The sequence below is a fragment of the Labeo rohita genome, chromosome 4 (genome assembly GCF_022985175.1).
Source record: "Labeo rohita strain BAU-BD-2019 chromosome 4, IGBB_LRoh.1.0, whole genome shotgun sequence".
NCBI classification, from domain to species: Eukaryota; Metazoa; Chordata; class Actinopteri; order Cypriniformes; family Cyprinidae; genus Labeo; species Labeo rohita.
Window position 1 is genome coordinate 33,479,477 of NC_066872.1, and position 72,089 is coordinate 33,551,565.

General features: G+C 39.3%; 1 protein-coding gene across 1 annotated transcript; it reads left to right on the top strand.

Annotated features, from left to right (window-relative positions):
• The first annotated feature begins 1,748 nt into the window (after positions 1 to 1,748).
• Positions 1,749 to 35,195, top strand: LOC127163845 (plexin-A4-like). Its single transcript, XM_051107309.1, has 4 exons — positions 1,749 to 2,252; positions 19,383 to 20,697; positions 34,909 to 35,092; positions 35,182 to 35,195. The coding sequence occupies exons 2-4, from the start codon at positions 19,483 to 19,485 to the stop codon at positions 35,193 to 35,195; spliced, it is 1,413 nt and encodes a 470-aa protein (XP_050963266.1). The 5' UTR covers positions 1,749 to 2,252; positions 19,383 to 19,482.
• Positions 35,196 to 72,089: the final 36,894 nt, after the last annotated feature.

Below are 72,089 nucleotides of genomic sequence, written 5' to 3' on the forward strand. Positions count from 1 at the left end.
AGGTAGTATTGGTGCTTTGTTCTCTATTTAATAAAGAGTAAAAAAATAATAATAATAGAAAGAGAAAGAAAGAAGCTGTAAACTCTGTTCCTGTTTTAGCATTCCAAAATATAATATACACTTAAGGATATAGGGACTTTAGAACTGTATTAATTTGGGTCAGCACAGCTTGAGCATTTATCATCATTATAACAAAGACGTGTATATTGATTATTGGTTGTTTAAGATTGATTCCTCAGTTTGCTTGTATTTAAATGTCCTAAAATCTATTCGTTGTTTTTCTCAGTTCATGCAAAACATGCACAAGGCCATGCTAGCTCATTAAGATGTACCACTTCCTTCAACTATTCATTTATTTAAATTGGATAATTGGAAAGAATCGACCCATTGGATGACCAGAGCATCTTTGCTATCCCCAAGTAATTATATGTTAAACATTTAAACACTAAATCCCTAACATAAGCCCAGAACAACACCTCTGGTGTCTTTAAAACAGTTTATTAGTTCGTCCTTCCCACATACTTGATACACCAAAAGGAAATTTCCAAATATTCCCACGGGTCATCAACACATGCAAGCCTCTCGCGTGGGGTCCACTTTCTGCACTGAATTTAGGAAATGACTCACGTGGTGTTAGTAAATCAATTTTGTTAAACAAGTCAATTAACCCAAACAATTTGAAAAACTATTCGAATGTTTTAAAAACAACTGGGGTGAAGAGTTTACCTTAAAGAAGAACACAAGCCCTGTTTGCATTTCAACACTGTGCAAACAAAAAAATATTTAGATTAATCAAGATCTGAGCCGACTGCCGTCTTAGGAAATGAACACAAGACATTACAGAAGATTATTGTCTTTAGGAACAAATGCCTGGTGCCATTTTGCACGACTCCCATATGAAACGCACTTGTTTCAAGTCATTAGCTTGTTATTGGAGACGCAGTGTGCTAAAATGCGCATCAAATAAGAGAGACATCAAAAATACATTGCGTTTGGAATCATTTAGGACCAGAATTTTGGATTGCATGATGATCTGTGAAAGGGTTATCAAAGGATGCAGTACTGTATGGGCCTGCAGGTGGAGCTGTGATGCAGTGTTTTGAGAGCTTATATTGCAGTGATCAAGCGTACCATGATGCCAAGCAGTATTTTCAGTAGCATGTGCAGGAAAGGTGGAAAAGTTTGTCAGATTATTGGTTATGAGTAATGCACGTGGCCAGAAATCATAGAAACTCGGTTAACTTGTTTCATGTCTGGTTTTCATGTCTGCAGTGCGATTTTATTAAACGTTTTGTAAAAAAAAGATGATTATGAATATACTAATAACATTAGCATGTTCATTTTGTTAATTACATTAACGTCCTCACTTGGATTGAGTTATTTACGAATCTGTTTATTTTGATTAATCCCTGATGAATAAAATAACAAGCGTAAATAAATTAGTGTAAGCTCATCTCCTGACAAAATGTTTGTATTCCATGTTTACATCCTAATCTGCAAATCATCTTGTCGATTAGCTATTCAAATCCGTGAAGCGTTCTGTCCGCAACGTTCTATTCACCCGTGTTTTCCCCCTAAATCCGTTCCACGGTGTAATGCATGCATTATAGACACGTTAAAAGACATTGGGGTGCAGCATATGCCTCATTCATGCCAGCCGCTTGCGCTGATTGCAGCCAATGAGATTTTACAATTAGCCCAATCAGCGGCCAGATTCGGGATGTCACTGCGGGCGAGTCAGGAGGGTTTGTAAAACAAGACAGTCGCTGCGTCTCAGCAGAAAGCCACTGACTCACGCCTCTCCTCTGGTACTTGGGAGTCAGCTGCGAACCAGCAAACTCTGAAACAGCCGCTCTGACTGCAGCGCGCATTCGTATACGGCGCGTTCGGTCCATCGGCTGCAACACGCGGAATTCCAGTTGCCGTTTTAGCGCGCTTTAAATTCTGTCAATCAGCACGTCATGATGGAAACTATAGGGCGAGCGGCAGTTTTAACGGTCACCAGCGCTTCAGCTTAGTCGTTGATGGGATTCTGCAGCTCGTCTGTCGCTTCTTCTTGAGGAAATTAAACGCGGAGGATCTTTTCGATAAAAACAAGTGCCGGTGATTCTCGAAAGCCACCAAATCGAGTGTTTTAAAACGGCGTCTGGCTGTATTTGTGGAGTAAGTGAGTTGGGATTCCTGTGAAGGTGCCCATCATCCGCAGTGTGAGCGCGACTGCGGCGGTGAGGTGAAATCCGCAGCGAGAACAGGTAAGCGCTTGACACGGGACAACCGTATAACGGGGTTGGCGTTTTACATCTCCAACTTGTTATTTAACGGAATAACGCATGGGAAAGGTTATTTGAGCAGGTAAGCGAGGCGCGTTACCTGCGATGTAGTATAAGGGCGTGCTGTGAGGAGGGCAATGCAGCATCCGCACCCGTGCGTTACAGGATTGTGATTTTTCACTCTGGAGCTTTTACATTTAAAACTCAGAATAGCATATGGATACTGTTACAAACCGCAAATTTAAAATACATAGTTGTATATGAAAAGCACACAAGCGCGTACGAGTCTTAAAGGGATAGTTCACCCAAAAATGATCATTCTGTCATCGCTCAACCTCATGTTGTTCCAAACCTGTTTTACTTTCTGGTTCGCAGATGTTGGGCATAATGACAGCCTTAGTAATCGCTCACTTTCACCGTATGGTGACTGTCGGCCACTAATATTGTGCCTAACATCCTCCGTGTGTTCTGCGGAAGAAAGTCATGCATGTTTGGACCAACATGAGGTTGAGTAAATGACACAGTTTTCAAAACGCGTTTAGATTGTTCGTTTTATCTCGCCTTAAGACGTGATTTATGACACAAAGTGGAGCTGACGCAGTTCGCATGATGTTCATTATTTTACGCACATGTTTCTCCGCAAAGCCTCTGTTTTGGAAACACTCTGTGTGGCTGGCCAGAGATGAAACGCTACAAACAGCGCGCATGGGACTGTTAAAAGTCTTCTGCTAAAAGAGCCCTGTGCCGCGAGAGCGTTAACTAGAGAGCGCAACTTGCGCGCTTTACCTGACGGCACAGGGTGGAGAATGAGCGGCTGTCATAGTGAGATTTTAGTCTTAGCATTACTGGCTATTACTCTGTTATTTGCAGATGTTGTGAGCTTGTCGCACTGCTTGTCTGTTACCGTGCGTAATTTTTAGTCATTTTATTAGGGTCATCAAAATATAGAAGTCCGTTTTGCGCGCTTATGTACGTTGAGTGCGTAGTCACTGTGTGATCTATCTATCTATCTATCTATCCATCTATCTAACATCTATCTAACATATCTGCATTGTTTATGCTGGTCTATTTACATTTGCAGTTATGGGTGCATTAGAGTTTTCTCTCATTTACATGTGAAATCAGGGGCAGCTGCAGTAATGCCATGACTCTTGTTCTCCTGAGCTGCTGACCATTTCCATTTGAGCCATTGTCTTGTGTCTCAAAGCAACGCATCTGCAAACCCTTATGGCTGCCTCAGTGCAGCATAGATCAGCTGAGGACACATCTAACGCATGTTTCTGATGTTCAGTTTGTCCGGTGGACACGTCACCAGTCCTCTGCCCTCTCACAGCTGTGGAAATGAGCATCATCTCCAGTGATGCATCACTGCTGTTTGCAAACCCTGTAATTGGCAGATTCTCGTTGACTTAAACATGAACTCTTTTGTTGTACTCATCATTTGTCGGCTGAGCGTGTGAGTCTGTGGGGTTTGTACTGGAACCTAAAGTAATCAGAGGAGTTCACACGTTTGCAGTGAGTGGTATTTCAGTAAAGATTCAGATTCTATTCATAGTGAGACTTCATAGCTGCTGACTGTATCTGGAGGTTTCTGTGTGAATTATGAATTCAAGAAGATTGTGTTAATTAAGTATTTAAGCTTTTGTGAACTGAGTGGAATGGCTGATAAGAAGCAAGGCTTTTGTACAGTCAGTGTACACTGTGGCTGCATGTAGGCAATTATGCTTGCTTTTTAATAGAGTAACGCTATAGGTGAATGCCATTGTGTGTGTGCGTTTGCACGCACCTGCAAGGCAACAATATAGCTGTTTTCATTTTCCTTTCTTTTTTTTTTTTACATCCGTTTGTTAAAAGTGTAGGTGTGGATGAATGTGTTAAGCACTCAGTACGTGCTTTTGCAGTCAGAGTGCCCCTGAGTTTCAAGGAGAAACTGCAAGTACCATCAGACTGTGATAAAACACGAAACTTAATCATTTCAGTGTGTTCCAGTGGCGTCTCAGCCTTGAATGCGTGACAGTCTGCTTGTCTCTCTGCCCCCGGAGAGCTCTCAGAGACCTTAAACACAGTGCTATCAGCAAGGATGAATATAATGCTGACATTTTTCAAAATCTTTGTCTTCTTGGCCATAGTTAGAGATAGAATACAGAATGCTTTGAATGTGAACATGGCATTTTTAATGATATGAGAGTGAGCCTTAATAGAATGTTAGAAATATAGCTGTTAGGATGGGAGTCTACTGGACTGGGCTGATATGTAACATGTAAGAGTGTGTTCACTCTTCAGTATGAACTCAGAGAAGATGACATGAGGCTGAATGACTGGTTTGGGAACTGGTGAATGACGCTCTCTGTCCGCACTTCCAAAGAAGAACCGCCCCCTCTGTGCTTATAGGTTGCTGATTGGCTGTACCAGCCAATCAGGTATTAGTTTGGCTTTTGCTCTCCAAGACAACAGCATCTGTGTTGTGGTGTGACCATTGCTCTGTTTTGATCAGCAATTGATGCAGGCAATATAATGGCATCTTCTAATTAATAAAGCCATGTAAACTGCATTATTGCACAGCTCTGTATATAAAGTTGAATATGTATTGCATCCAACTTTATCCTAATTATATACTTGACAATTTTGTTGCAAAATGTAACTATTATTACCAAGCTCTTTACATAAATTTCGATATTTCAAGTATGTCTAACTTTATCTGCATACATATAGTATACTGGCTCATGGTGAGATATACTGTATGTCATTTCTCAATGGTTTGATTACTTGTATCGTCACAAAATGTAAAGTATATTATTGCCCAGCTATAATCGCCCAAATACCTATAAAGCATTAAGATTAGTGCCGACAAATCGATTAATCGTGATTAATCGCATCCAAGTCTGTTTTCGCAATATATGTGTGTATCTGTATATTTATATGTATATAAAAATACACACACATACATGTATATATTAAAAAAATATGTAATATATTTATATTTATATATAATACAGATAATATATAAATATGATTATGTATTTATTTAAATACTTTTTAAATATATACATGCATATGTGTGTATTTATATAAACATGAATATACACAGTACACATATATTATGTAAACACAAGCTTTTATTTTGAATGCGATTAATCGCGATTAATCGATCTGACAGCACAAATTAAGATATTATAAACATAATCATCATCATGACTTTCTGTGAAGCTGCTCTGGAACAGTGTGAGTTGTGCAAAGTGACATATTTGGTTGGCTCTTCAGTGGAGTTTATCCATGTGCTTTTCTGTATACCGTGAGAGCGTGCTTATCTTTACCTATAACCTAATTAATTAGCAGCTGATGAGTTGACTTTAGGAAAATGATCTTGAACTGCATAAGCTTTGACTAAAGATGTGTGCTATTCGAATGGCTCGGTGAGACACAATAGCCAACAGGAATCTAAGAGGAAGAAAAATCAATTTTTGTAATCTTGTTGTGCTTAATGAGACTCTGCTTGACTGTTTCCCTCTACCGGCCTGTTGAAAACATGTTTGCGTGTGTGTGGTGGAACAAATGAACCATTTTGTTATGACTGGGTTACTACAACAGTTTCTATGACTTATCGTTACACTATTTATGTTAGCTTAACAACAAACACACATCCTTGATTTTAGTCCTATGTATTTAACATGCAGCATTTCTTTGGGAGGTAACTTAACCTTGTACCTGGAAAATGTTATGTGCTTTGGCAGAACACAGAGTTTATTTGCACAGTAAATATTTCTGTTAGGAACGTAGAGAGACTGTTTCTTATTGCAGATCTGTCCGTGCATATGCACATATGCTCGTGTCATGTGAGGTTCTGTGTGCGACTGGATGGGATTGTCTGTAGGTAAATGTGTGAATTGCGAGTGACAGTTCTGTCTGGTTGTGACATCTTCAGAATAGACTCCTGCTGCGCGTCCCCCATGTCCCACCGCGTGTGCGTGCTGGCGTGTACGTGAGCGCGTGTGCCTGTGTGGATAATGAGGAGAGAGTGATTTCCACCAGTGAGAAGCTCCTTTTCCTGTTATCACCATTGCACACGTGAGTCCCATTACAAAACTACAGGCTGTTCGTCTTTGCGTATATCTACTTTTTCTCCTTTTTTTTCCTGAATGGCTGTTTTTTAAACAACTTAAGCCTTGTGTTTACAGTATGTTTATGTTGGTTGCGTGTGTAAATTTCACTAGCACCTCATTTGTGTACTGTTGATCATCCAGCTGTGGAAATGTAATAAGAGAAGGCTTTGAATTTGACGTTTATGTGGTGTTGTTATTGCTAAAAGTGTTTAAAGTTCAATGTTAGACTTTAAACACACATGCTTTGTGATCTTAGCTTAGTGGTTAAACATCAGGGTTAGTAACCCAAAGGTTATATGTTCAAATCCATGAACTAACACCAACGTTAAGCCCTGTTTACACTGACAGAATTTTTGGGGCAGAAAAGAAAAGTCATTGGTTTTCAATGAGAGTTGTTTGAAAACCATGTCAGATGTTGTCTGCATTCTGAACGATTCATGAATTGTTTGTGATTGTACATTATGTGCTGCATTAATTTGCTATGTATGTGACCTTGGACCTCAATAAGTGTCAATTTTTTAAAACTGAGATTTATACACCATCTGAAAGCTGAATAAACAAGCTTTCCATTAATGGAAACACATTGTTAGGTTGTGACAATACTTGGCTGAAATACAGTTATTTGAAAATCTGGAATCTGAGAGTGCAAAAAAATCAAAATATTGAGAAAATCACGTTTTGATGTGTTTACAATAGGAAATTTACAGAATATCATCATTGATCTTTACTTAATACCCTGATGATTTTTGGCAGAAATAGAAAAATTGATCATTTTGACCCATACAATGTTTGTTGGTTATTGTTACAAATATATCCGTGCTTCTTATGACTGGTTTTGTGGTCCAGGGTCATATATATAAGTGTTTTCTTCTGCAATTCTTTTTTTTAGCAACTAAAATATTGATTCCTTGTCATATTGGTGATTTTATCTAATTTATAATAAGATTTTCAAACGCTATAGCCTGTTATGCAGTCCATTGTCATTGTGAACAGGGATTTAGGTTGTTCCAAATTTGGAACGCTGTTACGATGAACTTGATGATGTGACCTTTTCTAGGCGTAGCTTCGGTAATTTACCTGAGGAAAGGGAGCAGAACAGAGTATTTCTAGTGCAGATCTTCCCATGGGTAAGGTCAGGAGGATTATATTGAAAACATCCCTCTATGCCGGCTTTTAGATTTGCCTCGGCTAAGCCATGCGTGACAAGTAATAAATTAGTTTTGTTTCAGATGCATGAAATGATTTGAAACCTGCAGACAGGCATACGTACCTTGTTTCTTTTGTAGGTAACCTCGCTGTTTGAATCGTCCAGATTTAAGTCTCAGATTTAAAGGTCCACTGAAGGCGTTATTCTATGTGTTGACGCAGTTTCAACCAAAACAGGAAGACAGGACGGGACATATCCAGCAGTCCCGCCCCCTTTTTTAAATAGCCAGTAGCGTTTTGTTTATATCACAGCTGGGGCCAGAGCCTTTCAGCTGGGTAAAGATGCATTTGACTGCATCTCATCCATATTGCATTATCTATAAAATGGCATTCTGTGTAGAATTCAAACGTGTTCGATACATTTTGTGGTTTGCGCCGACTTGCGTCTATGATCCGCTCCGTGCCATTGTGTCTCTGGACCGGAGCAGACTGTGTGTGCGCACTGAAAAAGCGAAACCAGACTTCATTCGCCCCAACAGAATGCATATTTACATTGTTTGAATCGTTCCCTATCCCCTATATAATGCACTACGTGCCATTAACAGTACAGAAAATACAAATTTCAGCTTCAGCGTCTATTTATAGTGTAGGGGGCGGGATGCTTCGGATTCAAGAGAGCATTTGATTGGACAGAGAATTTGATGAGAAGCTGAAGTGCAGGGTGATGTCATCAAAATCGTTGATCCATATTGACTGTACGTTTTGAATGCTTATATCTTGTAAATTCAAATTTTGTCATTGTTTTGGAGCACACTAGCTCCTTTAAGACTTACATATTCATACTAAAAGCCCAATTTTGATTTCATGGGGACTTTAAAGTGGTATGAGAGTGTCAGTAAAGGTGTGAGTTTTAAGCAAGATTTCTTGTTCATGCAAAGAGAGAGAAAAGATGAAGCAAGATGGTCACATAATGATTCCACTTGTGAAAACTTTGGGATTCTCTAATGATGCACTTGTTGTTAGGACAGTGAATTTTTCCTTTGAAGGAAATGTACTCATGTTTTGAGGTGAGTCAACTTCCTGTTGACTTTGGTTTCTGTCTGTTTAGATAGAGTGTATTTGCTTTTGACGTCTAAATATTCTGGGTTACCAAGGTTGGCTCTAATTCACCTTGACGGTAAGCATTGGACTAGACCATCTAACATGTTTTATGCTGTCTTGATTTCCGCAGGCACAGGTGCATCCATTCAGCAAACTGCAACCATGTTGTGAATGTCTATGCTATATAACAGATGCATTGAAGCTTGGCAGTGTGTATGTCTGCAGTTGTATTTGTGTATTCAATCTGTCAGTGTGTATGTGGGTTCTTTTTCTGTGTTCTGTGCATTAAGCATCTCCGTTGTATCAGTGAGCTTCAGTCCCTCTGCCACCCACTCACACATCTATAAGTGTTCCCATGGAAACATGACTTTTTAGCTCCATTATCCCTCTTAATGTACCTCCCCACACACAGACTTACACATACAAACACAACTGCAGTGTGGGCTAGAGGGCGCCAGTGAGTCTGTCATCATGAGCATTGATAAAATTTAAACTTGTCTCATAAATTAGCACAGTCCATTTGTCACCCATTGAATAATGGAATTGGACGCTGAATGCTGAGTTGAGTATTAAGCCTTATTCATCCTTCATAGGAGTTCACATGTTTTTCAGGATTATGAATAGTGTTGTATTTCCAAACATTTCAAGAAATCGTCGAATGATCCTCCCCACCAGGGTTTTGTGCCCTTGCCATCCAACATTCAAGATAAGCATTTTCAAGCCCTCATTGGACACGCTTCACAAGTCGTCTTATTTGGCGCGGCTAACATGAACGAAGGTGATATGAGAACCTTGTCAGAGCGATCCATGTCACCGCAGTGCTACGGGATGGAACATCCTCTTAGAGTAAAATAGGAAGGTAAATGTGGTAAACACACAGGTTATTTCCACTTTTCCAGTGTCACTGTGATTTAGTTTTTGGGGAGCGGTCATGCATGCTCACCGAGACCCTTCGGATTCATTCGCACAAGAAATGTGACGCGGTTAAGCATGTAGAAAATCAAACTAAAGAGCCTGACCAACTGCGGAGAGGGAAAGAAAAGAGGAATGGATTACGTTTTCTTCATCCCAAACCACAGGAGCCCCTGCTGAAAGGACTCGAAAGCAGCCTTCCGTGTTTACGCCAAGGGCTCTGACAAACAGAGCGAGGGAGGAAGGTAAATAGAAAACAGAATGGAGTGCTATCTTCCTGTCCCGACTCCTGCACGCAGATGAGGAGGAGAAGAGCGCTGGCGCCAGGCCAGGCGCAGCGGCACTCGCCGCTCGTTCAATGAGAAAGTTGTGGCGGAAAGTTCAGGCAGTGATTCCGCAGGCGACCACGGACCGCATTTACATTTTGATTTGTATAAAATGCATATTGATGAGGCTCATCTGCATTTGTTTTTGTAGCCACTTGCGACGCTCGAGTGGTGTGTAATCTACCAGCGCTGGACAATAGCTCATCTGTCTACCCACACGCATATATGGAAGTGAGCACATCACTGTTAGCCCTCATCAAAGAAGGTTCTGTGTGCCTCTCGTTCTTCATTATCTCTACATACGACATCCATGACGGTTTGCCTCCAGGCCATTGCTGGTGTGACATTTTCACTCGTGCTATATGCTTGTGAGTCTGCGTGCTCATGCAGACGTCTTCGTCGGGATCTGAATGGTGGTACTGAAGGTCAGTGTGACCAAGAAACTGTAGAGGAGACACAGTGATGGTTTTGTGGCATTATGGACGCGTCTGGACCGTAGAGCCTGGGAGTGAGAAGTAAAGTAATAATGCATTTTTGAGTGTGTGTTAGAGCGAGAGTGCGCACACTGTGTTTATTGATGACTCATATGCTTTAGATGTAATTCCTCCAAAATGGCTCTAAATGAGTGAGTCATTTTTAAACTCGTTCTTATCAGTAATTTAACAGCTATGGTTGTCTGAATAATGTGTTATTAGAATATCTTCATAAGACTTGACATAAGCAGATATTGACTTGTCTCACAGCATGATTTTTCAAAAAACAACTGTAATTATCACAATAGCGCTAATATAAACAGTCGTGAAATGCAAGGTAAATCGATTAGTTTTGCACGGGGAGGAGAAATCCAATAAAGTTCCATGCATGCAAAAATTGTCCACTTGCTGCCTTATGATTATCCCGGCTGACTTTGTCGACTGTTGTGTTGCTAATTTTATTTGATTCGTCTAAAGCCGTAATATACACAGACGCGATGTTTTTTTCTGCTTTGCTAGAGACACAATTTTACTTGCTTTTCTTGTGACCTTTTGGAAAACCGTTTCCATCTCTATTCTCTCTCCCTCTGTCCATTCTTCCCTTTGGTCTCACAGTTAATGTTGAGGCGGTGATTTATCACTTGTGTGAGTCTGTAAGAAAATGGGTTTTCTGCTAGAACAGAGGCGGAGCTGACAGATTCTTTAAAACTGTGCTTTGCAGCCTTGCTGGCTATTACAATGTGTTTCCAAGCTGTTCCAGTGTGTTCAATTGACTTCAATGGGGCAGTGATTTATTTTAGGCTTTGCTTTGAATCTGCACACATCTGCCTTCAGAATGCCAGATTTAAAGGGACAGCTACTGACAGGGTCTTATTGCAGTTTGAGTGTGTTAGAATTCAGCGGTCAGGTTATGTGGTTTATGGCCAGGGCTTATGTCCAGTCTTAATGGCCATTCACAGTGAGGACGATAGCTTTAACGATGTAAAGTTTTAATAATCATTCTAATACTATTAGAGCAGGGAAGTCCCCACCACAGCTGTAATGATAATGGCACAAAGGAACAATGCCTCTGGAATTACTTTCAGAATGATGAATGATAGAAACATTGACAGCCAATCAGAATGCACCTGACTCAGAGCTCAAACATTTAAAGTGGCAGAAGACAAAACTGCAGCACATGTTAATAAACAGAACATTTTGTTCTGTTGGTGTGAATGTAAATAGCGATTCTCCAGATGGAGTCTTTCCTACACTTCATGTACTAATTTTGAGGGAAGATCTGCAAAGTGGACCTGGACACACACACAAAATAAATGTGGCAAATGACAAGCTTTACATGTCTCAAATGGATGTTTAATTTTTTTTTTTTATTTAAATGAGAGACTCGTTTTACTTTTTTGAATTGAGAGTAACTGGAGGAAAGCCTTCAAGATCAAAATTGAAGTTTTGAACTATTAGTATGAATATGTTAGCATTAACGTTGTCTGTAACGCTGTCAAATTTGCATTTACAAGATACAAGCATTCAAAACTTACAGTCTCTAACTTCTGCCAATATGGATTAATGCTTTTGATGACATCACTCTGCACTTTAGCTTCTCATTAAACTTTCTGTCCAATCAAATGCTCTGTAGAATCCGAAGCGTCCCGCCCCCTACACTGTAAATTGACGCTAAAGCTGCGGCTGAAATCTTGTTCACTGAACTAATATTCTGTATGGTGAATGGCACGTAGTGCACAATATAGGGGATAGGGAACGTTTCAGACAGTGTAAATATGCATTCAGCTCGGATGAAAGAAGTCTGGTTTCGCCGACACATTTGGTATATTTAATAGCAATATGATTGAGATTGTGGCCGTCATACGCTGTCAAATGCGGCTTTACCAAGATCAACGGCTCTAGCCCAAGCTGTGATATAAACAAAACGCTATTGGCTATTTTTTAAAAAGGGGCGTGGTTGTATTATGCCCCGCCCTGTCTTTCTGTTTCGGTTGAAATTACGTTAACAGAATAACGCTTCGCATTTCAAAGCACTTCAGTGGATCTTTAAGGAACAATGAGATGAACGCGCGTTCGTATGTGTGTGGAGAATGGGAGGGTATAAGTTGGATTACCAGTGTTGAATCCAGTCGTGTGTATCAGGGCCCCAATCCTAAGATTATTCCATCCCCCTCACACACACACAAATTAAAAACGCAGTTATCGGTTTATAATAATCAGTTCTAAGCTTGTGATTATCAGGCATTCATGTCTAAGAAGTTAATCTTGCAGGTCCAGTTCATCCAACGCTGTTTGAACTGTATTGGATGAGATTGAGTATTAATACTGTATGTAAACCAGTGCTAGATGGGTCGTCTGTAGTTCAGCTTGTAGAGCATGGCACTAACAACGCCAAGGTCATACATACCCTGCTTTCATCTTTCTTAATGTGGACTGCGTTGGCTGTTGGTTTCAGAGATCATATCTGACTTTTTTACATGCATATCTCTAATACATCATTATTCAAGTCACTTTAACTATGCAGTTTGCCTTCGGGCTAAAACTGTTGGTTTCATATGAAGGGGAAAGCTAGGAAGCTGTTCAGTTACTGATCTAGGGCCAGCTGTTGCCATCTAGTCACATTCATTATTGAAGACAAAACTAAGCTCAAGTCAGCTGAAACCTCTAGCTATATTTCCTTTTAGTTGATGATATGTGGCGTGCAGTGATGACAGTCAGACCCCACCTCCGGCTGGCCCAGCACACATCAGCACTGTATTAGAGACTATGCTGTGTGGGAAATGAACTTTTATGATCTCTGATTTATTACCTGCATCAGTGGCTCTGAAACGCCCTAGGATTGCTTTGAGGAAAGCTGAAGGGAAAAGCCTTCAGTCTGGGTGAGAAATCAAATCCACACCCCCCATCGACCCCCACCATACACATCACTGCTATCCCACATTGCTGCTGCTTGTGTGTGCGCTATGAATTTGTGTTTCTCTGTGTGTGTACTCATAAGTTGTGCATTAGTTTAGGGAATATATTTAATTTTATACTTTATTTTTAAACTAATTTGAATTGAATATGTTTTTCTGTATAATATATATAATTATGTTATATGTATATAGTGTTTTGTACTCAAATATTTCACATTGGCCACTCTTTCTCTCATCACATGCGATTTATAAGCTTACAGCTCAGCTAAAATACATATTTTTGCTGTAACGCTGCAGATTCAGCAGCACTGCTCCGCAACTCTAGTGTGCTGAATATATTTGCTCTGGAAGTAGCGAACGTCTTGATTTAAGGTGCTGAACTGTGCATTTGTCTCGCAGCAAGTGTTGGGATCATAAATAAGACATCCTCTTAAACACTGAGAGGTGACCTCTCATGAATGTCATTGAAAACTAATCAAGTAGTGTGAAGAAAAACAAAAAGTTCACAGAGCAAGCAGAGAGAAAAAAGATAGAAAAGCCAGTGGAGAGCACATAAAAGTTTCAGTATGCAGGTCCAACGTGGTGTGACTGACCAAGGATATGTTTTAGCTGCCCCCATCTTATATGTGGAGGTGAAGAGATAATGTGTGGAACGTGTTGAGACTTATGAATAGAAGAGCTTCAGGTGAAAGAGGAAAGACCTGATTTGTCTAGCTCAAGCTCTGCTTCTGTCATCTAAAAGCGTTTTAGGAACATTTGGAGGTTGGTTGAGAAACTGGAAACCTCAGTGAGGCTAATTATTTGCCAGTGTTTGACTACTGACTTGTGTTTATTTAAATTCAAGGTTGTTTAAAAGTGTTCATTTAATATCCCTTTTTTTGTTTTTTGTTTAATTTATTGGTGTGGATGTTTGGTCCAGCTTTGATAATGCACAGTCGCCTTAAGGAATTAAGTGTTTTATTTGGATGTCTGACAGGCTTGCTTTGTCCTCACATCAGTGTATTTTAACACAGTTGTGTTTACTTGATAATCTGTGTCTTCTGCTTGGTTGTCTTTTGTAATCTGGATGAATGTCTAATGAAGAAAAGGAGGATTTAAAGCCTCTGAAATGACACATAATGGTTTCAGTCCTTGTTAAAAAGGATAGTTCTTCCAAAAATGAAAAATCTGTCCTGTTTATTCACTCTTTTCTGTGGTACATAAAAGATATTTTGAAAAATATTGCTTTGTGTTCTGCAAAAGAAAGCCTTACAGATTTGAAATGGCATGAGGGTTGGTGAATAATGACAGAACTGTCCCTTTAAAGTACGTATTTCACCATCCAATCACAACCAGGTCATTAACATTGCACACTTCTTTGTGGTCTTCCTGAGACATTGGTTAATTGAATACAAGACCTCATCTAGTCATAGTAATGAGTGACAAATAAGACATTTGTTTATATGGTGAGCTGGGCATGGCAAACAGCAACAGGAAGCGGCTCGGAGTCTAACCTAATAACGGGATACTGATAATGAGGATCGGTAGCTCTACAATAGGCCTCTTAACAGTATCGAAACATCTTTATCTGAAGAGATAACATTCAGTGCTGTCAACGCCCATGACTGGGCATCAGCACAGATAGAGTGCAGGTGGACTAAGTGGGAAAGGAACAGTATGTTGATGTGCTTCTTTGCATGAATGAGCGTGTATCTTTATCTGATTGTTCATCATTCCATGTGAAGTTTGTGTGCTAGCCAGTATCTTTTTATGGTCTACAGGAGACATATGCCCGCTCAAGGCAGAAAGCATCCCTGACAAACACGTTTTCATCTTGGAGTAAGACCCTGACTCGTTTGATAAAGGTGTGAGAGGGGAAAAAGTGCATTTGTGTGCAAAAGAGAAGGGAAGTGATTTGTGTATGTGTGTGAGCAAGGGAGAGGAAGATGGATGGAAAGCGTTTGACAGAGTCTGTTTGAACCGAGAGCTGCTGTGGAGGATTACGGTCCCTCTGATCAGAGTGAGGGAGGAAATAGAAAGAAGGAAATGGGAGAGAGAGCGAGGACAGGCAGATGTCAACATGTCTTTCAGATCCACTGGATTTGTCTGACCAGCGTTTGGTCTCAATCCATTGCTTTGAAATGCCACAATTCAAGGAGAGCTGTAGTTTTGATGAATTCTGTAAATAACTGAGGAGGTTTGATACATGCAGACATCAAACAGCACATCAGTTTGTGAAAAGTACAATAATACAATAATTCAAATGACAATTCAATGCACTAGCGCTAACGTCACTTTGACCTTCATATGAAAAGTTGCCAGTAGTGTCACAGAAAGGAGACATAACTATTTTGCCATTATATATTGTTAATAAACAAAATAATTTAAAGATATGTATCTATATAATATCTACAGTTGAGGTCAACAGTTTACATTCACCCTGCAGAATCTGCAAAATGTTAATTATTTGACCAAAATAAGAGGGATTATACAAAATGCATGTTGTTTTTTTATTTAGTACTGACCTGAATAAGATATTTTTCACATAAAAGATGTTTACATATAGTCCACAAGAGAAAATAATATATATATATATATTTTTTTAAAAAGACCCTGTTCAAAAGTTTACTTACAGTACACTTGATTCTTAATACTGTGTTGTTACCTGAATGATCCACAACTGTGTTTTTTTGTCTAGTGATAATTGTTCATGAGTCCCCTGTTTGTCCTAAACAGTTAAACTGTCCGCTGTTCTTCAGAAAAATCCCACAAAATCTTTGGTTTTAACAGTTCAGGACAAACAAGGGACTCATGAAATATCACTAAACCAAAAAGAAAAAAAACAACAGTTTTAAGAATCAAGTGTGTGTAAACTTTTGAACGGGGTCATTTTTTTTAAATTCAACTAGTATTTTCTCTTATAGACTATATGTAAACATCTTTTATGTGAATTATCTTATTCAGGTCAGTGCTAAAAAAAAAATAACATGCATTTTGTATGATCCCTCTTACTTTGGTAAAATAATTAACATTTTGCAGATTCTGCGTGGTGTACAGTATGTAAACTTTTGACTTCAACTGTATGTAATGTTGTTGTGAATTATTTTTGGCCTTGATAAACATATTGAAAATTTGAAATTATAGATGCACTGGCCATTAAATTCAATATTATTTTTAGTAGACACTGAAGAGTAAGTGAATTACGCATTATTTGTGTTGAGTGTGACCTTTTTGTTGCTTTCTTTCTTTTGAGCGTCCTGAAGTCCCATCTGATTTTAATGGGCGGAGCCCCTTTGCCCTCTGGGAGGGCTGTAGATAATTAAAAACCCTTATCTGTATGTGCTCGGTGTGTAAACCTAACTCCTTTTCTTCCTAGCATCCTTCTGTCGCCCTTTCCTTCAGACCCACATCAGGGATGAATCCTCCATCTGTCTATAGAGGGATGAGGAGCGCAGGCTGTGCTAATGAAAGTCGAACAGGAGGATGTGTGCGTAAGCGTCTGTGCGTATGCGCGATTTTGCCTGTGCGGGTGTCAAAGAGTATGAGATTTTGTGACATGCCGTAATCAAAGTTGAATTGCACTGTTCTGAGATAATGCTCTTAGATCAGGGAGGATAAATTCGGGATTGTTCAGATGCCCTTGGCCCCCTACTCCCTCCCACACACATCTGATGAAATTCAAGGTCGAGTGTTTGCAAAGCCTGGAAAGGCTCCAGTCAAACACTCTGGTCTTAGGTGATTTTAGTTGCTTATTTTTTTCCCATTGGTTTTTTTGGACCGTTGTCAATTAATGCCGCCAACTGGTCTCTGAGACCTTCACTTGACCTTATTTGGCCTGGGGTTTAGTTCGAAATGCAAAAAGTAGCATGAAAATAGAGGCTACCACTGCCAGCACCAGCCCACCCAACTTGAAGCCAGGATTTAAGCAGCCTGGTGTCAACTCAGTTTGCCATACTGATGCCCAGTGTGGAGCGTATGGTGTTTGGCAATTGGTGCACATTTTAGCCAGAAGGCCATGAATGAGACAGCCTGGATGGAGAAACATAGGCTTGTTGCAGCAGATTCAGTCTGAGATGTTGTAAGGCAGCATATAAATACAAATGCTTAAGTAATGATGCTTAAGAATCACAGAGTTCTCTAGTCCAGTCTTTAAAAATGCTTTTGACTCACAATTAGACATTTTCTTGTTATTGCTGTGCTACTTTGATTATTTGTGCTGGTTTTCTGGAAGCATAAAAGAAACTGCATCAAGTGAGACTTCACTGTCGCAGTTGTATCCTAGAAAGACAAAGAATTGGAATGAGAAGCATGAATATCCAATTATTTATCAAGTGAACACACACACACAGCTTAAACCCTAAATGTGCCATTTCCTCACATTCCCAGAGATGCTGCTTGTGTGTGGTATTAAACATGAATTCATTAGCACTCTTTGATGTGGCTACTCAGCATGTGGTCTCCAGTCCATGTATATGTGTGTGTGTTGCAAGCAAGCTTTCCAATAGAAGAGCTGTTTTTCTATTGGCAACATGCTACAGTGTTGGAGTATCTCCGGCCTGGAGGTCAACTCGTGTTTCCTGTTCAAGATACTGGGAATGCTGTATCCAGTCCAACTGGCAATCTCCTAAAGCAACCTATGGGAAGATGCTAGACTTACAAACCCCTGTTTTTGGATGACCTTGCAGATTAGCTGATTCTAAAGCCCAGCGCAAGATGCGTTTTTAAATATTTTACCACCATGGTTTGGCATGTGTACTTGCTCTTAACATCCAACCATGCACAAAAGAGCCTCTAGTACACCAAGCTGCTTACTATTTTACAATAGTTTGATATCTGCACATTAATATTTCAGAGAGTTGTTGGAGCCATAGCCTAATAGCTAGTAAGCATGCTACAGGTCCTGATACCATTTTTTCTCCCCATTCTCCCCATGTAGCTTCCCATTTTGTCTCTATTTTGTATTTAATTACAGAGCTTCTGCATGTAATTGCTTTATGGAAAGGATGTTGAGTCGTCTCTTAACTGCTATTTGAACCCACCAACGAGCTGAGGGGTCATAATTTGTGTTTTCATTCAGCTTTACAAGACCACCATTTCCTCATGCATGTTTTTACCTCGGCTCACATCTCTGTTTTCTCCCACTTTAAATGTAATCGCTAGTAAATGATACCTGCTGTAGTGTTTTGAAGTGGTTCTTTGCTAGACTTTTCTATCAGAGAACATTATCCCCCACTGCTCAGATTACACACACTACTGTATTTCCAACCATTCTTTTCCATATACACGAACACAGCTGCAGCAGGACCGTACTCACGCAGAATGGAAAGTGTGCCGAACTCTTTATTACTCTCCTATGCCTTTGAGTGGGCTAACGCTCCCTCCCCTAGTGCGTCTCTGCTTTCTGTTTCAATGGCTAATCATTACTGTGGAGTCCATACCCTTCACTCTGTATAACGTCTTAATGCCCACTACAATGGCTAGGCAGTGATTTTCACATCTGCTGTGAACCTCAGCAGTTAAGTGCCAGCCTAGCGTACCACTACTAGCTAAAAATAGTGTTTATGTACAAGGCTTTGTTGTGCATTTACGTTCAAACTTTTATCACTTGAGTATAAAGAGCAAACTTTGTTGCTTTTGTCCCTATTGTTCTGCCATTAGCATTTCCTTCTAATTAGCCCTGTGGTCCACCACTACTCAGAGATTGCAGACATGACTCTGAGCTCTGCCGCTCCTTCAGCTGTGTCAGCAGGTGAACTGCGCTATCTGGAAAGATAGGAGAAAATCGGCAAAGCATGCAAATCGCATACTGAGGGGAAAATCAATTAGAGGGCCAGAGGTCCGGCTGTGAGGTGGGGCACAGGCAGAGAAATTGTGCCCATCCTAGCTGTTAACTCCTGGGGCAAATGCATTATCCCATTGAGAATGGCATTCATTCATGCCAACTGTGCGAGCTCCCAGAGTGCCCTTTTCCACCTCTCTTTCTCGTTCTAATTACTCATGCGCTTTTCAAATGCCTAGAAAGCTGTCATGTGGCTTTAATAGTTTGTCTTGCTCTCTCCTTCTCTGAGAATCACAGTGAATTGTGGTATCTAGTTTCATTGCTGTCAAAGCTAATGCTAATATCTTTAATGCTAACTTTCTGTTCTTTCTCTCTGTGCAGGTACAGAATGTCCCCAACTTCACGAGAAGCCTGAATACTGATACAGAGCACAGGTAGCAAGTAGTGGACAGAGACACTCTTCCCGTAAGGCAACAGGACAATGGCTTCCCACAACAGGAGATGGAGCTTTTTCACTTTTTCGTGCTGCATCATTGTCCTGCTGGTTCCCCTCGTGGCTACGAGGCCACAACAGCCTTCAGCGGCATCCAGAGTACATGAGGAATACAGCACGTTCCGGGTGGAGGACCCTGAATGGACCTTTAACCACCTTGCGGTGGATCACAGAAATGGGAATGTGTACCTTGGGGCAGTGAACCGCATCTACAAACTCTCACCTGAGTTGGCCGTGCAGGTCTCGCATCAGACCGGTCCAGATGAGGATAACCGGAACTGCTACCCGCCCCGTATAGTGCAGCCTTGTAGCGAACCACTTACGTTGACCAACAACGTCAATAAGATGCTGCTCATGGACTACCGTGAGAACCGGCTGCTGGCCTGCGGCAGCCTGTACCAGGGTATTTGCAAACTCCTCCGTCTGGATGATCTCTTTAAGCTTGGAGAGCCCTTCCATAAAAAAGAACACTACCTCTCTGGCGTCAACGAGAGTGGCTCCGTTTTTGGGGTCATTGTGTCTTACGGTGACGCCTCGCCTGATAAGCTGTTCGTGGCCACAGCTGTCGATGGAAGGCCGGAGTACTTCCCGACGATATCCAGTCGTAAGCTCACCCGAAACTCTGAGGAGGATGGGATGTTCGCCTACGTCTTCCACGATGAATTTGTTGCCTCCATGATTAAAATCCCGTCGGATACATTCACGGTGGTGCCAGACTTTGACATCTATTACATATATGGGTTTAGCAGTGGAAATTTTGTGTATTTTCTCACATTGCAACCCGAAATGGGAGGAGGCCCAACGACAGGGTCATCCTCAGCCGGGCGCGAACAGGTGTACACTTCCAAACTGGTGCGACTCTGCAAGGACGACACCGCGTTCAACTCGTACGTCGAGGTTCCTCTCGGTTGCGTTAAGGGTGGGGTTGAGTATCGCCTCCTGCAGGCGGCCTACCTATCCAAGGCAGGTACCATCCTGGCACGTTCGCTGGGCATAGGACCCGACGATGACATCCTTTATGCAGTGTTCTCCAAAGGACAAAAAAGGAGGCCCAAGGAGTCATCTCAGGAGTCAGCTCTATGCGTATTCACTCTGAAAGAAATTAACGAAAGAATTAAAGACCGGCTGCAGTCGTGCTATAAAGGAGAGGGAACCCTGGATCTCGCCTGGCTCAAAGTGAAAGACATCTCGTGCAGTAGCGCGGTGAGTACATTCAGCACACCCCTGCTTACCTGCCATTAGCGGGACAATTCTACTTGTGACAGTTACTATAGTAACACTCTATGACTCACAGTGATTGATGTGAACACTGCTATTACACTGAGGGCTAGTCATCAAATTGTATACAAATTGAATTTTTTGAAATGAGACCATTCAAGTTTTTACCAGAGCGTAGAGCTAATTTTGGTCGGATGAAGGCACATGTATGAGGTAGTGCCCACTAGCAATACAATACCACTTTTGATCAATTACCACTGGCTGTGCTTATAACAAGCCTTTTGACAACACAGGACAAGGTATCGAAATAAAGTGACATTTTTAATGATTCCCTGGAAGCTGACTGTTTTGAAAGCAGAAAGCTTGTGTTTTAAACTGTGGGTGTTTGGGGTAAATGAATTGGAGAATTTGTCTTTCCAATTTCAGTCTGCATTTACAGAAAGACAGTGTTTTATCTTGCAGTAGATCTGATCACTATATGCAGGTAACATTTTTCTAGCTTATTTCTCTTGAATTAATTCTCACAGCAGTGACAGCTAAATTGCTAATATTTTGGTTACCAACGTATGGCCTGTTCCAAGTTGAATAATTCATTTGATCCAGTAGTTTTTCCCTCAGTTAAGGTTAAAATGTTTGTCACTTGTTTAAACTTTTTCCATTAGGTTAGGACACTCAGTTTTTCAGTTTTTCTAGACCTTTTGATAAAACACAGGCAAGTTATCGAAATGTGAAATTGCCTTACTCAAAGAATCAAACTATTATTATAATAACACTTCATTGAGTTCCAGCCGGGGAATAAATTAATTATTACCACACATGCCGCTCAGCGCCAGACCCAACGAATTCTTGCTCCTTTCAGGAACATGAGTGCTGGTTGAATTGAGTCAGGTCAAATGCCACCACAATAGAATGAAGCAATAGTATTCCTTTTAAGCACCTTGGAGTAGCATGTATTATAAATCAATGTATGTCATATGATTTTACCATTACTGCTCTGTGATATTGCCACTGTACCTTTAGGTAAATGATGGTATATGAGGTGGCAAATAAGGGTGTGATTTTTGTCAAGTTTTTCCTGATGTGGAGAGTATATGTGTGTGAACTGAGGTGGAAGTGAAACTGACACACACACTTACAGGCACTCACACACAAGAATAAATGTGAAGCAGACTGTGAGAGAGTGCTGTCGTGATAAGTGTATGGCTAGAGAGGGAGGAAGGAAGGGAGTTATGTTGAGGAATGGTGCCATTTTTGCATGCACTGCAGTATGGCCACTGCAGCATAAATTAAAGAGAGAGCGTCACAGTGAGGAGAGAGAGATGGATGGCCTGCGTCTCCTCCTCCGGTAACTATGGCTACTAGCTCCTCATTTAAAAGCCAGGCAAGTGTTTGATTGGGGAAGAAAAAAAAACAAGTAAGCTCAAACACATTATATCTGAGACTGATAAATGCTCTGTTACTGTTTAAATTATCTTCCACCGAGAGCTGTTAGATCTCACCCACAAATATAAACAAGGAAATATACAAACACATGATTACACAGGCTCATTAAAGACAACATGAAATTAACATTTCAGCTGTTTACTTTAATAAATGCTCCTGGCCTTAAGCATGATTTATCAGAGCTTCACAATTCTGATTCATGTTATTCTAAAGAATACAGTATCAAAATTGGGGATGCACAATATATTAGATGTCTCTTTTTTAAGTATATTGTTTTAAATATAGCTATGAAGTTAATAAAAGACAATAAAAAACAATGGCCACTTTTTATAAGCTTATCTTACATTTGCTTGTTGCGGAATATTCTGGGTCCTCTAAAAATACGGTACATTATGGAAGTTAAATGCATTGTGAATGCTGTTTCATGTTGTCTTTCACAGACTACATTAGGTATAAAGCAGCTTCCAAACACCCACAGGCAAAAGGAACATGGGCACGATTGCGCTGACTCACCTATGAATAAAGGCACCAGCTCGTAGACGGATGCATTCAGACACTTGTGTTTCAGTAAAACACCCACAAACACACATATATTCAAAAGCGTCCCAGGGCAAAAAAAGAATGACACATCTTTCAGGTGCTTCTGTGACTGAAGTTAAACGCTCTTGGGCTGCGGTATTCCTGAATGGGACTGTGTTGACAAGATAAAAAGTGGGAAATGACAGGAGTGAGAAAATGGCACATGAACCTGCTATCTTAGTGGGGGGAGATGGATGTTTCGCTAATATCACTCTGATGATTTTACAAGAATTGCAGCTGTTGGTCTCAGATGGGGTTGTGTTTTCAATAATGCATGAAAAACTCACTGCTGCCGAGTTGGAATATTGCACATCATCATTTAGCAAAACATATACAAGCTTCTCAGCACAAACCAAGAAGCATAAAGAAAGAAAAAAAGACTCTGTAGCGACTCGGTAGCTTTTTGACTTTCCTGATATGAAAGTCTAATTAAGTAAGCAGGGAAGCGCAGTGAGTTCAAGCAAGCCCCTCTTCATGAATGTGAAGATAACATTCTCTCAATATTCAGCCCTCTGCAAACATTACATCAACATGACATGATAGTAATGCAGGTTCGGTGAAGATATGAAAGTGATGTATATCTTAATATCCTCTCTGTGCCCTCTACAAACGATAAGGATATTATGCTGTGAAAAATCATAGCATAATGTAAGCCTGCCTCATACGAGATATATCTCTAGTTCTGTCCAAAATTCAGGTCTTTACTAGCAGTCATCGTGATGTATCATGTGCAGGCAGATGACATGGATGAATAGCTTTTTTATTATTTTAGATGTTGATCAAAAATAATATACAAAATATATGAACTATGATCTAATCTGGCTGAGACCAGGCAATGAGAATATTTGGCATGCATTCCATAACTGTTGTACTGCTTTAGTGGTGTTTCTTTTATAATTTTAGAAGGTTTTTCTTTCAAAATGTTTTCTTTTGTTAGCATAAATGTGGGATGTCTGTGACATCTTGGCATGTCAAGTTCAACTTTGTAAAACGCATCCTGAGACACCTGTGTTCCGTTGCACTGCTTTCTGTCATTTTTTTGATTTACAGTGATGGCTAATGTCACATTACCATAGTTTTACTATAGGAATAACTAGTAACTATGGTTACCATAGTAAATTTAGTGTGTGTATGTGTCAAAAATGTATTTGCAGAGGCAGCAGCAGCACTCTGTGCTTTGCTGACTCTTTCAAGCTCTCTGTTGCTCTTTTTTTCTCATGGTGTGTGTTTTTTTCCCCAATTAATGAATAGATGAGCAGCCCTACTGCTCATTAGGGCAGTCAGACTGCATGAAGGGGCACTGTTAATGTCAAACATGACATGTGCACACACACAAACTCACAAAAGAAAGGGTGTGGGTGTTCACTATGTGAGACGCACACCCTAGCTAGCCGTCTTTATCAGTTCATTAAAACAGACTTAGACTAAATCTTTCTAGATGGTGGTAATGAAGTCATCTCTCACGCACTGTACGTAGAGGCGTGGCATGTCGCACACAATGGTCATGCTGTCACCCTCATTAAGAAGAGATTGTGTGTCTTTGAAAAATGCACCATTACATGTGACATGAGCTCTTAATTATGTTCCATGCCCAGATGCAAAGGTGCCTCCTTTCTATTTGTTTTTTTGTTTTGTTTTTTTACTGTAGTTACTTTTATGTTAAAAATATATACACAGGTGAGGTCAAAAGGTTACATATACCTTGCAGAATCCTCAAAATGTAATTAGTTTACCAAAATAAGCGGGATCATTCAAAATGCATGTTATTTTTTGGATTTAGCACTGCATTAAAAGCCAGGGGTATAAACTTTTGAACATAATGAAGATGTGTACATTTTTCTTATTTTTCCTAAATATCATATTTCTTTTTCATTTAGTACTGCTCTTTAGAAGCTACAGAAGATGCTTACATGTTTCCCAGAAGACAAAATGAGTTAAATTTACCCTGATCTTCAAATTCACCAACTGGCGCCTAATGCATTGTGTTTCCTTCTGGAGCATCAGTGAGCATTTGAACCTTCTGTAATAGTTGCATATGAGTCCCTCAGTTGGCCTTTCTGTGAAAAGATGAATCTCAAAATCATACAGTCATTGTTGGAAAGGGTTCAAATACACAAAATGCTGAAAAACCAAAGAGTTTTTGAGACCTGAAGGATTTTTCTAAAGAACAGCAAGCAGTTTAACTGTTCAGGACAAACAAGGGAGTCATGAACAACTATCACTAAATAACAAAAACACAGTTGTGGTTTATTCAGGTAACAGTATTAAGAATCAAACCTATGTGAACTTTTGAAGGGGTCAGTAAATTCAACTATTATTTTCTCTTGTAGACTATATGTAAACGTCTTTCATGTGAAATATTTTAGTCAGCATTTTGTATGATCCCCCTTTTTTGGTAAAATAATTAACATTTTGAAGATTCAAGGTGTATGTAAACTTTTGACCTCAACTGTATACATACACAGAGCTGGGTAGTAACAGACTACATGTAATCTGGACTACATAATCAGATTCCATCAACTACTAATTAGAGTATATTATATTTTATAATGCTCATTATCAGAATATAGTTACTTTTTTATGGATTACATGATTACATATTCACACAATGGCAGTAATTCATTCTTAATTAAAATGATTCTCCATAATTCTTTAATTCTTGCAAAGGATCCCCACGTTAGATAAAAAGTAATCTTAAAAAGTAGTCAGAATACATTACCTAATATTAGTAATCTAGATTGCATTACTAACTGCAGTTTTCATAATGTAATCTGTAATCAGTAATGGACTATGTAATATAATATGAGAATATACTTTTTCCTCCACAGTCAAAGAAAATATAATTTGCCCAATACAGATATGCATTCATGAGATTTGAAGTCAGGCCCATGTTCTCTTAATCCCAAGTCCAGGGTTCGATAAGTCATGCTCACAGCTTTACTCCCACAGGGTTACAACTGGCAGCTGTGTGCTGCTATTTAAAGATCAGACACACCGAAGGGGAATCCAAATGCAGAGGCAGAGATCTGAAGCTCGCTCACGACTACTGTAGCTTTGGTTGTGCCAAACATCTCTCAGACTTCCCAAGTGCCTTTGGGCTTAGACAGATGAGTGTTCAAACCTGAAGAACAAAAGGAATTCTGATGTTTGTATTTATTTTTTGGATTTTAAAGTGCATGGGTTTGATTTGTGATAGACTGAAACATCACTGCCTACCATGCTTTTTATTTCAAACAAATACAAGTTAATAATATTGTTCCATTTTTGCAAGACCAAATATTTAAATGGGAGGAAAAAAACGATAGACATCAATATCCATTGTGTAGTTTCCCATTTTTTCCATTCCTGTTAATATTGAGATTATATATATATATATATATATATATATATATCCTATATATAAGATATTTTGATACTTGTGATATATAAATGTATGGCGGTATACATATATATATCCTAGTAAGGAAGAAGATTATTTTGAGGCACTTGTGATGATACAAATGTGCATGGCGGTATCACATAATGAATGTTTTTTGTGCGTGGAAGTCTTGGTGTCTATAGATCATTCTTTGTTGACATCTGACCTATAAAAAAAAATCTTCCAGCGTCCCATGTTCCCTATGTCAGCAGAAAGAAATGGTGTGAAAATGAGTCTGGCACAGTAAATTCAGCCTTCTAGTCTCCTGGAGTGATGTATTCAAGCAAACAAGGGCGGCACACGCTATTAGGGTGTTTTTTTTCTTAATTTATGCATTTTTCTCAAGCTCAGCTCGCTTATGGAAACATTGCGGTCAGAGAGATAAGAACATTTTAAATTAAGATTGGTCTCATTATTATTCATAATCATCTCAATTATAAGTCATTAAAATCAGGCTATAGGCTGTTCCCTTACAACTGTCAGTCTCTCTGCATGCTCATTACATATTATTGCCAAATAATTAGTGCTTTTCACCCTCCTAGACAGATCAGGATTTTTAGACCTCATACTATCGAAATGGCTGTCAGTTCTCATTAGTTTCCAACTGCTGGGCGTACTTTTTTTTTTTCCATTGAAAGTGTGATTTGTAATTACTTTGTTGCGTTGATCTGGCAATCATGATGGACTTATATTGGCATGCAGTATTGTGCAAAAGCAAATGTTTTTAGGTATGAATACTATTGTAAAAATGTGCAATTCACCATTTTGCATAAGAGTGAAATATTTTCTCATGCAGATTTCTCATTGGCTTTAATTTTTTTTTCGCCAAGTCAAAATTTCGCCAGCGTGACTGCCTTATTTTTTCATGTTTGAAATGTAGGTAAAATTAATGAAAGCACCTATAAATTGAACAAGATGTTAGTTTATCAGTCTTAAATACTGTAGGCCCCCTGAGAGCTCTTGAATTTTCATTAACATGGCTCCAGTTCCTCGCCAAGTTTCCTCTTTGGTGACGCTTTCTGGAAGAACCACTTTATGGGACGGTGTGACATGGTTTTAATCAGTCGCTTGCACAGTGCGCAGTGCATTTCCATTCATTAAAGTCGATCTCCAGGTTTATTGGCCTCAGTAATTACATCTCCCGTCGTAAGTACTGCCGCAAAGGTCATAATCCATCATAAGATCGTTATCTCCTAATCAGACTAAACTCACTTTACATGTAGATGTGAAAAGGTTATGTGCTCCAGCACTTGTTGGATATTTCTTGAGCAGTGCGGCAGTTTTGCCGCCTTTTCTTCATTCGTTGGAGCCATCGTAAATCTTATGTAGTTCTACACATGCATGTACACCCATGTTGACAGAGGAATGCGCGCACAAGCACAGGTACATTGCCATTGTGTTGCTTCTGACAGTTTAGATCTCAGAAAACACAATGTGAAGTCTAAACCTGCCTTCAACAATTCATAAATGCATGAATTTTTTATATCCATCTAACACACAACCTCAAACAATGGCTTAAGAGCACACAAATGCAAACACAACCTCTTTATTCATAAGTGCTGACATTTCACATCCCAGGGGTTTCATTGATCCGCAAAGAATGATGTATGCGGTGACATCATAGACAGCTGCTGAATGCGTTTTTTTGTCACTGAGCTTTGCTCAACCAAATCAAACAAATGACTCTTTTCTGATTGGTCTCCTGAGCTTTGCATAAATGTTGTAATCACAGAAATCTGTCAGTTTTCATTTACCTGCGGTAGGTCTTGAGATATCTGTGTTTAAAGCAGCTTCAGGAGGTGTAGAGCAGATGTGAGAAAGCTTCACAACTCACCTGCTTTTTAGATACCATCACAGATCTGTGAAAATCCTGTCCTGTGGCTGCATTTAGATGTTGAACTCTACTGTGTATCTTTACGCCAGCATAGTGCCATAAGATGGGATTTTAGGGTTTGATTTTTATATCTTTAACTCTCATTTTGATATTTTTGACAATTTCTTTGAAGCTTGCAGATTCGGTTGGAGGTAGTGATATTGCTCAGAAAAGGCCAATGTTGGATCAAATAATACCCGCAAAGTGCTTTCAAATGGAGGTCTTTGCTATGGAAGCGGAAGCGCGCAGAATCTCTTTCTTACCGAAAGGGTTCACAGTCATTAAGTCATTAAATGTCATTACGTGCAGATAGTTGTGCGATATTCATCACTCACATCTTTTCATTCTCTCTTAGTCGAGTTCTCTAGTAAAAGCAGCACTGGGTAGAGGCCACAGCAGGATGGAAACAGAGATGATGAGACCTTTAATTCAAAAGAGCAGTGTAAAAGACAAATGTGAGAAGGATGGTATGTAGGGATGAGTGATGGGGTGGGCTATATACCTGTATCGTGAGTACACGCTCACGTGACATTGCTTGCTACGTGGTCATTAAAACGTAGCATTTGCATGCATTTTTAAGTATCGCGGTTTAAAAACAAGTGATTTTAAAGTTGTTAATATGCAATTAGCAGTTTCTAAGCGCTGTCAGAGCACTGGAGTATTTTTGCCACTTTATAGGCCTTGAATGGTTAAACACACTTGTATGTGTCAAAATGCTCAGATTTTAGGTCTTAAGTGAAAGCAAACAGCTGAGAAAGAAAACGTGTAACAGTATTTTGGATCCTGGCAGCTCTTAAAATGATAGCAGTCTGATATTCCTGGTCATTCATGTTAATCAAACAACAAAAGAGAGAAAATCTCTCACTGCTCTTGATGAAATTACTTTTTTCAAACTTTAAAAAAGAAATATATATAATTTGTACATACTTTATACAAAGTATGTAGCATTTCTGTTTATTATTCTTATTTAATCGCTGACTGTTTACTTGTTTTCAGCTTGAGTTTTTGTGATACTGACTATTCACTGACAAGAATTATAATAATTTCAGGGGTATCAAAAATTTTGATATGAAAAAGACCTTATATAAAGCCATAATAACTATATTGTAATATTTATAGTTACTGTGAAATAAATTACTCATATTATGCATGTTGCGATAGTCAGTGTAACTGGTTTTACCCAGTACGTACTGAAGCCACAACACTGGTTTCACCACTTGACCACCATGGCACTGCTCCCATCATCGTTTTGATAATTTTATATTAATAAAAATCATTTAGTTCAGTTGGAGAACAGACAGTACAGTTAAAAACTAAACACAGCTGCTCAATGCAGTGTGCCGAACAACAGTCGCATCACAGATTCGTGGCAGGAGTCCGATTTAATTTATTACATGAGGAGAGTGAGCCGAGCTGATGAGTGAGGTGAAAAAAGCAAGACGTTGGCACAGATTTCGTTTCGAAATTACAAAAGCGCCTGTTTTAAAAATATTTTGGTTTTTGAAAGGCCTGTTGACTGTCGCCGTTTATCTAAAAGGTGATTTTGGCAGGTCATTGGGAGAACATTTGTTTCTTATTTATTTAATTCCACCATGTTTGCTAATTTTCAGTATTTTTTTAGAATTAAACTTTGTGGAAGTTATGTGTTATTTTACATTAGGCCTATACCATGGTGTATTTTATTAGTTTTGTTAATAAATGAATCATTCTATGTTTAATATAAATGAGTTTGTCATACTGTTTTGTTGTTTGTCATACTGTCCATTCAATTAATTGACGTCGAATTTGAAAGTGAAAGTAAAATGCGCACAGGCATTTACAAGCTGTTTAGGCTACGTTTACACCACAACGATGTAATCAAAAACTGAAAAGTTTTTCCCTTATGTTTTTAAAAAGTTTTACATATACACGACAATGTTTTCAAAATGATTCACATTTACACATTAAAAGAAGAGCAAATCATCCTGGTGATACCGGTCCAAAAGGGTGTTTTTGAAGTGATGCCTTAGAACCATCATTTTTGCTTCCACACAGAACCTTTCAGTGAAGAGTTCTTAAAAGAACCATTTTGAACATTTTAAAAATCTGAAGAACCTTTTTCCACTATAAAGAACCTATTCTGCATTTAAAAGGTTCCATGGATGTTCAAGGTTCTTCATGGAACCATCAATGCCAATAAAGAACCTTTATTTTTAAGAGTGTATTACTGGTGTTGTCACACGTCGGTTAACCGGTGGGAAAATTTCATTACTGTCACATCCCTAACTTATATCATGGTATAAGATTTTGGTCATATCGCCCACCCCTACTGAAAAAACTCTAACATCTGTTGTTAACTGGATGAAGCAATATGGCATGCCTCCCTACTTGCCAAGTTAAAAATAGTCGAATGTCTTGAAACTCTTGCTCCATTTGCTTGTTCTCTGTCAGGAATGGGCAAATCTGGATCTCAGTGTCCACTGTCCTGCAGAGCTTGACTCCAACCCTAAAAAAAAACATTACTGAACAAGCCAATCATGGTCTTCAGGTTTACTGAAAATGTACAGGCTGGTGAGCTAAACTCTGCAAGAAAGTAGACCTTGAGGGCCAGAGATGCCTATCCCTGGTTTTTAAACACAAGGCTGTATCCTAAGAAACATGTTGGTTCAGGTGAAACTGAAATCAGGCTAATTACAAAACAAATTAGTCAAGTAGTTGTTCAGGCAACCCACCAAATAGTTGAATTTGAGAATATGCGGTTTTTGTGCATCACTAATAGAGTGCCATTACGCTGTTTTCCCGAAAGGTTCATCTCTGTGGAGAGCCAGCGTGATTGTCTATCAATCGTTCAGCCCTGATAGAAACCATTAAGACCGAACGAGTGGAGAATGCACCCAATCAAACGCAAAACGGACACAAAAAACAACCTCTTAAATGCCGCAGGATTGTGCGAGCGCGAGGATTGCCGTGCTCCGAGCTGATTGAGTGTTGATATAATTACGTCGAACATGGAGCTGAGATTTGTGGGAAATAATGTCTTTGTTGCTAACAACAATCCCTGCGTGAGATATTACTTGAGCATGAAAAGGAAAGACTCTGAAAGGGTAATTATATGACTGTGCAGAATTAGCTCTTGAAGAGCCGATTCATCATCTGAATGATGTACACTCGCAGCACTGATCAGGGTTTATTTGCATAAACTGTGCATTTTGATCAAACTGTGATCTATTAATAGCGCATTAAAATGTTTTGCGCCCTCTCAGCTAACAGTGAGGAATACAAAAGGCCTTTTGAACTAAAAAGTGTGTAGTTCGTGCCCCAGACCTGCAACTAGGGTTTACTTCTTGTGCCAGATGCTCTTCAAGGTTGGTCCCCTATGTGCTCCGATTGGACAAAAAGCTTCTAAAAGAAAAAAAAAGCTTGGATTTCACTTGTTGTTCTACTATCCAGGGACACAGAGACGCCGGCGCAAGGAAAGAGAGCTGCCTTTGTGTTGCAGGACGTAGCCAGGCAGCGAGCGGTCCGAATGACCTGATTCTGCTTCCTTGTCTCTGGAAGCAGTTCAAATGAAAAAACGGTGCCTGCGCTGATCCAGAAGCTTTTAGTTGCGCTCGTCAAGCCATTCCCTCCTCCTTTCTTTATTTCCCCCCCTCCTCCTCCTTTACACCTTCAGACGCGCAGCGTGAAATTGCCAATAATGCGGCAGCTTGTTCGTGCGCTCCGCGCCGAGAGCGAGCGAGGCAGCCGTAGACGGAAAGTAAGCATAAAAGGCGGAGAAACGGAGAGCGCGAAGAAGGGTGGCAGGGAGGGCGCCCCCTCTCGCGCACGGGGCGTTGAGAGATGTTATTTACGTCGGGATGGGGAGAGAGAGGAAATGTCATGTTTATGTGGCTAGGTAATGAAAACGTGTCTGCTTCCTGAAAGGTTGACTGACAGGAAGCCTATTTCATTAGATTGCAGCACATAGGCTCTGATTGGCATGTTGTTCACCTTGCCAGAAATATCGTGGCATATGCCAATGAGAAGACGTCGAGACACATGCTCCATCCCCTCCCCACCAGTCTGTGTCACAGGCATATGCACCCTGCCACGCAAAGGCCTGGGCTTTTTGATAAAATATCCACGATGCCAAAAGGCATTAGTCTGTGTCACAACTATGACTGTCATTGTGTTTATTCTTAGCGCCGTTTTCTTTTTCAGTCTTAACCTCGGAGGTGGCAAGTCTTTGTAGCTGTTGCTACAAGTCTGCTGCGTTGGGGCTTTACACATTTTGACCCGTGTAAGCAGGATGAAGGGTGCTGGAGGCCATGATTGCGGTCGAGTTTTATTTTTATTTGCGTGTGTAAGCAGGTGCGCACGTAGAAGCAGGTTGCTGCTGCCTCAACAGCCTGCGATGATTCATGGCCCCCGATATGGACAGGAGACATCTGCAGAAAGACTAACACTGCAGAAAACAGATCTTTCATGTAGCTGCGGCTTTCTAACAAGAGCCATGCGCTAGAAATGAGCACCATTACTCTGGGCTGGCAATGGCGAGCCGAGTGGCACGCAGGCTTTGGCTGACAGCAGAACATTTCTAAAGGTCAGACATCTGCGGTGAGAGAGAGAGAAAGAGAGAGAGGAAAAAACATATACAGCATTGAACATTTCCCTGTTCTCTCTCCCTCCTTCATTTCTCTATTTATTCTTCATTCCGGCTTGTATTGAGTGAACTGAGAATTGAGTGCGGTGTTCGCTATCGATTCGGCCGATCACTCATAAACCGCCATTTTAGAGAGACAGCCCCTGTCTTCCATTTGCTTAATGAAGGGTCTTGTATCTCCTGACCGCTGACAAATAGACATTTGCTATATTGTATGTAAAGACCCATCCGGTCACTTGATTGATCGTGTCTCTTGAAGGTTGGTCCAGTCTGCTGCTCCTCCACAGTTTTGTCCCTTGGCCTACATTTTCAAACAACATTAGCTGGGAGCTGTTGTTATTAAGATAAATGCCACTTCAGATATAATTGAACTTTCATCAAGGGAGTTTGTACATTATGTCAGTACATACACAGAGAGTTTATGAGTGATAATGTACATCCAGATGCTTCCTCTCACAACCTGGGCACCATTCAGGATTGCCCTTCGCCTACTTCATCACTGGGGACTGTGCTGTGGGGTGCCTGGGGGCAAAGCGCAGCTCAAGCTGTCTCATGTTTCATGATCCAATTGAGAGTATATGCCATTAAAAACTGAAATATTAATGCTAATAAAGCAGTTTGAGACACCTGTTAGACTACCTAATGATGGACAATTATGGATCATGCTTTCAGAAGGAAATTAGATCTTTTAAAGTGCCTGACATCATCGTCTAGGTCAAACTAATGTAGATGACACAAACAGTGGACGTTATTTTATAGTATTTGTGTTTACATGAGATTTTTTTTTACTCACCCCCATGTCATCCAAGATGTTCATGTCTGTCTTTCTTCAAGAAAAAAGAAATTAAGGTTTTTGAGGAAAACATTCTAGGATTTTTCTCCATATAATGGACTTCAGTGGGGATCGGCAGGTTGAAGGTCCAAATTGCAGTTTCACTGTAGCTTCAAAGGGGTCTACACGATCGCAGACGAGGAATAAGGGTCTTATCTAGTGAAACAATTGGTCATTTTCTAAAAATAAAGTGTCCACGACTATGTGATCACATTGGAAAGGTCACATGTGGTTAGTTTTTCATCCGTGTACTTCAGTTTAAAAATGTAGGGTAGGGCGAAACACTCCATCTCATTTTCTCCAACTTCGAAATCGTCTGACATCGCTGTTTTACTTGTTTTTTTTTTGTGGTTTTTTTTAAGGATTTGGCTTTCCTTGTACATCTGCTTTGTAAACACTGGGTCAGTACTTACTTGTGGTTAAAAAGTATATAAATGAGAATTTTTTTTTTTTTTTTTTTTTTTTTTTAGAAAATGAATGTTCGTTTCGCTAGATAAGACCCTTATTCCTCAGCTGGGATCGTGTAGAGCCCTTTGAAGCTGCATTAAAACTACAATTTTGAAGATCCCCATTGAAGTCCACTATATGGAGAAAAATCCTGGAATGAGATATTGGAAGTTTTTTCTTTAGAATGACATACAGTATGTAATTGTTCACATTTAATTAACAGTTACAAGGACTGTGTGTTTTATTTTATTTTTTCTTTCATTCTGAAAGATTTTAAATGAAACAATTTGCATAATATAGTATAAAAAAATCTGTTTGAATTAACATTCAAAGTTTTTTTTCTGAGTAGGCCTTATCAGAGCCTGAGGAGACACTCATGAATGAATTAAAGGCCGTGAGCGTATCATATTTGGCAGCGCTTGAGAAGTGTTATGGTTTCATGCCCTCAATGAGTCAAAGCCCTGGGCATCATTAATCATGCTTTCGATTTGTTTGACATTTTATCCTGAGGTCTGTGCAGCTGTTTCAATGGATGCCGTTGTTTCCAAAGCCCTCGCAGCAGACTGAAATATGGAAGCATTACCAAATTATTATTTCTATATCAGAAGCTGTAAATCACTCCATTCTGGCTGACACTGGCAACTTTCCCAACCATATGTTACATGTCACATAAAGTCGCACGGCATCACCTGAAATGCCATATTTAAAAGATGCTTTTTAAGATGCTTTTCCAGCTGAAATGATAAATGCACTTGGTCTTATATCAGATAAACCTCACAACCCCATTTTAGATATGACTGGCTGAGTTGTTGCTAAGTAATGACAATGATGTATTTGCTGTGAAGCTGCATTGCAAATGGTCCAGTAAACATGTATGTCGGCTTTGTCTACAAAATTGATCTATTTCCATATCCTTGCTAATGTTCATCACATTTCTTTTAACTAGATGAATTAAACATTATCGTTCTTCTTTTTTTTTTTAGCTCCTCACCATCGACGACAACTTCTGTGGTCTGGATATGAACGCCCCACTCGGCGTCTCGGAGATGGTACGCGGAATTCCACTGTTCTCCGAATCCAATGACAAAATGACATCGGTTATCGCCTATGTGTACAAGAACCACTCTCTGGCTTTCGTAGGGACCAAAGGGGGTCGTCTAAAAAAAGGTAGGACTCATGTTTCTTTTGCAGGAGAGTGAGAAGCCATGGAGTTGACTCATTTAAGGATTGCATTGTCGCTGTGTGCTTCTAAAAAGCCTTAGAGGTCTAGCAAGTCTTGTGTAGTAATTGCTGACATTGGGCATTTTATGACACATGAGAAGATCAGTGGGGTCCACTAAATCCCGCTCTGTAAGAACGTTTGATCCAGTGAGTTGTGCAACCGTGGTCATGCTCGGCAATCTTCTGCCGTCGTGTCAGACGGTTGTAGAGAGGAGCGGTTGGTAAGCGGCGCAGGCGGAGAGGGCCATGGGAATCCCTGCACAGGCAGAGGCTGTCGGGGGTAATTGGATGATGCGGTGCAGGGGCTTTCGGCCCGGTACCCTCTTCTCTGACTGTGCCTCAGAGGAGCCGTGTCTGAGACGAATCCAAGGGCCAGCCAGACACTGCACAGAGCAGAAAATAACATTAAAATAGAGAGAGAGAGAGCACGACAGCAAGGGAGGGAAAGACAGACAGAGAGGGAGAGAGAGAATGAGAGTATCATTTTTCTCTTTTTCTCAAGTGCTAAACCTCCAGGGTGTTGACGTTACAGACGGGCAAATCTTTGCCAAAAGGCAGGATTCCAATTTGACGCATTCTTGTTATTGTGGTGGTGCGTTTTGTAGTCGGATCTGGTTGTGGATGAAAATCCGTGGCGTAACAGACTAGTCCTTTCCTAAAAAAAAAAAAAATGCATCCCTGAAGAAGGAAACAGAGGAGCCATTTTGGTGATAGAAATGTTTTTCTGAAACTTTCCAGCCTGTTCACACCAAGAACGATAACTGATTATGGCCTACACCAACGCATGCTAATGTTTTGTTTATTATAAGTGCATGTGTATGTGGTGTTGACTTCCCTGTTCTCATAGAGTTAGAATGATTATTAAAACATCATAGTTATCTTTATAATGTGAATGGGCCTTTATCCACCTAATTAGACACATCTTGTGTTCAAATTCCATCCAAAATTATACTGTTGAGACTAATGCAATTGGATATGGAGCACTGATGCTTCAAGGCAACTCAGTGATAGCTTTTAGGTAATACGGATGTTTTTTCTGAGGGCCGTTCCAATAAAAAAATCCTTGTTTTGTTAGAGACTATAATTGACGAAATGACACAGACACCAAATTGCGGATACGAACAAAAGTGTGCAGCCAAACAAATCTCCAGGGAACAGACAGACAACACAGTGACGTTCTCATTCAGGCAGACGGACAAACATAGCCATGCACACACACAAACACATACAGAGAAACCTTTTAGTTGCCATTTCGGTGATTGCAGATCTCTGCGGGAAAACAACAGATGATGTCACTGTTGCCTTTTAGACAAAACAAGAAAATAGTCAGCACTGGCAGTCATTAATCAATGAAAATGAGTTTATTACCATCCCTTTTGCATGGTGATTTATAGGCCGCCAGCACGTCACACTCAGTAAATTGTTTACTAGCTGAAGACAAGCTCATCACCAAAAGTAAATATTATCTGGAGCAACTCTGATCGTTTATAAGACGGATGTAGAGGGGAAAAAAACCCTCAAAATTGGAGTTTTGTGGCTCTTCATGCTTGTTGGTTAGCTTTGGCATTTACATGGTAATGAACTCCAAAATGTTGAATAAATCCATTAAGCAATTTATAAATTTACAGTCTTTTTATTCTGGGAAACTGTAGCAATAAGGCAGATCACTCATCCTGCACCGGATTTTTGTCCAGTCTTTAGAAAGAAAATGTTTCATCCCCTAAAACCACCTAGCAAGTAGCAAATTAAGCTTATTGGCTATTAAAAAAAGAATTTTCCTACCCAAATTTAGTTTCAATTGGAAATACATCAGCACATGGTTAGAAAAGGAAAACTGCTTTTCAAGTGACTTTGTTGGAGTCTTTAAAGTGATAGTTCACCTAAAAATGAAAATTAGCCCATTATTTACTAACCCTCCATGCATCCTAGGTGTATATGACTTCCTTCTTTCAGATGAATACAGTCGGAGTTATTTTGTTTGTTTACAAAAGCAAAGGAAGCAAAGTTTCCTTACTTTAGCAATGGAAAACTCCTCCTCTTGGCTTATATCAAAATCCTCTGACATATTTCTTTACAAATCCTTGTTTTGTCTCTTCACTGCACGTCATCCACCTAGGACGGCTTCAGTGTACGACCAATTGGCGCAAGCTAGAAGTGATTATTATGTTTTAAATATGGATATTTTTCTCACAGAAACACATCGATTAGCTACAGCAGGCCCCCCGGAGCTGTGTGGAGCACTTTTTATTATGGATGGATGCACTTTGTTGGACTTGTTTTGACCTGTTGAAGAGAAACACTCGCCTATTACCATGGTAAAGCTTAAGAGCCAGGACATGTTTTAATGTAACTCCGATTAGATTTGTCTGAAAGAAGGAAGTCATATACACCTAGGATGCCTGGAGGGTGAGTAAATAATGGGCTCATTTTCATTTTTAGGTGGGCTAGCTTTTTAAGAGGCTTGTTTCAACAGTATAGATGAATGAAAAACGAAACAAACAAACAGCATTGTAGATAATGTAGACCTGTTGAGTCTCCATGTTAGAGAACAACAAAAGATAGAAAATAGTTTTCATTTAATGCCGTATTTTTTGAATGTAAATGTCGGTATTAGGATTACTTAGGTGGAACGTGACAGCAGAATCCCCACCAGGTATTTATTTAAAATTTGTATGGGATAATCCAAGGCTTACAGCATTCAGCATTGCTGTGGTTCTTCTAACTGTAGTTAGCGTTCTCTGTGTGATTGACTCCGAGAGGAGGTGCAATGGCAGAATGTTCTGTGTCTCACTGCGTTAAAAGACAGAGCTGTAGCCAAACCCCAGAGAGAAGCAGTAAACAACTTCTAAACCCTAGAGAATATCACACAGACACATTTTTATGACGTGCACACACACACACGCGGCCGTCAGCATAAAAAGCACAGAGCTGAAAACACGAAACTGCTGCGTTTGCGGCAGCAGTTGTTCAGCACCCCTGGCACTGCGGCGGACCCCTAGACCAGATGTGGTTTTGGGACTTTGGAACCTCTCTGTCCTCTTTTGGTCTCTTGTTCTTCATTCATCCATCTATCCATCCAGCCATCCATGTCTGCCTGTCTTCCTCTCCCATATGTCTCTCTCTCTTTTTTATTTAACTGTTTATTTTTTAAATATGTGTCTAGTGCACAAGTTTATCCTTTGCCCTTCATTTAGTTCTACAAAGTTTACTGCGTTAGTCAAGAAGTTGAAATTGGCCAACGTGTTTTTGTTCTGCCAAAAATCATGTTGTGTAATAATTGTTGTTTCCCAATTCTTAATAACTTGCAGGATTTAAAACTCTCCAATCCCTTTAGTTCTTCTCATTGGCATCTACATTATCCTTTCAAAAGCCCCTCATGACTCCTTTCAGTGTTTACGTATAATAAATCGGCCATATGGCCAAGGCCTCAATCCTCTCCTTTGGCCGGTAGCGATGTCAAAAAGGGTGAAATTAAACCTATTAATTGCGGTCAGCGCATCCGTGTCGAGCCAGGGGTGAAGTCGACAGGCTTCTAATCCTTTTGCGTGAGGCATTCGCGGCGGCCCGCTTCACAGGCGGGGTACACGCAGACCAGGAGGGCCGGATAAGCTCCCCCGCCGAGGTGATAATGCATCCAGTAGGCCCACTCGCCGCTGAGAGAACCTCAGCCACTCACTCAATACAATGAGCAGCTAACCTTGAAGCAGACCTGGCACAGGAAGTCTGGCTGACAGCGCCCTGCGTGAAGGACGGAGGGGAAAGTGTGTGCCTGTGTGTAGATGGGTCGAAGTGTGTGCGTTATCTGATGAGGTTCTGTGCATTTAGCCATGAGGTGTGCGCTGAAGTGAATTCTTCGGCCCGTGGAGACGCCACTGAGGAGATGCACAGTTCAAAGGGCGCGATTCAGACACTGTAAAATTGTTCAGGCAGTGGAGACGGGTTGTTTCAGGATGACGGCTCAGATTGCCGGTTGTCGATGGTGATGGCTGGTGGAAAAGGCTTCAATTTGTCTATGAATGGGAGATGGTGGTGGGGAAAAGGTCACGTTATCCTTTAGACACAACTCAGCCTGTACGTTCCTCTTTCGCTTGTTCTCCCAGTCCTTTTTACTGATTTATGCATTTGAGCATGAGTGAATCGACCATTGTTTTAGGCATGTCATTCTACTGTGGAGCATTTCCTCAACAAATTGGATGAAAAAAAAATCCAGAATACAAAAATAAAACAATGCAAATATTACAAAATATGACACAAAAAAGTAAAGCTTTTACAGTGGGAGTCCTCTCTCGCTTCCCCTGAGCCCATTGAGTTTTAACAGAACCCCTAAAGCGTGTGGTGAGTTTGGTGGAGGGTAATTAAGAATGAATGGGGGAAAGACATGTGAGAGAAGGCAAGGCCTCTATTGCGACATGATTGGATGCGACTGGTTATGATCAGCTATGATTGGTTCATGCATTAAATCCCGCCTCTTGTGTTTGTGCGCATTCCACATTCGCGAAACGGTCTGAATGAACAGTGTAATGGCGTTAAAGACTAATAAAGAAGTATGTAAACAGCTCACACGCTGGACTCTGTGTGACCCTGGACCACAAAACCAGTCATACGGGTCAATTTTTTGAAATTGAAGCATTTATACATCATGAAAGCTGAATAAGTTTGTTATGATAGGACAGTATTTGGCCGAGATTTTAAAAAAAAATCTGGAATCTGAGGGTGCAAAAAAATCAAAATATTGAGAGAATCAACTTTTTGTCCAAATTAAGTTCTTAGCAATGCACATTACTAATCAAAAATGAAGTTTTAATATATTTACGGTAGGAAATTTACAAAGTATCTTCATGGAACATGATCTTTACTTAATTTCCTAATGATTTTTGGCATTAAATGAAATTGATCATTTTGACCCATACTATGTATTTTTAAAATCAAACTTCTAATCGCCTGAAATTTAAACTAAAGGTGCATCTTCATGTCTGTGACCAGCGTTTGCTGAGCTCTGATGACTGATGATCTGAAAATACGCTTATTATTAAAAATAACAACTGAACATCGGTTCAAATAAAATATATAATTATTTAAATAAAATGTATTGCTTAAACTTTTCATGCCTTGAGTTATTATTTTGGAATATATGTAAAATTGTGACTGGAAAATGTGACTGGGACATGAATTTACATTTAATTAAAAATAAAACATTCAAAATTTGAGGATTTTGCCTTATTTTAGAACACGGCATGCTACTGCATTCTACATATGTTTAAAATAAGTGGATAAATTGTTAAAAAACAAAATAATAATAACAATTATTACTATTTAATTTCATTAATTATTATAAATAGATAAATATATCAAATATAAAATATGTAAGTTGTTATAAATATAAAATTGTCTATTGTTGGATGACTAGTCAACTGGTTGACTACTGTGCCCCATTTCTATTTTGTGTACCCAAACCTGGTGGGTTGGCTCACATTCGCACATGTGTGTGTTTGTTTGGACGCTCACCACAGATGCAGATTATTGAAATGATGTGAGAGAGCTGGAGCCACTGGAGCAGAGGATTAAGTGTTGAAATTTAATGATGAAATATGCTGCAGGACAGCGTGCTTTAGATGCCGGGGAAACCGCGCGCGTGTGTGTGAGTGCATATGTGAAAATGGGCATGTTGAGTGTGTGCGTGTCCTTGTATACAACCGTTTTATCACTCTCTCTGCAGCTGCTTATGCCAAACCCCAGAGGAAAACACAGTGGTTTCGAGTCGGGCCTTTCTTTGGAGAAACGGAACAGCCCTATAGAGAAACACCCAGTGTGAAAATACACAACTCATTTGTAAGAGACACTTCAATATGTGTGTGTCCTGAATACGTCTGTGATGACAGCAAAACTTAGGCCTCGTTCCTTGCTTATGAGTCTATGGGAGGGTTGCCATGGCAGCCGGCTCTCTCTCTCGCCTGCCGTGTGTTGTGGCATCTTGCAATAGCTTTACTTATCGGAGAGAAAAGAACCATTTCCTGTCGTGCGACAACAACCCAATCTAGTGATCGAACGCTGGTCACATCCATCAGGCTGCCTGAGATTAAACAACAGAGTTCTATTATATAAATCAGTCTGCTTTGAGCCAACTTATCACATTCACACAATAATAAGAAAACAATGTCTCAATATTTTGGGTGCTTGGTAAAGCTAGCATTCTCTAAAAACAAAAAAAATCTAGTAGTGCATCTTAAAATAGTTGTCTTTTGTTTTCCCGAGGCTGACGTGGTTTTAGTGTCCACACCATAACGTGTTGGTACAGCCCCTCCTGTCTGTCTTATTGCCCACAGACCTTTGCTCGCTTTCGCTCGCTCTCTGTGTCTGTTTCAGTTTTAATGACTTGTTTGTGCAGTTTTTGAGGCGAGTTTAGCTGCAGTTGGTCTGTTCTGAGGCAGAGCCGGAAACCTTTGCTGTGGCTGTTTTGTGGGCAAAGCCTGCAAATGGCAAATGAGAAGTGAGGCGCAATAATGACCTGGGAGCGGTCTGAGATTCACACCACCGACAACACGCTGGCCTGTTAGTGTATCTGGGGTCAGATGCGCACACACACCAGCCTCTTCTGCTAGGCTTGTTATTCACCTACAGACTCAGAAAAAAAGAGAGCGCATGGGGGGAACGAAGCTAACACAGAGGAATAGGAGGATGTTGTCTCACCTTTTCATTCTGGGAAACAGTCGGTGACCTCCAGAAAGCCCTCCTAAAGCTGCCAAGGCAGTGTAATGTCACTTCTAATGATCTTGAACGAATTCAAGAGAGCTTTAGAGATAAGCAAATGAATATTTAATTAGTGCCGAGCTTATTTCTCTGTATAAATTGAGTTGAAAAGTGATATTTGGAAACTAAATTACTTTCAACCACTCTGAATCGAAAGTTAAAAAGAACAGCATTTATTTGAAATATAGTAAGAGTATAAATGTGTTTGCTGTTATTTTTTATTAATTTAATGTATAATTCTTAAGCTTACACAACCAGTCAAAAGTTTTTGAACAGTAAGATTGTTAATGTTTTTTTTTTTAAAGAAGTCTCTTCCGTTCACCAAGCCTGCATTTATTTGATTCAAAATACAGCAAAAGCAGTAATATTGTGAAATATTTTTACTATTTATAAAAAATAACTGCTTTCTGTTTTAAAATGTAATTTTAAACCTATGATTCCTACATTTTCAGCATCATTACTCCAGTCTTCAGTGTCACATGATCCTTCAGAAATCATTCTAATATGCTGACTTGCTGTTCAAAAACATTTTTATTAGTATTATCAATATTTAAAACAGTTGAGTACATTTTTTCAGGATTTGTTGATGAATAGAAAGATCCAAAGATAGGTATTTATCTGAAATAAAAAGCTTTTGCAGTGTTATACACTATATCATTCAAAAGCTTTGAGTCAGTATAGAAATAAATACTTTTAATCAGCAAAAAAACATAATAATGTGTTTTTTTGAGCAGCAAATCATAATATTATGATTTCTGAAGGCTTGTGTGACTGGGGTAATGATGCTAAAAATTCAGCTTTAAAATCACAGTAATAAATTACAATTTAAAATATATTCAAATAGAAAAGAGATATTTTAAATAGTAAAAATATTTCCAAAATTTGCTGTTTGCTGTACTTTGGATCAAATGAGACTTCTTTAAAAAACATACTGTTCAAAAACTTTTGACTGGTAGTGTACTAACCCCAAACTTATGAAAGGTAGCGTATGCCATCTCACACTTGCAATACATTGACTAAGCATTCAGGTCCATGTTTGTATATAGAATATGATTAGATTTTTATCAGTGAGAGAGAGGAAGGGAGGTCTGAACTACAGTTTGAACACATTGGCTATAAAAATAGCCGTGACACGTCATGCATTTGATGTGTGTCTATTTATAGTGAAGCTCTGTTTGGTCTACCTCTCCTCTGTGTCCTCTATAATTGATAAAGCCCGTTTGCAGCTCTGTGGGGTGACTGAGCACATGGCTTCTTCTGTTACATCACTGATTACACGCAGCGTAGATGGAGCAGAGCATCATGGGACATGTAGTCATTGTGTTATTCATTATGTGCTTGTCTTTATTATTAATACGCTGGTTTTCTGTCTTGTAAGTACAAATAAATCGTGCTCAAGCCTTCTCTTGTTGGAAATTTTGAGTGCAACAAAGACGTTTTTCCCCGGACCGTTTTAAATTCAGCATATATTAGCCACAGTTCCACGTTTGTGAAATTCTTGGATATTTTCTGAAAGGAAGTGAGAAATCAAAGCTGACAGAGACACCAAAAGAGCGAGAAAAAGAGAGAGAGGGAAAAAGAATATTCCTGACTGTGCTCATTCATGAGGAGGGTTATTCATCCCGAGGTGAAGCGAATGCCAGAGCTCTGTAATCATACTGCAGTAATGGAGGATACGGGCTCCGCTCTACCATTCAGCGCCAGTTAAAGATATGCAGGGCTTAGATTACCATGTCTATTTTAGCTTGGCCGCATAGTGTCTCTGGAAAGGGTTATTCTTTGCATTTGTGTGTGAATAACAGGCATTGTAAAATGTGTGGATGTGGGAGTGTTAAAGGGATAGTTCACCGAAAAAAATAAATTCTGTCATTTACTCACCCTCAAGTTGTTCCAAACCCATATGCGTTCAATCTGTTGAACAGGAAAGAGGATATTTTGAAGAATCGAAACAGTTGAGGGCAGCCACTGACTTACATACAATTTTTTTTTTCCCCATTCCCAATGGCTACCATCACCTGTTTGGTTGCCAACATTTTTTGAAAATCTACTTTTGTGTTCAACCGAGGAAAGAAACTCAAACAGGTTTGGAACAGGCCCCTTTTGCTACCGTCTATATTGGAAAAGCAGTACTATTTTAGAGATAGCTGATTATAATGCTACTGAAAAATTACAGTATTGCAATATTCCCCAATGCTTGAATGTGGGTCTGCTCATGTGTGTGTATATATATTCACATATTCACTCAAATCAGTCCTCCAAACACCATGACAGCCCTGCTTTCGTCTCTCTCCTCCCACTAAAATTAGCATGTCTGGATCCACCCTCTAAAAATCCAGAAGCCTCTAGTATTTTATAAACCCTATTGAAACATTATGAGCCAGACCTCTCCTTTTAAACAGCTGTAACTAGACCATTAAGACTGCCGTAAAACTACCCAAACGCCCTGGAGGAGATGGCCGTGTTCAAACGGCAGCTTTGGATACCAGAGCCTCTTAGAACTAATGGACAACTGTCTGTTAAAGCCATCTCTCTTTTTTTCAACAGCCTCTGAACTCTTACAGGGAAACTGTGGAGTCATGATTCATCAGAAACAGAGAATATGTGGTAGTCAGTGGGGCATTTTTTTTTTCTGCAAAATCTCTAGACATATTCAGAATGAATGACTGCAGGTGAAGTAGTATGCATTATGCAACAGTTTATTTTATTCACTGTTTGCATTTTTTTTAAAAAAAAAAATGTTCCAAAAAGTTGTTTCAACTTAAAATAATTTGTTACCCCACAGACTTAATTTTTTTTAGTTTAGTCAACTAAAATATTCCAGTTGTCACTTAAATTAACATTAAGTAACTTAAAATTTCAAGTTGACTAAACTAAAAAATTTACGTCAGTGTGGTAACAAATTATTTTAAGTTGAAACAACTTTTTGGAACATTTTTTCTATTTTTATTTATTTATTTTTTACAGTGAATGACCTATCTCTAAGTGGTGAGAGATTTTTAACTCACCCAGCTGGATTTAAGATATTTTAAAGATTTATTTTTTTTATTTTTTTTGTCCATCAGTGGAATCTAAAACATTTATTCCCATTGGCTTTCTTTCTACACACAAAAACACTGGCATTTGTCAAAATCTCATTTATTTACTCATCCTCATGTCACACAACAAATGCGATAACAGAAGTTCCTTTTTTTGAGGTGAACTGTCCCATTAAGGAGTTAATAATCATGGCTGATTTTACATACAGATCATTCGTCATGTTGGAAATGGATGATCAAGTTTAGCGTGTTGCATACGCAACAGCATAAAACCCATAAATCAACAGCGGAAGTGTAATTTCGCCATAAATCACCACCTTAATCACTCCTGCCAGTCACGTTCTTCAGTTGCATAAGAACTACATCCTGTCCAAACAGGCTTAGAACTTCAATATCTTTATTCTTGTTTGTACTCGTAATGTCTTGTAATGTGTTAAGTGTGTTACTCTGTGAGCAGACAACCATGCCAAGCTCAGGCCTCATGTTCAAAAGATGCTACTGTTCGGTTTAATCAACTCGGTTTGATCTGATGCACGCACAGGCGACGTCCAATCAACTGTGTGCACGAGTGACGGAGTTTGTCAACATGCTCTTAAGCCTGCGGAAGCAGTAAGTGTGTAAGATGTTGAGGGAATGATTAGAATCAGACATGCTGAGGCGCCACTCCTTTCAGCCAGATAGGAACTCCTTGATTCTACATTAATTACTCTGTGTAACAGAGTGTGAACGTTCTCTTTCAAACGTTTAATTAAAACCAAAGTTGATCTTTAATTAAATAGTGTGGCGAAAGGTTATTCATATTCGTTCGGCAACTCCAAACTTCCATTGTTTTAATTAGTCTTCAAAACGTCTTTGTGCACGAGGATGACGGTTGAGATTGTTTCAGGGCTGTAGTTGAAAGCAGAACCAGAATAAAGAGTTTGAGTGGAGGGGTTTAAATGCGTCAACATTTTTCCACTCGTTTTTTATTCATCGTACACCTGTCATTTAAAGACCCAATAGGCTGCACAAGGATGTGTTTTTGTCCCCTGAGTTTGTGCCACTTTGAACATTCAACTTTGCAGTTACGTAACTCTGAATATGCGAGGCCTCCTTTGTTCAGCTGATTTGTGTTCCTTGAAACCGTAATGCATAAATTATGACCGCCATTGAACGTGTTGCGTTAGCATTGCGACGGAGAAATATCTGCTGTCCTGCTTAACCGCAGAGCCAGCTCTTTATCTCTTTCCTTTGTTCCTTCATCTTTATTTCTTTTTCCTTTCTCTCTCTCTCCCTCCTCCTCGCTTTCTCTGATTTATGAGCCTTGGTCTTCACATGTCACTGTAACAGTAGAGGACATATTGCAGGTGAGCTTACATTAGCCAATCACAGCGCTTCCTCCGGTCTCAAGAGGTGACCGGTGCGACTCTCTGCTGTGGAAGCAGGAAAATGGGCTTCCTCACAACTGGGTCACTCATTTTGTTCCCTTGACAATACAAGGCAGGAACAACCTAGAAAAGGTGCGCGGCGAGAGTGTGTGTCTGCTGATGTAGAACTCCTTACTTTCTTTTTCCCACTATTTTGTCACTGTTTGTAGGAAAAACATAATTTGCATATGAAAACGATTACAGTGAAGTACATTTTTACAGGAAAATGATGCAGAAATTAGGACTCACAGCACTTCCTTCATTCCCTCTTTTTCTCGTCCCTTCTTCCCTTGCCGACAGAGCCGTCACCCAAACCTTAATAAGTGGATTTTTATCTCGGCTACACCGTCTCTCCCAAAGGATTATGGGGCTTTTCACTACGCTCATGGAATGGTAATTACAGATCTTTGAGAGAAACACTTTCTATTCCAGAAGATGAGAGATGCATGAGATGGGCTGCTCATTAGAGTTTGTGCCCTGCGCTTGACTTAAGCATGAATTCATCATGCTGTGTCCTTTGTGTTTGCTTAAAGGGTATAGAAGTATGGGTTGTTTGCAACTTTCCATAGGGGATACAGAAATAGGAAATCATGAAGATCATGTAATCCATTTTACATACATTATGGGAATTTCCATTAACGTACCTAACTTGTGAGAATTGCTTGTCTGTCCAGAGATGTTAATGAATGGAAAAACAAGTCCAAAAGAGTCCTAAACATGGGAATGGCCTGGACAATCAATTAGACAGTTTTGAGAAGTTGTTTTCATGTTCTCTGAGATATTTGACTGTATAATTCAACATTTACTCAATTTATTTCACCAGGCTTATGAATTAAGGGGTGGTCACATTTGTGACCCTGGACTTTGAAACCAGTCATAAGTAACACTTTATTTGTTTATTTGTAGCAAAAGCCAACAACAGGATGGGTCAAAATGATCAATTTCTCATTTATGCCAAAAATCATCAGTGTATTAAGTAAATATCATGTTCCATGAAGATATTTAGTAAATTTCCTACTGTAAATATATCAAAACTTAATTTTTGATTAGTAATATGCATTGCTAAGATCTTCATTAAAGGCATTTTTCTTAATATTTATATTTTTTTGCACCCTCAGATTGTAGATTTTCAAATAGTTGTATCTTGGCCAAATATTGCCTTATCCTAACAAACCATACATCGATGGAAAGCTTATTTATTTAGGTTTTTTAGATGATATATAACTCTCAGTTTTTTTAAAAAAATTGACTGGTTTTGTGGTCCAGGGTCACATTTGTGAAATTTCTCTGAAGAACTGTCCATTTTCTATTGTCAACAGTGCAGTGATATCTAAAGCACAGCTCACAATAATTACTCCCAAGCCAACAAGCTTTCTTTTGGTCAACGTGGTGAATTTGTATTACCACCTTGAACCTTATGCCAAATCTGCACGGGTAAATCTTTAACACTTGGATTCCTATTGAAATAAGTAGATTTCGCCTGCAAAAATGTACAGAATAATGATAAATGTGACCAGACTTTCGGACAGATCATTGCAGTCTCTTTCCACTTCTCACATCTTGCTAGAGCTTAGATCTTCGGTTTGTTCAGCCATAATAGCCAATGATAGATCTGGGTTATCTTGTTCTCTGCAGTTGGATGTGCCCTTTTCAGTAAAAGACAACAGAAAGGAACATTTGAGTGTTGTTTTAATCAATGATTTTCACCCAGCCGTGGATTGCAAAATGGCTTTTCATCCAGCTTGCCATCAGTAAATTTTGGAACATTTTTTTCAGTAGTTAGTCCTATTGTTTCTTTCAAGGGCACTGAGATGAAAATGAAAAATTTTTGTGCAAAAAAGAAACTGCTGAGTTTTGTTCATCAATGTTTTGCATTTTCACTAAAAATGTCTTGATGAAAAATCAAAAGCTTAGTCATCAATGTTTTGCATTTTGTAAAGTTAAATAAGCATGTTGTATTCTCTTTCCCTCCTTAAAGAGATTTTCTATGTGAGCTGAGCAAAAGCACCAGAGAAGGACCAGGGCGCTTCTATTGGATTTGTTTCTAATTGGTTTCTGTTATTTCATTATAGCTGTTTAGTCTCAGCTGTTCGCCTGGCAAACCAACCGTTCGTTCACCGTAGACTTGTTCCTCAGTGGGCTATACCTCATGCTGACTCGTTGCAAGGCCTCATCTGTTTTTATACGGTAGGCTCTTAACACAAACACACGTTTCACTCTGTCACCAAGTCCTTCTGTTTACACCATTAAGGGAGCTGAGAATTGATGTAATCTTCTGCTGCAGAAGGTCTAATGGACCATATATGGCCTTCAGGCATTCCCCCGAAGAGTCTTGCTGGTTCTTGTAGCTTGGCAGTACTCAAAAATCTCTCCTACCTTTTCAAAACCTCTCAGCACTTCATTATTACCTCGATTTCTACAGCACATAATGATTATTGATATGTCTATGGCTGCTACAGTCCTATTCTTGGTCAACATATGGAACACAGCCAGATCTCTTGGGTTGATTAGGCAATAACCAAGAGATATAGAGCGTTTTGGATTGGTGAAAGTGGAGGGGGATTGGCATTAAGCCAAATAGGTTTGAGGACAAGCAGAAGCAAAGTGAATGGAGGGCTCTCTTAAGAGAATAATTAATCTACATATTGTCTCTGTAGCATGTCATTAAAAAAAAGAGAAAAAGACAAAGCCCCGTAGCGTGACATGGCAAAAAATTCAAACCGCATGCCTAAACGCTAACCTTGACCTCTTTCTTCATCGCACTTCAAAGCTAACATCAGGTTTAAATAAGCCTCTACCCCATTGGCATCTGCTGAAATGTAGCTGGAGTGCTCCACTCACTTAGCTCTTATCAGCGTTTAGCATTGCTTTATTGGCTCTGGGCTGCGCTGCACACTTGCTCCTGTTGTGTCATTAATTAATCTCAGCCTCTGTTCTGCGTGGCCCAGAGCAGAAGACACATGCCCGTTCGTTTTATTGTTTTAGCAAAGTGCTCTTCACGGCAGACCCTACTCGTCGACCCCCAATTTCCCCTCGCCCCTCGGACTGGCACTGACGCTCTTCTTATCAGGGGAGGACATGCATAATTGATTCAGGAATGAGGAGTGAAATTACGATGATCCACGGAAAACGCCGACTCAGACCAGCGTGACTATTTTAGGTTTGCCAGGCCGGAAACTGTCTCTCTACGGGTGTCTAACAGCTCACTTAACCTTAGGATGGTTTTCGTGAACACAGGCTACTTGCCGCCTGGGTCTTGAGATACTTTTAAGTACAAACAAAACCTGAAAGTTTTAGTAAATTACCTCAATGAGCTTCAGGTTTGCTTAACAAATGCCAATTTGCTCTTAATCTTCTCAGCGGAACCATCTGTTTGAAATAGAAAGGTCTTGTTACAGTCAGTGGTTTGATTTAGGCACATGGTTTTGTACTATGTTTTCTCCCTGTCTTTTGATATAACAGCATTATGCTTGTATTGTGTGTGGCAGAAACCCAATACGGGCTGGAAAGCAGTGAAGCGCTGGTGTTTTTATGAAACGCTATCCACTGTTTCGGCAGCTGAAGTATCTGTTTCCACACCTTCTACGGGCCACAATCGATGAGGCCGATCCATTTCTGTGGAGTTTGGTGTGCAGTGTTTTCCCCTGGCCGTGGGTTAATGAATGGCCATTTTGCACAGAGAGGGACTCGCTCTTGTCTCTCATCTCTGATCTGAGTGCTGGTAATCTCTCCCTCTTTCTCTCTCAGCAGATAGGCTGTTCTCCATACGCACAGCCTTCCTCTAGGGTGTCGAGAGCTTTCTGTTACACAGTGCACTAACATGTGAATGTTCCAAATAGAACACAGTATTTTATTTTACTTTAATTTTCTGTTGTGTTATCACTGTCTACAATTACATTATGTGAACAGGTATACTTTATGTAGCAAAGGCGTGTTATTTGATGTGGATTGCTGCCACCAAATGTGCATTAAAACCCTTAGACCTTGTCCTCAGACTTTACCGCCATTAGCCTGTGTACTGCATGTGGGCTTGGCTTTTAGCTATATTAGAATCAAGCGTTTGTTTAGCCCAGGGGAGTCCAGAGTTACAGTCTCCTGTCTGCGGGCTGTCATAACACTTGAGCTGTTCTCACCTCATTTCTGAACGAGCTGCTGATTTATAGGTTTAGAGGTGAACTATGCAGCACATCATATTGTTAGAGAGAGGCCATTTATACATCGCTCGCTCTCGCTCTCTCACCTGTCCAACGGTATTGATTATGCTTTCCTTTTGAGCTCCCGTAGAGGTGATAGTGTGACCTTCCCAGCCATTCCATTAGCGGTATTACTATTCAGTCCAATTGCACTTTAGACTATAGACACACATGTGCATGCTGCCACACTATTACGTCGGTGCTAATTCAGGTTTGTATTACTAATGTTTCGATTGGAAAAGATGGGGAAATGTCAAAATGAACAGGCGTCAAATGACCGTGATTAAATCAAAAACACTCCCTATGGGGCAAAGTGCCAAATTCCTTACAAGGGCTTGCGGGTGTTATTTACTACGTTTGATAGCCATCTAGTATTATACGTTGATATATCATTTTCTCCCTGGGGGCTGCAGGGGTTTCGATCTTGGCCCAGTAGCAGACAAAACTGTGTTTATTTCTGAGTGCGTACTTCGGTGTATATAAATAGATAAGATTGCCTTCAGCAGGTTGGGGCCTGTAAATAGTAGACTACATATAGAGAGACTAGACTAAGGGTTGCCAGGTTTTTACAACAAAGCCGTGCCAATTGCTACTCAAAACTATCCCAAAACTAGCCCAATCGCATTTAGAAGGGGTTCCCACATTAAAAATCGCATTCCGCAGGGTAAAATACTCGTTTTTTGGTGAGGAACCCCTGATAAAATTTGCATTCCAGTGGATAAATATAACATTTTTAGGGCCACTTCAGCCCGCAGGCTTGAACAACCAACAGCGGACTAGACTACACATAAATTTAAAACCTATGATCTAAGGAAATCATGAGAAGGCATCTTTCACTGAAAAATCCACATGTTTTATTGTCACTCTGATCACCTGTATACACATGTGGCTCTGAGTGCAGGTAATAAATGTCACTCCGTGATAGGAAGATGCGATCAGGCCGGGAGCAGGAATGCATGGGATTGTAAAAAAGACGACAGACTATAAAAATGTACCTCCCAGATGTCCTACTGTTTACGAAAGCTTGCATTTCCCACTAAATCTTTCAAAAGAGACACCCCACTGATCAAAACAAGGACGTCTCAGCCCCCAACCAGGGGTCAGGGTTAGAAAAGTTGATTAATCTGGCAGCGAGTGTAAATAGGATCATTACTCTGAGTTTAACATGGATATTGAATCTGATTAGCGGGAGTGCAAAACAACACAAAAAGAAAAAAACAGCGTGGCTGGTGTTTAAATGCCACACACGTACGCATGTTTTTCAGTGCTTTTTCCCCATTCTCTCGCCAGCGCTCGGCGCATCCCGCAGCCCCCGGTCGTGTCTCTAATTGGAGTGTGATATGAACTATGTCATTTGCTGTGATGTGATGTTGAATGGTGACAATAAAATGACATGGGTGGGTGTGAAGGGGAGAGTAATGGAGAGAGTGAAGAGAAACCGGAAGGACGTGATTTGCTGTTGGCTTTTTGTGTAGCTCAGAGGTTTTGTGCTGAGGAAAATCTCTTAGACTGCCCACAATAGGCCTTTACTTGTGTTATGTTGTCGGCAAAACCTAAAATCCCTCAATTTCTGTGCCTGTTGACTGTTATTTTTGGATTTCTGAGACTGATAACAGTAAACACGGTATCTGGAGGTTATCCGTCGTGTTTTTGCAGCACATCCTTTGACTTTGATGCATTAATGAAACGAGCTGAGCTCCTTTAAAAGGATAGTTCATCCAAAAATGAAAATAGTGTCATCTACTCACTCTCATGTTGTTATTTACTGAAAATCTTTCAAGATTTAGTTCACTTCCAGAATAAAAAATGCCTGATAATTTGCTCACCCCTATGTCATCCAAGATGTTCATGTCTTTCTTTCTTCAGTCGAAAAGGAATTAGGGTTTTTGAGGAAAACATTACAGGATTTTTCGCCATATAGTGGACTTCAATGATGGCCAGTGGGTTGAAGGTCCAAAGTGCAGCTTCAAAGGTCATTTTCTAAAAATAAAAATAAAAAATGATATACTTTTTGCCACAAATGCTCATTTTGCACTAGCTCGACTTCATACATTGCATAATCATGCACATGTGATGTAGGTGTAAATACCGACCCAGTGTTTACAAAGCGACGTGCAAAGAAACTCCAGTGTAGCTCAATAATAAAATGGCACCGTTAGGCTTGATGTCAATGTTTGACCATAATACACTTGAGAATCAAGAGTGTTAAATATCAGTGATGACTACTGGTGTAAACCCGTGTTAATTTTTATCTTGTATTATTATACCACAATAAATAGACAAATATCTACACAACATGATTGAACTTTGTCTTGGATACAAAAGGGAAACATTTCCTACACATGTCACCAAAACTGGCATATGTGACTGATGACTGGGTCGTCAGACATTAAACCAACTGACCAGCTGTTTGTACACTTTGTTGCCCTTGAGCTTTGACCTTGATCCTATTCCTGACCTTGACCTTCTTATGTAATGTGTTTGGAAAGACACGGACATCTGCCGTCATTGATTTTAGTGACCTTTCACATGTCTTCAATCACATTTTTCTATTTGTTTATCCAATGCTTTGAATTTCCATTGTTGAAAATCAAGTTTGGCTCCCTCACTTGTCCCATGTACTATTCACCTGCCGGATCACAATAGAGCCTTCAGGCCCCAGGAGCCCCTGTTATGCTTCTTGGCCAGGGTTGGTTTTAAGTGCATTTGTTATTTTTTTGTTTTGGGGAGCTGGGGATAGAAAGACACAACAGGGAAGGTTTGACTCATCTTCTTGTGGTTTGTTTGAAAATCAGTATGTCACTTTTCTTTTGATGTGTCTCCCTTTGTCTCCTTCTGTCTGTCTCGCTCCCTCTTTGCTGTCATCTTTCGTTTAGAATGAAGGGTTTAGGAATAGTGCAAAGGTTTACAGTGTTTTCATCTCCGAAGTGACATCTACTGTAATGCACAGTTTGGGTTTGCTTTGCGATATCACATGCACGCACACGCAGATCTCCGTTGCATCTCTGAATAATTAACATTTTGGGAGGCAGCATGTGTTCCTGTAAGACGTCAGCCCAAACTGAGTGTCAGATTGAATAAAAATACCTCCTAGATCGCTTGTTGCGGTATTAGAAAACCTCTCCGTACCCTCACAGGACTGCAGTTCACACATTGTATGTACTAAAAGACTCTTTCATTACACTTGTAAATGTGCACTATGCAAGACATCAGTTTCACCAACAGCTTCAGTATTTCAAAAATATAGTTTATTCACCAGTTTAATGTTTTACCTCAGAGAAGAAATGATTTGGAGATTAGGATTTATTTTTGGGTGATCTATCTCATAACCAAATTATGATGTGAGACATAAAATGACATTCGTTCACTGTCAGTGAGTCTGTGCAGTTTGAATTTGAAGTTTAGAAAGCCATTGAGTGTTGTCATGGTAGAGAAAGATGCACATTTATGATGTATAAATTATGACACCCCAAACATAAAAAAGGCATTTGAATGATGAAGTGTGTATCTGTGCAATAACAAGTCTATTTCCCATTTTCATGATTAATGCTTGACATATCCCAGCTGACCGCTACAGCAGAACTGTGATCTCTCCCACCCGCAAACACCAGGAAATTAGTATCATAAACGAGCCTGTTTATTAATACGCAAACTACTGACTGACATTCCAGCCCCTGTTTGAATATTTGATTATTATTACGCTTATGAATTATAAATTGCTCTCCATTACTGAATACAGCTACAAACCAGTGATGTTGACTTACTGGCTACATCCAGCAACATGTGTGGCCTTTAGGGGACTTTAATTTATTGATGCGATACAAGCTTTGAACCGTGTTAGCTAGAAAAACATGATAATCACGAGAGGAAATTTCCCCAAATTGAAGTCAAACTCTAGTCCTGGCCTATAGGATTATTTTTAAGTATGGCGTAGGTGTGAAGTTGAGAGAGAGAAAGGCAGCATTGGTAAAACTGTCATACAGGGAAGACAGAAATTGAATTGCGAGTGAAGAATAAGGCTCTATTTTTAATCTCTCCTCCATTTCAGCGAGTGGGGACGATAGGCTCTGAGTGGCGCTGATGGAGGGATGATAGAACACCCCCCTCCACCCCCTCAAATCAGATAGCACAAGCATCTTTCCTCTCACACAAGATACTAAGCCCAATTCCTGTGCCAGTGTTTTGCGTCTATCTGTAAAGACAACAGCACCATCCAATCCCCTGTTCTAGATAAGCACGCTCAGAAGCAGGGAAGTCTTTTATTAGCTGATTTAATGATTTTGGGATGATATAAATCCTCCCTCAAGCATTGTATTTGATAACACATTTTTTGCAACCTGTGTATATAAAAATGCATTATAATGCACATTGTAGCCCATTATATCTTTTCAGTTGTAGGCACTGTTATAATGCCACGCTCAAGTCAAAGTTGGATGTGGGTTATTCATACTTGACATCCATTGTTTTTAATTACATAAACTAGAGTTGAATTGAACTTTAATGCTGTTTTTTGAAAAGTTTTTGAACAGTAAAATTTGTAATGTTTTTTAAAGAAGGCTGTTCTGCTCACCAAGCCTGCATTTATTTGATCCAAAGTACAGCAAAAACAGTACAATTTTGAAATATTTTTACTATTTAAAATAACTGTTTTCTATGTGAATATTTTAAAATGTAAGTTATTCCTGTGATTTCAAAGCAGAATTTGTATCATGATTACTCCAGTCACATGATCCTCCAGAAATCATTTTAATATTCTAAATTTGCTTCTCAAATAACATTTATGTTGAAAACAGCTGAGTAGAATTTTTTTCAGGTTTATTTGATGAATAGAAAGTTCAGAAGAACAGCATTTATCTGAAATAGAAACCTTTTGTAACATTATATGTGTCTTTATCATCACTTTTGATCAATTTAAAGCATCCTTTTTAAATAAAAGTGTTCATTTCTATTAGTGCTGTCTAACGATTAATCGCGATTAATCACATCCAAAATACAAATTTTTTGTTTTACATAATATATGTGTGTACTGCGTATATTCATTATGTATGTATAAATACACACACTTTTTTTTTTTTTTTTTTTTTTTTGCTGTATTTTGGATCAAATAAATGCAGGCTAGGTGAGCAGAAGTGACTTACTGTTCCAAAACTTTTGACTGGTAGTGTATTTATAGTGTATTTTGGAAGTTTTGTGCTTTCTGTACTTAACAGTAAAATTATACACTTGCACCTTGGCAGTGCTTGATATGAAATTGTTTTATATTTTCTTTGAAAGTTTCAAAAGTTGATTAGTCTCATTTCAATTATCAGTTTTAATGCTAACTATTCATGATTGCACCTTCTTTTGCTCATACTGTGTTAATGCATTATACAAATTATGAATAGATGGGTATTATAACTATGGTTACCTTTGTTTACTTGAACATACAACTAAATATAAGATCTTATGTGTTCATTATGTACACAGGCTTCATAGAAAGTGTTTATTTCATACCCCGTCCCCCCATTGTCTACCTTCTTTCACCATCTTGATCTCACAGGCTTTTTCTTTTTGTCGGAAGATGAAAGTCTCCCCATGACTCTTTTCTGAAGTCCTCAATGAGCCCAAATGAACGGGGAGAGACGGCGGCCCCTCCTCAGCCTGCCTCTCGCTGCAGGCTGCGCAGAGCAGGATCCGGGAACAAGGCACGGGATCCGGGTGCAGCCCCCCGTGGGCAACGGGACGACATCAGAGTTAGTGTATTATGGGGGTGTCGTGGGGCATGTGTCAGTGGGGGTTGTAGCCGGGCATTGTGAAGTGTTTTTTTTATTAAACCGTAATCCGGACAGCTGTTCTGGATAGATGCCCACTCCCCAAACACACCGCCTCGCTGCGACTCTGCCTTTGTGGCTTCCGCCTGTGGGCAATAGATTCCTCTAATTATACACATCAAGACACGCACACATCAACACGCTGGTGTCACTTTCCGTTATTCCATGGCGCACAGTGTGGCGTCCTTATTGTGCAATTCACCGGGGCATGTGTGTCTGGGTGCGATATGAATCGCACGTGTGCCAAAATATTAATCACATTTTTATGTGTCATAATAATTAATGAGTTTGGTTGAAGGTACAGCTGTACCCCGTTTCTGCAGATTTATCTGCATTAACATAAATGCGCTCATCAACCCTTCACACTTAAACACAGTAGTAGGATCTGAGGAGCTCCTTATACCTGCAGCTGGCTTTTGATTGAGTCGTGTCTCGCCGGGGGACCTCTCAAGGCGAGACACGTGCGTCCCTCCCTTAATTACCCCTTCAGCCGCCTGCCAACTTCCAGTTCCCCCCTTTTTAACGAAGGCGACTTCTCGCACAGAGGGGTGCGACGCTTCTCTTTTTGGAGGGCAGATATCAAAAGTGCCAGCGTCTGGATCTCCTAGAGCTTTCAGAAGTATATTGAAATGAAGCTAATGACTGGTTTAACACTCGCCCTGTGGGATCATTCTGCGTATGGGCCGAACCTGGCACCACTGGCGCACAGATTAATCTTCTAGGACGGTCAATAAAAGATCACAAAGGGCCTTATGTCACTCATCTGACCAGAGAGGAGAAAGAAACAGAAATGCGGAGATTATTTCTTTAGAGCCACTCCAAAATGTGCATATTTGGCATAACATTCAAAAAATCTCTACCAGAAGCTTTAAAACTGCCCTCTCAGATTTTTAGCCAAGTGAAAATTTTCACCCGAGCCAAGACTGAAAGTCCATGACAGAAATCGAGAAAAATTACACATTCACATGTCTAAATTTGGTCAGTCTACTTTTTACAGATCATTTGCTTTTAAATGATATTTTGTTGTCATTTACACAGTTCAATACAAGACATTTGTTACCCTGGACCACAAAACCAGTTCTAAGTAGAATTGGTATGTTTGTAGCAATAAACAGTAATGCATTATATGGGTCAAAATTAGCGAATTAGCGATTATTTTTCTTTAATGCCAAAAATGATTAGGATATGAGGTAAAGATCATGTTCCATGAAGATATTTCCGAATATAAATATATCAAAATTTAATTTTTGATTAGTAATATGCATTGCTAAGATCTTCATTTGGAAAACATTAAAGGCGATTTTTTTTTTTTTGCACCCTCAGATTCCATATTTTCAAATAGTTGTATTTAGGCCACATATTGTCCTATCCTAACAAATCATACATCAATATAAAGCTTATTTATTCAGCTTATAAATTTCATTTGACCCTTATGACTAGTTTTGTGGTCCAGGGTCACATTTTGTGAAACACAAAAGAAGTTAGTGTTGAAATGTCAAAGCAGCTCTTTTACATATACAACAATGAAAATGCGTGTTGATCATGGCTGTCAAGTTCAGCTGCTGTTTTGCTTGGTTCATTAAAAAAGTGTGGAAAGAAAGAAAGGAAGGAAGGATGAGGGCAGATCTTTTCAAGCTGAAGGCGGTGGTTTGCTCTTTGATGTGTTAAGTGTGCGAGTGGGCTCAGTGCAGTAGTGTTGCTCTTTTAACAGCAGGAGTGGGGCTGGGGTCCTGATCTCACTCCGTCAGCTCAAGTGGCGCGTCAAGTGCTGTGCAGCTGCGGATATGAATATCAAGAACCGGATTCAAATCAGGCAAACTTATTACATCAGTTGACGTTCTCATGCATGTGTGTATGTGTATATTCCAAGAGGGATGTACAGTGCCTTGCGAAAATAGTATTCATACGCCTTCAATTTGTTCACGTTTTATGATGCTGCCTTATGTTAAACTGCTTTAAATTGCTTTTTTTCCTACACTCCGTATACCATAATGACATAGCAAAAGCAGAATAGTCACAACTTTGTACATTTATTAAAAATAAAACACCTGAAATAAGTACTTTGCATTAGTATTCATACCCCTAACACAGTACTTGCAGTAGCTGAAGCACCTTTACAGCCTTACAGTCTTTTTGGGTATGATGCGACCAGCTTTGCACCTCGTCATTTGGCAATTATCTGACATTTTTCTCCTCACCTCTTCACCCCTCAAACTCTGTCAGCTTGGATGGCGGCAGACATACATTTTCAGGTTTCTCCATTTTCAGGTTTCTTCTCCATCACGGTTTCTCTCAGGTTCTTGGTCACCACTCTAACCAATGCCCTTCTCCATCAATTGCTCAGATTGGCCAAGAGGCCAGCTCTAGGAAGAGTCCTGGTTGTTTCAAACTTCCTCCATTAAGGATAACGGAGACTACATGCTTCTGTGAACCTTTAGTGTAGTTGATTTTTTTCTGAACTCTTCCACAGATCTGTACCTTGCGAAAATCCTGTTTCTGAGCTCTACAGGCAGTTTTTTTTTTACCTTAGTGCTTGCTTTTTGCTCTGATGCACATTTTCAGATGTTAGACCTTTTACTGAGAGGTTCGTGCTATTCCAAATCATACCCATTCAGTTGAATTTCCCACATTTTAACTTCACTTAAAGTGTAATAACATCTATAAGCTATATGAATGCTTCTGAGCTAAATTTCTGCTGTCCTAGATAAGGGTATGTATACTTATGCAATGGAATCATTTAAGTTTTCTATTTTTAATCCGTTTGCAAAAACTGTTCTTTGCTTTGCCGTTATGGTGTATGGAGTGTCGATTGATGTGGAAAAAAATAGTAATTTAAAGCAGTTTAACATAAGGCAGCAGCATAGCAAAACATGAAGAAAATGAAGGGGTATGAATACTTTTGCAATGCACTGTATGACAGTTCATTCAGTTAGTTACTGCTGCATACAGGCACTGAATTAAATACACACCACTGTCCTGTCTTGATTAGATGTCCACATCTGTTTTCCCTAGCCCACTGCGACATTGGTTCAGCAAAAGCCTCTGGAGAGAGACACTGCTGCAGGCAAGAGGGTTAACAGCGTCCCGTGACTGTGTCTGGCAAAATGTCTGGATTAAAAATACATGTGTGTGATGATCAGACTGCCAGACTGAGTTAGACAGTTGAAGAGAGGAGAGAATCTGTGAAATATATTCTTCTCATGCAGAAATGCTCCCATCCATCTTCAGCTTTTCATTGTTAGATGCACAATCTGGAACCGTTCTACACATTTTTAGCTTATGAGGCTGAATCAGATGCTGAATAACATGATTCATTTGGTAAATTTGGATTATTTGTTTCAGCATCTGAATTGTGAAAACTCATAAGACCTGAATACAAGGGCCATGAGTTGCGGTATTTATTTGTGGAAATGTTATGCTGTTATTTCATTGTTCAGGTCTGAAATAAGTTGAAATCCAAAATGGTTCTACAAATATTTTACAAATCCTGGCACAAGAACCAGTGTGATTTTTGCTGGAAATAATATGGCCAGTTTCTCCCTGTTTTCATTTCTTTGTCTCTCTCGCATTGTTTTTCTGTTTCACAATAATGAGCAATATCAGGCGGGTCGGCTGAAATGATTAAGAGAAATTTACTGCCGGGAGATGGACAGTGGCCTTTCTCTGCATTGTTTTTTTTTTCCCCCTCCCCTGTTGCTGGGTGTGAAACGAGAACAAGAGAGTGAAAGAGAGCAAGGAACGGAGCAAGCCGGAGCTGAATCAATCCTACTTGTTTGTCTTGAGAGGTGACACTTGGAAAAGGGTAGCATTTCTCGCCATCGTTTTCTTTAGTTCTAGCTTGGACATTAAAGCACAAGGCTCTCAGCCAAGAGCTTTTAAAGCAACACCCTTAAGGTGTCACTTTTTAGAGAGTAATTTTGGGGATAGCTGTTTGCAGTGATAGAAAGCTTACAGTGGGCGTCCACAGGAATAGACAGGAAGTGGCATGTGTCTAGAGAAGTGTCATCAGGCGTCTGTTTGAAAAGGTTGGCGCTGTCGATCCAGAAGACAGCTGTTTTTTTTTATCAGAAACCAACGTGCTCTGTTGTAATTGTTAGGGGTTCAAGCGTGTAGCGCCGAAACTCTGTTGTAATTGTTAGAATGGCCAAGGATCAGCAATCTCCATGTAAAACTAATCACACAGGCCAAACCGTAAGTCGTAGAGACTTGAAACTTGGAGAGATAGTAGTACTCACACCGCTGACAATGTCACCAAGACTCGCCCCAATCGGCCTGACGGGGGCTCTACAGCGTTCAAAAGTATGAAATTGCTCCTAAACTCCTAAACCGTCAGTCGCAGACTCAGGTTTCTTGTATCGTTGGAATCCTTGGTTCACGCCAGACACAACATGCCTCAGATTCGATCGTGAGCCTTTGCAAAATTTTTGGATTTTCGTAAAAAACTACTATTGCAAACTAGTCCTAGGTTTTCCACCCGATCGGAACCAAACCATTGCAGAAACATTGTCTGGAGAGTGAATATCAATAATTATTAAAAAAGGCTGAAATTTCAACTCAAAGGGACAACAAAACGTTCAAAAGGGGCAGGGCCACTTTTAGTAAAATGTCTGTAACTCCTGAACGGAATGAAATATCTTCACCAAACTCGGAACACTTATGTAAGAGCTCAATCTGAGGTCGCAGGAGAAAAAAACGCAATGCTTGGCCACTTGGTGGCGCTATAAGAGAGGAAAAAACATAAAAATGGCTATAACTACGCAACCATTTTTCCTATCAACATGAAAATCGTTGTACACAGTCGTGGTCCAACATGCCACAAGTGTCCATAAGGACATTTGTGTATTTCAAAAAGAAAAAGGCTGCCATTGGCCGATGAAGTTTGAGCACCTATTGGACAAGGTTAACAGAGGCTGATCAAAATGAAACTCGTTGGGCCTGTTTGGCTCGTGACCCCAAAGGTTTGTGAGAAAGTTTAAAGAGATCATCCCCTGGGGGGGGTGATATTGCATTTTTCAGGGGCATAAATGATTGTACATTGCATGGTTTTTCACACAAACATGCAATATTCATTTCATATGATGGAACTCCTCATTCCGAACAACTTTGCCTCTAGAACCACTGCTGTCAATCAAAAGCGTTTGTTAAATGATTGAGCAGATGTTAAAAAAAACCTGCTTTTGCAAACTAGTCTTAGGTTTTTTGCTCAATCTGGGGAAAAAACACTGCAGTACAATTCTTTGGACTCTCTAGTTTAATAATTATCAAAAAGTGTTGAAATTGACCCTTTGGGAAGCTATAACGGGTGCTTTAGAAAAAGGGCCTGTCCAAATTTACCCAAAATCCTATAAAACATAAAGGTAAACTTAAAACTGGTGAGCACATGTATTTTTTTCAAATGTGCTTAAATGCCTTAATCGCTGCTTGCAGCTGTATTTGTTGTTTTTTGTATATTTGTGTGTGATAGACACTCAATCTCTCTTCTAACCCATCCCCAAAAATTTGCACATAAATTCAAATAAGTAATTTATCCAATCTAAACCTCGACAATCCAGCTCTTTCAGACAACAGTACTAAACATTACACTGTGAAATACAGGCTCATGCTGTGAACAGCTCAATGACCTTGCAAAGAAAATGTATTTTTTACTGTTCTTCACAGTTGCCTTTCACACAGAGTTTTTATAGTTGGTAAGTGTATTTGAGAGAAAATCACAGCTGTGCGCTGAAGAGACGACCGCTTGATGCTGTTGGCACACACAAGTCAGTCAGACAAAGTTCCTTGAGGAGATGAGTGTTGAAACATTTCTATTGTGCAACTGTATAATGAACTTCAGGCTAGTGCTCTTTCTCTCACTGGGTGTTTTTTCACCATTAACACACTCTTGAAAATAGTCATTTCATCATTTTTCACTGTATAGACTTTTTGAAGTAGCTTTTATGGTTTGTATTACATCACAGGTTTCTTGGATCAAGGTTCTGGTGTCTAAAGCAGCCGTTTAAAAGATTGCGTCAGGCATTACTTCCAAAGAAGGAGAGAACTAAAAAGTTTATATGCAGCCGTATGGGTTTTTCTTTGTGTGCACGTCAACTCCTTTGTTCCTTTCGACGCTAATGGGAATGAATTTTAAATAGGTGCCGGTTGACGTATGGCCATGTGTTTATGGGTTCTCACATATGCTAGTTGTCTGTGTGTTTAATGACAGCCTCTAGTGTTGCTGACAGTCTGTTTGGGCCATGTGTCTGCTTGTGTTGTCATAGATTTATGGCATTACATTACCCAAGAACGACACCGGGCCACTTACCCTCAGTCCCATGTGTGCATTAGCACACCTCCTCAACGCACACACGTCCATACATCAGACACTCGTGCGCGTCTGCATCTAAAGTGCAGGTCGGTGACCGTACGACTGAGTTGGTTCAATATCGCAGCAGCTGCGTGCGATCTCACCCCGAGAGCAGAGTGCAGGACACGAGCATCGCTTTAATGGCTTTGAACTCGTGTTGGCCGCTAAATGAGAATATATCCACACTTACACTTCCTGCGCACACATACACTCTTCGTATCATCCACACTGAATAATTCGGCTCAGTTGGAAAGTTTCCAGCCTGTGCTTATTAATGAAGAGTGATGAACAAACTGTACCCGTCCTGCTAGAAGAAGGATGAAAAGGAGACAGGAATAGAGACAGCCATTCTTTTGGGCTCAAATCATTTATGTAAAAAGCGCTTCATCATGCTTGATTCTGCCCTGTGTGCTCCCACTTCTCTCGCCCTCGCTCTGTTTCTTAATTTGTCTGCCTTTCTGTCTTATTTCCATCTCAGCTCCAATGTTTGTCTGCCACCTTGCCTCAGAACACTTGCTGTGTGAAGATGTGGGTTTTTGTGTGTGCGAGTGTGAAATCGGTTGGGTCTCTTTGAGCTTGTCAGTTCTTTATACAGCAATCACATAGCATATAGACTGATTAGTGGTGTTTACTAAGGCAAGCATCACTATTACTAGTGCTGATGCACACGTAACTCCTTAGCAACCACCTACCCTGTCATCTTGGCAACAGCTTTTACACATTTTCATGCTGGTGCTCCAGTTTTTACATGCTGGAACTCCATTAAGATGAGTAAATTGATTTATTTTTGGGTGAACTATCCGTATCCTAAGCAAATATTTAGAATTTTATTTTATTTTATTTTATTTTATTTTATTTTATTATTATTATTATTATTATTATTATTATTATTATTATTTATTTATTTTATTTTTTTTATATTCTGAAACCAGAACCTAAAAGCATCATCTTTAGTGCCATAGCAACATGCACACCTGATCTCATACATCAAAGCTTAAAGTCTTGTCATTTCTATGTTTTCTTTTCCTCTTACTGGACTCATGCCAGTCTAATCACATTGTACACGCTCTTTTATTTTCACTGTCCTTCATTCTGTTGACGCCTTAAGCTCTCACATACACACACACACGCACATATATATCATCAGCCATCCCCTGAAGAAGAGTCTCACATGGTGTGACCTGTATGTGTGTGTTTTTTGAGACCTGTAGAGTTTGGCACCAGGCTTGTCCAGATGCCACACGCTGGAAGCATATGCTACGTCTTTGTCTGTATAGCACTGTGGTTTGCTGCATTTCATTGCAGGCTTCCACGTGTACTGCTCTCTTTGTGTCTGTTTCTGGCAATGTTTATGATGCTTTTTGTTTGTTTATGCACCTGTCTCTCCTTCAGTCTCACCTGCCAGTCTCTCTCTACCTGCTTTTCCCTTTCTCTTTGGTCTTCCTTTCCCATCGTTGGACTCAAATAAGGCCGGCTGTTCTATATTTAGTTGTACTTCCCAAGGCAAACATTACTATTATTGTTGTGCATACTTGATTATTGGCCAATAAGAAACCTCCCGAAAAAAACAACAACAACCGTGTGGAAACTTAGCACCTGTAGTGAAGTGTTTTTCATTGATAAGCATTTTCTTCAAAACATGTAAAAATGTTTTTGGATTTGTTTTTGTTTTGCTTTGTGTTTTACTTTGCTTTGTTTTTTGTTATGTTTTTTTTTTTGCTTTGGTTTGCTTTGTTTTTTGTTTTACTTTGCTTTGTTTTTTTTGTTTGTTTGTTTGTTTTGTTTTTTTTTTTTTTCTTTGTTTTGTTTTGGTTTGCCTTGCTTTGCTTTGTTTTTTGTTTTGTCCATGTAGTCAAAGTCAAAGTTGTGGTTTTGGACCCCATTCACTTTCAGTGTATTAAAAATATTTTTTGCTTTGCTTTGCTTTTTGTTTTGCTTTGTTTTTTGTTCTGTTTTGTCTATGCAGTAAAAGTCAAGGTTGTTGTTTTGTTTTGCTTTGTTTTTTTGTTTGTTTGTTTTTTTTTTGCTTTGCTTTGCTTTGCTTTGCTTTGTTTTGTTTTTTTGTTGTTGTTGTTTGTTTTTTTGTTTTGTTTTGCCTTGCTTTGCTTTGTTTTTTGTTTTGTCCATGTAGTGAAAGTCAAAGTTTTGGACCCCATTCACTTTCAGAGTATTAAAATATGTTTGCTTTGCTTTGCTTTTGTTTTGCTTTGTTTTTTGTTTTGTTTTGTCCATGCAGTGAAAGTCAAAGTTGTTGTTTTGTTTTTGCATTTGTTTTTGCTTTGCTTTGTTTTTTGTTTTGTTTTGTTTTGTTTTGTTTTGTCCATGCAGTGACAGTCAAAGTTGTTTTGGACCCTACTCACGTTCAGTGTATTAAAAAAAAGATTTTGTTTTGCTGTGGTTTGCTGTGGTTTGCTGTGTTTTGTTTTTTGTTTTGTTTTGTTTTGTTTTGTCCATGCAGTGACAGTCAAAGTTGTTGTTTTGGACCAACATTGTACTTTCATTGTTTTAAAAATTGTTTGTTGTTCAAAATATCAAGTTGTACAAGTCTGATAAAGACAATTGACTATATTTTATCTGGTAAATCTGGTTTGCGTTTGTAAGTCTGGTTGGGTTTGAAGCATATCAGATCAGGAGAGCCCTTTCACTCTACGGAGACGGCGAGTTTCCTTCTGCGGTCACCCTGATGACGTGTGGCATGAATGCCCATGAGTGCGAGTGTGTTTGTATGTATTTGCACATGTATGTGTGTTACTCTGTACCATGTCTAGGCTTGCTTTTTCACCTGGGAACTTCAGATGGAAAATCAATAGACATATCCCAATCTTTCCACTAAAAGTTACGTTTACCAACCGTTAAACTAAGTTACGAAAGTGTGTATGTGGGGTTGACTCCAGGTTACAGGGTCTCAGCAGGGACTGCGTGTTGTGGAATATGAAGGAGCAGGGAGTTCTCCGGAGGGGGTTTTCCTCTCCCACAGTCTCTCTGGAGGACATGGCATTTGCCTCGACTAGTATTGTCATCAACCTGCGGCAGGAAAACACACACATACACACACGCTCACTCTGATCAATGGGCTGGTGTCTGTTTTGAGATTTATCCTGTAGCTCCTCTGACAGTGCAGCAGTTTTTAAAAGACTGTAACTCAGGCAGGGTGGACAAACACCGCCAGACATTCATCTCCTCTCTGTTCAACTCCACTCGCTCACTGCCCAAAAACTGACCATTTATGGAGAGAGAGAGAGAGACTCGGAATGAGGGAATATAAAGCAAGAATCCTTAGAGAAAGAAAAATGATTAAACATAAAGATCTGCAGAAAAGGAATAATGGAGAAAGAGAGCAAGCTCTGTGATGTATTGTAATGCTGTCTTATGTCTCTGCACCACAAAGGCTCTGTGATCTGTAGCTCCACTGCAGTCATGCACCATGATTCTCACTTAGATGCAATCTTAATATTGTTTGACCACTGGAGACATCACACAGTGACACATTCTTGAAGAATCAATGAACTTGACTCAAAAATATCAAATCAGAACCAGAAAGTTTATGAACTGTTTCCAGCAGGGACAGCAATGTGTACATATTAAAACTATTATTAACTATATATATATTAGGGCTGGGTAAAAAATAACAGTTACTCGATTTTAATCGATTCTCATTTTTACGAAGAAGAATCGATTAGTCTAGCCTGTTTTCAGTTAATGAACGGAATATTGTAGCACATCTCCCATGCAATAAATTGCAATAAGCTTTGTGCTTTGTTACTTTTCATATGAAACAGTTTTAGATTCTTAAATCCCAAGGATCAATTAGTCTAGCCTGTTTCAGTTAAAGAACGGAATATTGTAGCACGTCTCCCATCCAATAAATCGTAATAAGCCTTGTGCTTTGTTACTTTTGATATGAAACAGTCTCAGATTTCAAATTTTGTCCATTTTTTTTACAGTATTCAAACAATAAATGCCGTTTTGCTGCTTTTTAATGGGAAGCGCATGTGAACTGGTCATCTCCTCTGCCTTAATACTAGTTATAGTACAAAATAAACGTGAATAAGCATCCGAAAGGATGTTAAAAGAAAGAGTACAACTTACCGAAATCTGTATCCTGTCTTATGTACTAACAATCAGTACTTTTAACCACAAGAAGACGCCAGTATAACAGCTTGTAAACAACACATTAATCTCAATAAAAACATATTCGGTGACCATAAACTTGTTAGTCAGCTAGAAACTCTAACAAAATTATTTTTTTTTTTTGAAAAATGAATTGGAATAGAAATAGAAATACACAAAAGTATTTTTTATTGTAAAAACGTCTTTCAGTGTAATTTAAGCGTTTGTATAGAAATCAGTTAATTTTAACCTTAAATATTATCGCAGTGTAGTACCAACTGACTCAACTCATGAATATTTTACAGCATTAATTGAGTTTTTTTTTCCTTGAGAGAATTTGGCATGAACCGTACCTGCTATATATAAAAAGTAATCAATATCGAATCACAAGCTTGTGAATCAGAATGGAATCAAATCATGAAATTTGTGCCAAAACCCAGCCCTAAGTGCTGTCAAATCGATAAATCACGATTAATCGCGTCCAAAATACATTTTTCTGTTTAGAGAATGTAGGTGTGTGTACTTTGTATATTTATATGCATATAAATAGATACATGCATGTATATATTGAAGAAATATATGTAATATATATTGATACTTATGTATAACATAAGTCATATATAAATATGAATATATGTTTGTGTATATATATATATATATATATATATATATATACATGTAAATATAACAACTAGAAATAAATATACACAGTACACACACATAATACATACACACAGATTTTTATTTTGGATGTGATTAATCGCAATTAATCGTTTTTACTACGCTAATATTTATATGCTTATATATATTTTGGATGCAATTAATCACGATTAATTGATGTGACAGCACTAATATACAGGTATATGTGCTTAAATATATTAATTTCTCTCTATATAAAATATTACCACACCTTTTAATGCAATTTTACATGAAATTGTTAGCAGGGTGTTTGTCAAACCTGTTTTACACAGGTACAACTGTGGCTCTCTAATTGGACTGGATTGTTCTGTCCTGTTTTGAGTCTTGTGTATACATCTTTCCCTCCCCAAGAGTGCTGCGTGTACCTGCAGTCAGTAAATTCAGCCTCTTAGGGGACATCTGTGTCCAGGATTCATGCAACAGGATTTAAGTGGGATGATTTTGACTCTGTTGTCGTGTAGCTGTCTAACACTAACTGAAGTAACTCATCTGCTTTTGTGGTCAAATTCCCTTTTATTCCCTACACTTATATATTTTTTTTATATGGTAGCCATTTTGTTTTCTGCATCCAAGAAAGTTTAAACTAAACTTCCAGAGATCAATGAGTTGTTTTAAGGAAAACTTGGCATTTATTGAGCCTTGGAGAAATCATGTTGTCTTAATAGTTCACGCTCTAATGCACAAGTGGGTTTCGCTTTATTTGGGTAGAAATGTCTATAAACAATTTCATCGAAGAGGCCTTCATACAGCGCTTTGCACGCAGGAACGGCATAATGTAATAAATCAATTCGCCCGTGGGTCTTGACACGTCTGGCAGCCCTGTGAAAGCCTGGCGTAAACACGCTGATAAAATCTGCTTCTGATCGGCATGAAAACTTGATACCTTATTAAATGTTTCGCTAGCACTGATGCTCATGCCTAGAGCTAATTAGGAAGGCTGTGTTTGTGTATATGCGTCTTCTCTTCTTAACCCCTTGATGTCCTAGGGCGAATGCCAGCATGCCATTATTGGCTTGCCAATATGGTAAGCACAGGTGTTAATTCAACATTAGACAGATGTTGGATGTTAGTCTTGGGTGAGAATGGCAATTAACCCCATAACAATGCATGTGCTTTATTATCATTTAATTGGATGGAAGAATGAAGACATTATCAATGGATAATATACCATTTCTGTATTCAGATCTTTAGCCGTTTGAGTAAATATTGCACATACCATTTGCTTTCACTACAATAAGCATTATGTCATCCATTGGCCACCCTGCTCTCAATATATCAGCATCAGCTAATGAAAATCCCATATCAGTTAACCACTAGTTGCTTATCTCCATCTCTTTTCATGCATTCTCATTACTTTGACTTGCTCTGAACTCTGCAGTGAGCTTTTGGTGCCGGTGCCGAGACTCTTTAGCTCAGTGACCCAGTAAATCCTTCCAGACGTGTGGCCTCCTGCCCCCCTGCCGTACACAGGCTATTAGATCTGCCCCAGGGCCCAGGGACCAACCTGCATGAGAGAAGGAGATGAAGGGATGAATGAGTCTGGATGATTAAACGTCAGCATCTGAGATGACCTCATTGCCCCGTTTTTTGACTTGTTCAGCCTGTTGTTTGCAATCCTTGATTTAGTTGAACAAGTATGCTGTTTAAAAAAAATTATGGAGCTAGATAGTGTTTTCATAAATGATATTAGAAATGCATTTCACAACCCATTTGACTTTTGTGATCTAGCATATTTCCAAATGAAATAGTTTATTAAACTAGAGGAAATATCCATTGGGAATTGATTGGATCACAAAATGTGGGCGCTACTGTACAGTACATGGAGTAAAAGAGTTGAGAAAGAGAAAAGGAAAAATGCAAATAAATAAATAAACAGGGATTTATAACATTAACCTAATAGAAAAATCATTTTAGAAGCAGAGCAATTTATTATACTAAAGTTCAAAGGTGAATAAGTGTTTTTTTTTAAAAGAAATTAATACTAATATTCCACAAGAATACATTAAATTAATTGTGACATTTATAATGTTACAAAAGATTTTAGTTTCAAATAAATGCTGTTTTAACTTTCTTTTAGGCTAAGAAGTATTTAAGAATTATAGTAAGATTTCCACAAAAATATTAAGCAACACAATTGCTTTTAACATTGATAATAATAATAAAACAATATTCTTGAGCAATGCATTAGTCAGAATGATTTCTGAAAGGTAATTTAACACTGACAACTGGAGTGATGTCTGCTAAAAATTCAGCTTTGTCATCACAGCAATAAATTACATTTTAAACTATTTTTAAGTCAGTTGTTTTAAATTGTCATGTTTTATAATATTCCTGTTTTTGCTGTATTTTTTTATTAAATAAATGCAGTGTTAGTGAGCATAATAGACTTTCAAAAACATTTTTAAAAAATGTACCAACTCCAATGTTTATCAGTAATGCATATTTTAAAAAAATAATCAGTCAGATATTTGTGTGTGTGTGTGTGTTTTTTTTTTTAAAGGAAATACTTAAGCTCATCAGGCCTGCATTTATTTGATCAAAAATCCAGAAAAAATTGTGAAATATTATTTCAATGTAAAATTACTGTTTTGAATGAATATATTTTAAAACGTAATTTATTCATGTGATGCAAAGCAGAATTTTCAGCATCATTAATCCAGTCTTCAGTGTCACATGATCATTCAGAAATCATTCTAATATGCTGATTTATTATCAGTGTTGAAAACAGTTAATATTTTGTTGGAACCTCTTATACTTTTTAGGTTTCTTTAATAAAGAAACAGTTAAGAAGCATTTGTTTAACAAGAAAATCTTTTGTAATAATATGAACTACCATTTAAAAGTTTGTGGTCAGTACATTTTTCTTATTTTGAAAGATAATAATACTTTTGTTCACCAAGGATGTGTTAAATTGGTAAAAAGAAGTGAAAGCAAATTATATTTTAAAATATATTTAAATAGAAAACCATTATTTCACTGTTTTTTCTGTTTTTGATCAAGTAAATGCAGCTTTGATAATCTTAAGAGAATTCTTTAAAAACTTTTAAACGGCATTGTACGTGAATGATACATGTAATACATATTTGAAATGACATACACTGACGAATTGTGAACAAAGGTCCAGGAGCATATATTCAAAAAGGGTATCTTCAATAGCAGTGTCTACAATCAAAGTGATTTGACTGCAGTTTCAATGTCAAACACTCAGCTGGTGTGTGTGGAAGTTTGTCATAATGGTTCTCAATGCATTATGTTAGACGCAGCTGCGTGCTACAAAGCTCAGCTGAACTGTACGAGTGAGAAATGAGCTGTTGTGTCTTAGCTGGAAGCCATCTTACTGGAGCACAGACGTTACAGAGAGAGAGACCGCGTTTGTTGCTCTTTATAACCGCCGCTGCACCTGAATCAGAGAAGGGAGGGATTTTTTCTGACACTCGTGAGAGCGATGGAAAAAAGAGATGGGGGAAAAGAGAACAGAAGGAGGAATGGGGGAGAGAGTCACCTCCACAAATAAACAACTTTGCTCAGTTGATTTGAATTATTCAGGGTTGTCAACAGCAGAGAACCAGAAAAACAGCCCAACAAATAACAAATTACACCATCAAGCTCACTGGGGCGGAATAGACAGAGTGTTTGGTTGTGCAGTGAGAGCTGGAACATGCAGGATTGGAAATTAAAGGAATGCAAATGCGCTTTACAGGAACATGTGTTTGCCTGTAAACGCTGTCAGGTTAAATCAAGTCCAAATCGCATCTATGAGGTTTTACGAAGTGTATTTAATTTTACATGGGGGAAATGAACGTGATGTAAACGGACGGGTACGTAAACGCCTTTTTTTGCAGAACCGCTCAAAAGCGAAACATCTGAAATTGAGTGTTTAAGCTAATAATGAATTCTAATATGAATCTTCCATTAAGCTTTAAAATATGAGCATTTCTGAATTAAATTAGGCAAGAGTCATTAAACTTTAAATATTTTTTTCAATTATATTGCAAGCTCAATGCTCTAAGTGAGCTCAGATGTTTCCCACAGTGCACCTGCATCGCTGAAATCACCAGTGAGGTCAATAAAGCGTGACTTTCACCTGCGTCACCTTTACACTTGAGACCAGCAGGTCTCTCCCCATTCCTTGTTTTCTGTCTGTTTCTTCCAGCACAGTACACAGGTGGATCAGTCCATTCCTGGACTATTTAAATAGGCCATTCCTATAAAAATAGCACAGATCCAGCCAATGAATCACCCTGGATCTCAACTGGACCGGGCTATTACCATTTTTCAACTTTTGGTTCATTGCAGCCTAACAAGATGTGTGTAAAGACAGAAGGAAAACAAGTTTCTCAACCTTGAACTTTCTTTCTACTGCCCCTGTTTCCATGGCAATAGCTCTAGTTCAGAATAGAGAAGTTCCTCTCGCCTGCCTTTAGCTCAGTCACAGATACACCGCTCAAACCCTTTATCAGCAGTTCTGGAGGATAACATGGCACTTCACACACAAACATGCACACACACATACAGCTGTCAGGAATTCACAGCAGCACACAAATCCCAGCATGCCATTCTGTACACTTCATGCTTGTCTCTGTGGAGACTGGCATGCAGG

Coding starts and splice junctions, on each gene's coding strand:
- LOC127163845 (XM_051107309.1), top strand. CDS start 19,483: ATGGCTTCCCACAACAGGAGATGGAGCTTTTTCACTTTTTCGTGCTGC. Junction 20,698..34,908: donor ACATCTCGTGCAGTAGCGCG/GTGAGTACATTC, acceptor TTTTTTTTTTAG/CTCCTCACCATCGACGACAA.